This window comes from Triturus cristatus, chromosome 12 (genome assembly GCF_964204655.1).
Source record: "Triturus cristatus chromosome 12, aTriCri1.1, whole genome shotgun sequence".
Taxonomy (NCBI): Eukaryota; Metazoa; Chordata; class Amphibia; order Caudata; family Salamandridae; genus Triturus; species Triturus cristatus.
Window position 1 is genome coordinate 177,575,684 of NC_140595.1, and position 72,089 is coordinate 177,647,772.

The window sequence follows — 72,089 nt, forward strand, 5'->3', positions numbered from 1 at the left end:
ATTTTCCACGTACAAATGTGAATTGTAGTTCAAAGACGCAACATTTGAAAATGGACCATTTTTTTCGTTTCTGAAGCATGTCGTAAGTGGGGGTGGTTATCTCTTTCACCAAAAAACGGGCATTTTTGATTGAACAATAAAGGCCTCCAAATGTTATTTTATTCACTTCCCGTGGAGGAGAAACACTTTTTAAGGCCGCAGAGAGAGTAAATTGGCCAATTTCATTCACGTTTACCCATTTCTCAAATCTTGTGTTTAGGGCCCCTGGAAGCTTGAAAATCACTTTAAACATCTCAATTTATCTTTAAACATGATTTTCCATGTACAAATGTGAATTGTCGTTCAAAGACGCAACATTTGAAAATGGACTATTTTTTTCGTTTCTGAAGCATGTTGTAAGGGGGGGGGTGGTTATCTCTTTCACCAAAAAACAGGTGTTTTTGATTGAACAATAAAGACCTCCAAATGTTATTTAATTCACTTCCCGTGGAGGAGAAACACTTTTTAAGGCCTCAGAGTGAGTAAATTGGCCATTTTCATTCACTTTTACCCATTTTTCAAATCTTGTGTTTAGGGCCCCTGGAAGCTTGAAAATCACTTTAAACATCTAATTTTATCTCTAAAAGTGATTATCCACGTACAAATGTGAATTGTCGTTCAAAGATGCAACATTTGAAAATTGACCATTTTTTTCGTTTCTGAAGCATGTCGTAAGGGGGGGTGGTTATCTCTTTCACCAAAAAACAGGTGTTTTTGATTGAACAATAAAGGCCTCGAAATATTATTTTATTCACTTCCCGTGGAGGAGAAACACTTTTTAAGGCCTCAGAATGAGTAAATTGGCCATTTTCATTCACTTTTAGCCATTCCTCAAATCTCGTGTTTAAGGCCCCTGGAAGCATGAAAATCACTTTAAACATCTCAATTTATCTTTAAAAGTGATTTTCCACGTACAAATGTGAATTGTAGTTCAAAGAGGCGACATTTGAAAACGGATCATTTTTTTAGTTTCTGAAGCATGTCGTAAGGTGGGGTGGTTATCTCTTTCATCAAAAATCGGGCGTTTTTGATTGAACAATAAAGGCCTACAAATGTTATTTAATTCACTTTCTGGGGTGGAGAAAAACTTTTTAAGGCCTCAGAGTGAATAAATTGGCCATTTTCATTCACATTTACCCATTCCTCAAATCTTGAGTTTAGGGCCCCTGGAAGCTTGAAAATCACTTTAAACATCTAATTTCATCTCTAAAAGTGATTATCCACGTACAAATGTGAATTGTAGTTCAAAGACGCAACATTTGAAAATGGACCATTTTTTTCCGTTTCTGACGCATGTCGTAAGGGGGGTGGTTATCTCTTTTGTCAAAAATCGGGCGTTTTGCTTGAACAATAAAGGCCTACAAATGTTATTTTATTCACTTCCCGTGGAGGAGAAACACTTTTTAAGGCCGCAGAGAGAGTAAATTGGCCATTTTCATTCACGTTTACCCATTTCTCAAATCTTGTGTTTAGGGCCCCTGGAAGCTTGAAAATCACTTTAAACATCTCATTTTATCTCTAAAAGTGATTATCCACGTACAATGGTAATTGGAGTTCAAAGAGGCAAAATTTGAAAACGGACCATTTTTTTAGTTTCTGAAGCATGTCGTAAGGGGGGTGGTTATCTCTTTCACCAAAAACCAGGCGTTTTTGATTGAACAATAAAGGCCTCGAAATATTATTTTATTCACTTCCCGTGGAGGAGAAACACTTTTTAAGGCCGCAGAGTGAGTAAATTGGCCATTTTCATTCACTTTTACCCATTCCTCAAATCTCGTGTTTCAGGCCCCTGGAAGCATGAAAATCCCTTTAAACATCTCAATTTATCTTTAAACATGATTTTCCATGTACAAATGTGAATTGTAGTTCAAAGAGGCAACATTTGAAAACGGACCATTTTTTTAGTTTCTGAAGCATGTCGTAAGGGGGGGTGGTTATCTCTTTCGTCAAAAATCGGGCGTTTTCGCTTGAACAATAAAGGCCTACAAATGTTATTTAATTCACTTCCCGTGGAGGAGAAACACTTTTTAAGGCCTCAGAGTGCGTAAATTGGCCATTTTCATTCACTTTTACCCATTTCTCAAAACTTGTGTTTAGGGCCCCTGGAAGCTTGAAAATCACTTTAAACATCTAATTTTATCTCTAAAAGTGATTATCCACGTACAAATGTGAATTGTCGTTCAAAGACGCAACATTTGAAAATGGACCATTTTTTTCGTTTCTGAAGCATGTCGTAAGTGGGGGTGGTTATCTCTTTCACCAAAAAACAGGCGTTTTTGATTGAACAATAGAGGCCTCGAAATATTATTTTATTCACTTCCCGTGGAGGAGAAACACTTTTTAAGGCCTCAGAATGAGTAAATTGGCCATTTTCATTCACTTTTAGCCATTCCTCAAATCTCGTGTTTAAGGCCCCTGGAAGCATGAAAATCACTTTAAACATCTCAATTTATCTTTAAACATGATTTTCCATGTACAAATGTGAATTGTAGTTCAAAGAGGCAACATTTGAAAACGGACCATTTTTTTAGTTTCTGAAGCAAGTCGTAAGGGGGGGTGGTTATCTCTTTCGTCAAAAATCGGGCGTTTTCGTTTAAACAATAAAGGACTACAAATGTTATTTAATTCACTTCCCGTGGAGGAGAAACACTTTTTAAGGCCTCAGAGTGAGAAAATTGGCCATTTTCATTCACTTTTACCCATTTCTCAAATCTTGTGTTTAGGGCCCCTGGAAGCTTGAAAATCACTTTAAACATCTAATTTTATCTCTAAAAGTGATTATCCACGTACAAATGTGAATTGTCGTTCAAAGACGCAACATTTGAAAATGGACCATTTTTTTCGTTTCTGAAGCATGTCGTAAGGGGGGGGGTGGTTATCTCTTTCACCAAAAAACAGGTGTTTTTGATTGAACAATAAAGGCCTCGAAATATTATTTTATTCACTTCCCGTGGAGGAGACACACTTTTTAAGGCCTCAGAATGAGTAAATTGGCCATTTTCATTCACTTTTAGCCATTCCTCAAATCTCGTGTTTAAGGCCCCTGGAAGCATGAAAATCACTTTAAACATCTCAATTTATCTTTAAAAGTGATTTTCCACGTACAAATGTGAATTGTAGTTCAAAGAGGCGACATTTGAAAACGGATCATTTTTTTAGTTTCTGAAGCATGTCGTAAGGTGGGGTGGTTATCTCTTTCACCAAAAAACAGGTGTTTTTGATTGAACAATAAAGGCCTCGAAATATTATTTTATTCACTTCCCGTGGAGGAGACACACTTTTTAAGGCCTCAGAATGAGTAAATTGGCCATTTTCATTCACTTTTAGCCATTCCTCAAATCTCGTGTTTAAGGCCCCTGGAAGCATGAAAATCACTTTAAACATCTCAATTTATCTTTAAAAGTGATTTTCCACGTACAAATGTGAATTGTAGTTCAAAGAGGCGACATTTGAAAACGGACCATTTTTTTTAGTTTCTGAAGCATGTCGTAAGGGGGGGTGGTTATCTCTTTCGTCAAAAATCGGGCGTTTTCGCTTGAACAATAAAGGCCTACAAATGTTATTTAAGTCACTTCCCGTGGAGGAGAAACACTTTTTAAGGCCTCAGAGTGAGTAAATTGGCCATTTTCATTCACTTTTACCCATTTCTCAAATCTTGTGTTTAGGGCCCCTGGAAGCTTGAAAATCACTTTAAACATCTAATTTTATCTCTAAAAGTGATTATCCACGTACAAATGTGAATTGTCGTTCAAAGACGCAACATTTGAAAATGGACCATTTTTTTCGTTTCTGAAGCATGTCGTAAGGGGGGGTGGTTATCTCTTTCACCAAAAAACAGGTGTTTTTGATTGAACAATAAAGGCCTCGAAATATTATTTTATTCACTTCCCGTGGAGGAGAAACACTTTTTAAGGCCTCAGAATGAGTAAATTGGCCATTTTCATTCACTTTTAGCCATTCCTCAAATCTCGTGTTTAAGGCCCCTGGAAGCATGAAAATCACTTTAAACATCTCAATTTATCTTTAAAAGTGATTTTCCACGTACAAATGTGAATTGTAGTTCAAAGAGGCGACATTTGAAAACGGATCATTTTTTTAGTTTCTGAAGCATGTCGTAAGGTGGGGTGGTTATCTCTTTCGACAAAAATCGGGCGTTTTCGCTTGAACAATAAAGACCTCCAAATGTTATTTAATTCACTTCCCGTGGAGGAGAAACACTTTTTATGGCCTCAGAGTGAGTAAATTGGCCATTTTCATTCACTTTTATCCATTTCTCAAAACTTGTGTTTAGGGCCCCTGGAAGCTTGAAAATCACTTTAAACATCTCAATTTATCTTTAAACATGATTTTCCATGTTCAAATGTGAATTGTAGTTCAAAGAGGCAACATTTGAAAACGGACCATTTTTTTAGTTTCTGAAGCATGTCGTAAGGGGGGGTGGTTATCTCTTTCGTCAAAAATCGGGCGTTTTCGCTTGAACAATAAAGGCCTACAAATGTTATTTAATTCACTTCCCGTGGAGGAGAAACACTTTTTAAGGCCTCAGAGTGCGTAAATTGGCCATTTTCATTCACTTTTACCCATTTCTCAAAACTTGTGTTTAGGGCCCCTGGAAGCTTGAAAATCACTTTAAACATCTAATTTTATCTCTAAAAGTGATTATCCACGTACAAATGTGAATTGTCGTTCAAAGACGCAACATTTGAAAATGGACCATTTTTTTCGTTTCTGAAGCATGTCGTAAGTGGGGGTGGTTATCTCTTTCACCAAAAAACAGGCGTTTTTGATTGAACAATAAAGGCCTCGAAATATTATTTTATTCACTTCCCGTGGAGGAGAAACACTTTTTAAGGCCTCAGAATGAGTAAATTGGCCATTTTCATTCACTTTTAGCCATTCCTCAAATCTCGTGTTTAAGGCCCCTGGAAGCATGAAAATCACTTTAAACATCTCAATTTATCTTTAAAAGTGATTTTCCACGTACAAATGTGAATTGTAGTTCAAAGAGGCGACATTTGAAAACGGACCATTTTTTTAGTTTCTGAAGCATGTCGTAAGGGGGGGTGGTTATCTCTTTCGTCAAAAATCGGGCGTTTTCGCTTGAACAATAAAGGCCTACAAATGTTATTTAAGTCACTTCCCGTGGAGGAGAAACACTTTTTAAGGCCTCAGAGTGAGTAAATTGGCCATTTTCATTCACTTTTAGCCATTCCTCAAATCTCGTGTTTAAGGCCCCTGGAAGCATGAAAATCACTTTAAACATCTCAATTTATCTTTAAAAGTGATTTTCCACGTACAAATGTGAATTGTAGTTCAAAGAGGCGACATTTGAAAACAGACCATTTTTTTAGTTTCTGAAGCATGTCGTAAGGGGGGGTGGTTATCTCTTTCATCAAAAATCGGGCGTTTTTGATTGAACAATAAAGGCCTACAAATGTTATTTAATTCACTTTCTGGGGTGGAGAAAAACTTTTTAAGGCCTCAGAGTGAATAAATTGGCCATTTTCATTCACATTTACCCATTCCTCAAATCTTGTGTTTAGGGCCCCTGGAAGCTTGAAAATCACTTTAAACATCTAATTTCATCTCTAAAAGTGATTATCCACGTACAAATGTGAATTGTAGTTCAAAGACGCAACATTTGAAAATGGACCATTTTTTTCCGTTTCTGACGCATGTCGTAAGGGGGGGTGGTTATCTCTTTCACCAAAAAACGGGCATTTTTGATTGAACAATAAAGGCCTCCAAATGTTATTTTATTCACTTCCCGTGGAGGAGAAACACTTTTTAAGGCCGCAGAGAGAGTAAATTGGCCATTTTCATTCACGTTTACCCATTTCTCAAATCTTGTGTTTAGGGCCCCTGGAAGCTTGAAAATCACTTTAAACATCTCATTTTATCTCTAAAAGTGATTATCCACGTACAATGTTAATTGTAATTCAAAGAGGCAAAATTTGAAAACGGACCATTTTTTTAGTTTCTGAAGCATGTCGTAAGGGGGGTGGTTATCTCTTTCGTCACAAATCGGGCATTTTGCTTGAACAATAAAGGCCTACAAATGTTATTTTATTCACTTCCCGTGGAGGAGAAACACTTTTTATGGCCTCAGAGTGAGTAAATTGGCCATTTTCATTCACTTTTACTCATTCCTCAAATGTTGTGTTTAGGGCCCCTGGAAGCTTGAAAATCACTTTAAACATCTAATTTTATCTCTAAAAGTGATTATCCACGTACAAATGTGAATTGTAGTTCAAAGACGCAACATTTGAAAATGGACCATTTTTTTCGTTTCTGAAGCATGTCGTAAGGGGGGGTGGTTACCTCTTTCACCAAAAAACTGGTGTATTTGATTGAACAATAAAGGCCTCCAAATGTTATTTAATTCACTTCCCGTGGAGGAGAAACACTTTTTAAGGCTGCAGAGTGAGTAAATTGGCCGTTTTCATTCACGTTTACCCATTTCTCAAATCATGTGTTTAGGGCCCCTGGAAGCTTGAAAATCACTTTAAGCATCTCATTTTATCTCTAAAAGTGATTATCCACGTACAATGTTAATTGTAGTTCAAAGACGCAACATTTGAAAATGAACCATCTTTTTATGTTTCAGAAGCATGTCGTAAGGGGGGGTGGTTATCTCTTTCGTCAAAAATCGGGCGTTTTCGCTTGAATAATAAAGGCCTACAAATGTTATTTAATTCACTTCCCGTGGAGGAGAAAATCTTTTTAAGGCCTCAGAATGAGTAAATTGGCCATTTTCATTCACTTTTACCCATTCCTCAAATCTTGTGTTTAAGGCCCCTGGAACCATGAAAATCACTTTAAACATCTCATTTTGTCTTTAAAAGTGACTTTCCACGTACAAATGTGAATTGTCGTTCAAAGACGCAACATTTGAAAATGGACCATTTTTTTCGTTTCTGAAGCATGTCGTAAGGGGGGGTGGTTATCTCTTTCACCAAAAAACAGGTGTTTTTGATTGAACAATAAAGGCCTCGAAATATTATTTTATTCACTTCCCGTGGAGGAGAAACACTTTTTAAGGCCTCAGAATGAGTAAATTGGCCATTTTCATTCACTTTTAGCCATTCCTCAAATCTCGTGTTTAAGGCCCCTGGAAGCATGAAAATCACTTTAAACATCTCAATTTATCTTTAAAAGTGATTTTCCACGTACAAATGTGAATTGTAGTTCAAAGAGGCGACATTTGAAAACGGATCATTTTTTTAGTTTCTGAAGCATGTCGTAAGGTGGGGTGGTTATCTCTTTCGACAAAAATCGGGCGTTTTCGCTTGAACAATAAAGACCTCCAAATGTTATTTAATTCACTTCCCGTGGAGGAGAAACACTTTTTATGGCCTCAGAGTGAGTAAATTGGCCATTTTCATTCACTTTTATCCATTTCTCAAAACTTGTGTTTAGGGCCCCTGGAAGCTTGAAAATCACTTTAAACATCTCAATTTATCTTTAAACATGATTTTCCATGTTCAAATGTGAATTGTAGTTCAAAGAGGCAACATTTGAAAACGGACCATTTTTTTAGTTTCTGAAGCATGTCGTAAGGGGGGGTGGTTATCTCTTTCGTCAAAAATCGGGCGTTTTCGCTTGAACAATAAAGGCCTACAAATGTTATTTAATTCACTTCCCGTGGAGGAGAAACACTTTTTAAGGCCTCAGAGTGCGTAAATTGGCCATTTTCATTCACTTTTACCCATTTCTCAAAACTTGTGTTTAGGGCCCCTGGAAGCTTGAAAATCACTTTAAACATCTAATTTTATCTCTAAAAGTGATTATCCACGTACAAATGTGAATTGTCGTTCAAAGACGCAACATTTGAAAATGGACCATTTTTTTCGTTTCTGAAGCATGTCGTAAGTGGGGGTGGTTATCTCTTTCACCAAAAAACAGGCGTTTTTGATTGAACAATAAAGGCCTCGAAATATTATTTTATTCACTTCCCGTGGAGGAGAAACACTTTTTAAGGCCTCAGAATGAGTAAATTGGCCATTTTCATTCACTTTTAGCCATTCCTCAAATCTCGTGTTTAAGGCCCCTGGAAGCATGAAAATCACTTTAAACATCTCAATTTATCTTTAAAAGTGATTTTCCACGTACAAATGTGAATTGTAGTTCAAAGAGGCGACATTTGAAAACGGACCATTTTTTTAGTTTCTGAAGCATGTCGTAAGGGGGGGTGGTTATCTCTTTCGTCAAAAATCGGGCGTTTTCGCTTGAACAATAAAGGCCTACAAATGTTATTTAAGTCACTTCCCGTGGAGGAGAAACACTTTTTAAGGCCTCAGAGTGAGTAAATTGGCCATTTTCATTCACTTTTAGCCATTCCTCAAATCTCGTGTTTAAGGCCCCTGGAAGCATGAAAATCACTTTAACATCTCAATTTATCTTTAAAAGTGATTTTCCACGTACAAATGTGAATTGTAGTTCAAAGAGGCGACATTTGAAAACAGACCATTTTTTTAGTTTCTGAAGCATGTCGTAAGGGGGGGTGGTTATCTCTTTCATCAAAAATCGGGCGTTTTTGATTGAACAATAAAGGCCTACAAATGTTATTTAATTCACTTTCTGGGGTGGAGAAAAACTTTTTAAGGCCTCAGAGTGAATAAATTGGCCATTTTCATTCACATTTACCCATTCCTCAAATCTTGTGTTTAGGGCCCCTGGAAGCTTGAAAATCACTTTAAACATCTAATTTCATCTCTAAAAGTGATTATCCACGTACAAATGTGAATTGTAGTTCAAAGACGCAACATTTGAAAATGGACCATTTTTTTCCGTTTCTGACGCATGTCGTAAGGGGGGGTGGTTATCTCTTTCACCAAAAAACGGGCATTTTTGATTGAACAATAAAGGCCTCCAAATGTTATTTTATTCACTTCCCGTGGAGGAGAAACACTTTTTAAGGCCGCAGAGAGAGTAAATTGGCCATTTTCATTCACGTTTACCCATTTCTCAAATCTTGTGTTTAGGGCCCCTGGAAGCTTGAAAATCACTTTAAACATCTCATTTTATCTCTAAAAGTGATTATCCACGTACAATGTTAATTGTAATTCAAAGAGGCAAAATTTGAAAACGGACCATTTTTTTAGTTTCTGAAGCATGTCGTAAGGGGGGTGGTTATCTCTTTCGTCACAAATCGGGCATTTTGCTTGAACAATAAAGGCCTACAAATGTTATTTTATTCACTTCCCGTGGAGGAGAAACACTTTTTATGGCCTCAGAGTGAGTAAATTGGCCATTTTCATTCACTTTTACTCATTCCTCAAATGTTGTGTTTAGGGCCCCTGGAAGCTTGAAAATCACTTTAAACATCTAATTTTATCTCTAAAAGTGATTATCCACGTACAAATGTGAATTGTAGTTCAAAGACGCAACATTTGAAAATGGACCATTTTTTTCGTTTCTGAAGCATGTCGTAAGGGGGGGTGGTTACCTCTTTCACCAAAAAACTGGTGTATTTGATTGAACAATAAAGGCCTCCAAATGTTATTTAATTCACTTCCCGTGGAGGAGAAACACTTTTTAAGGCTGCAGAGTGAGTAAATTGGCCGTTTTCATTCACGTTTACCCATTTCTCAAATCATGTGTTTAGGGCCCCTGGAAGCTTGAAAATCACTTTAAGCATCTCATTTTATCTCTAGAAGTGATTATCCACGTACAATGTTAATTGTAGTTCAAAGACGCAACATTTGAAAATGAACCATCTTTTTATGTTTCAGAAGCATGTCGTAAGGGGTGGTGGTTATCTCTTTCTTCAAAAATCGGGCGTTTTCGCTTGAACAATAAAGGCCTTCAAATGTTATTTAATTCACTTCCCGTGGAGGAGAAACACTTTTTAAGGCCTCAGAGTGAGTAAATTGGCCATTTTCATTCACTTTTACCCATTTCTCAAATATTGTGTTTAGGGCCCCTGGAAGCTTGAAAATCACTTAAAACATCTCATTTTATCTCTAAAAGTGATTATCCACGTACAATGTTAATTGTAGTTCAAAGACGCAACATTTGAAAATGAACCATCTTTTTATGTTTCAGAAGCATGTCGTAAGGGGGGGTGGTTATCTCTTTCGTCAAAAATCGGGCGTTTTCGCTTGAATAATAAAGGCCTACAAATGTTATTTAATTCACTTCCCGTGGAGGAGAAAATCTTTTTAAGGCCTCAGAATGAGTAAATTGGCCATTTTCATTCACTTTTACCCATTCCTCAAATCTTGTGTTTAAGGCCCCTGGAACCATGAAAATCACTTTAAACATCTCATTTTGTCTTTAAAAGTGACTTTCCACGTACAAATGTGAATTGTCGTTCAAAGACGCAACATTTGAAAATGGACCATTTTTTTAGTTTCTGAAGCATGTCGTAAGGGGGGGTGGTTATCTCTTTCATCAAAAATCGGGCGTTTTTGATTGAACAATAAAGGCCTACAAATGTTATTTAATTCACTTTCTGGGGTGGAGAAAAACTTTTTAAGGCCTCAGTGTGAATAAATTGGCCATTTTCATTCACATTTACCCATTCCTCAAATTTTGTGTTTAGGGCCCCTGGAATCTTGAAAATCACTTTAAACATCTAATTTTCTCTCTAAAAGTGATTATCCACGTACAAATGTGAATTGTAGTTCAAAGAGGCAACATTTGAAAATGGACCATTTTTCTAGTTTCTGAAGCATGTCGTAAGGGGTGGTGGTTATCACTTTCATCAAAAATCGGGCGTTTTTGATTGAACAATAAAGGCCTACAAATGTTATTTAATTCACTTTCTGGGGTGGAGAAAAACTTTTTAAGGCCTCAGAGTGAATAAATTGGCCATTTTCATTCACATTTACCCATTCCTCAAATCTTGTGTTTAGGGGCCCTTTAAGCTTGAAAATCACTTTAAACATCTAATTTCATCTCTAAAAGTGATTATCCACGTACAAATGTGAATTGTAGTTCAAAGACGCAACATTTGAAAATGGACCATTTTTTTTTCGTTTCTGACGCATGTCGTAAGGGGGGGTGGTTATCTCTTTCACCAAAAAACGGGCATTTTTGATTGAACAATAAAGGCCTCCAAATGTTATTTTATTCACTTCCCGTGGAGGAGAAACACTTTTTAAGGCCGCAGAGAGAGTAAATTGGCCATTTTCATTCACGTTTACCCATTTCTCAAATCTTGTGTTTAGGGCCCCTGGAAGCTTGAAAATCACTTTAAACATCTCATTTTATCTCTAAAAGTGATTATCCACGTACAATGTTAATTGTAATTCAAAGAGGCAAAATTTGAAAACGGACCATTTTTTTAGTTTCTGAAGCATGTCGTAAGGGGGGTGGTTATCTCTTTCGTCAAAAATCGGGCATTTTGCTTGAACAATAAAGGCCTACAAATGTTATTTTATTCACTTCCCGTGGAGGAGAAACACTTTTTATGGCCTCAGAGTGAGTAAATTGGCCATTTTCATTCACTTTTACCCATTTCAAAAATCTTGTGTTTAGGGCCCCTGGAAGCTTGAAAATCACTTTAAAGATCTCATTTTATCTCTAAAAGTGATTATCCACGTACAATGTTAATTGGAGTTCAAAGAGGCAAAATTTGAAAACGGACCATTTTTTTAGTTTCTGAAGCATGTCGTAAGGTGGGGTGGTTATCTCTTTCGACAAAAATCGGGCGTTTTCGCTTGAACAATAAAGGCCTCGAAATATTATTTTATTCACTTCCCGTGGAGGAGAAACACTTTTTAAGGCCGCAGAGTGAGTAAATTGGCCATTTTCATTCACTTTTACCCATTCCTCAAATCTTGTGTTTCAGGCCCCTGGAAGCATGAAAATCCCTTTAAACATCTCAATTTATCTTTAAACATGATTTTCCATGTACAAATGTGAATTGTAGTTCAAAGAGGCAACATTTGAAAACGGACCATTTTTTTAGTTTCTGAAGCATGTCGTAAGGGGGGGTGGTTATCTCGTTCGTCAAAAATCGGGCGTTTTTGCTTGAACAATAAAGGCCTACAAATGTTATTTAATTCACTTCCCGTGGAGGAGAAACACTTTTTAAGGCCTCAGAGTGAGTAAATTGGCCATTTTCATTCACTTTTACCCTTTTCTCAAATCTTGTGTTTAGGGCCCCTGGAAGCTTGAAAATCACTTTAAACATCTAATTTTATCTCTAAAAGTGATTATCCACGTACAAATGTGAATTGTCGTTCAAAGACGCAACATTTGAAAATGGACTATTTTTTTCGTTTCTGAAGCATGTCGTAAGGGGGGGGTGGTTATCCCTTTCACCAAAAAACAGGTGTTTTTGATTGAACAATAAAGACCTCCAAATGTTATTTAATTCACTTCCCGTGGAGGAGAAACACTTTTTAAGGCCTCAGAGTGAGTAAATTGGCCATTTTCATTCACTTTTACCCATTTCTCAAATCTTGTGTTTAGGGCCCCTGGAAGCTTGAAAATCACTTTAAACATCTAATTTTATCTCTAAAAGTGATTATCCACGTACAAATGTGAATTGTCGTTCAAAGACGCAACATTTGAAAATTGACCCTTTTTTTCATTTCTGAAGCATGTCGTAAGGGGGGGGTGGTTATCCCTTTCACCAAAAAACAGGTGTTTTTGATTGAACAATAAAGACCTCCAAATGTTATTTAATTCACTTCCCGTGGAGGAGAAACACTTTTTAAGGCCTCAGAATGAGTAAATTGGCCATTTTCATTCACTTTTAGCCATTCCTCAAATCTCGTGTTTAAGGCCCCTGGAAGCATGAAAATCACTTTAAACATCTCAATTTATCTTTAAAAGTGATTTTCCACGTACAAATGTGAATTGTAGTTCAAAGAGGCGACATTTGAAAACGGATCATTTTTTTAGTTTCTGAAGCATGTCGTAAGGTGGGGTGGTTATCTCTTTCACCAAAAAACAGGTGTTTTTGATTGAACAATAAAGGCCTCGAAATATTATTTTATTCACTTCCCGTGGAGGAGACACACTTTTTAAGGCCTCAGAATGAGTAAATTGGCCATTTTCATTCACTTTTAGCCATTCCTCAAATCTCGTGTTTAAGGCCCCTGGAAGCATGAAAATCACTTTAAACATCTCAATTTATCTTTAAAAGTGATTTTCCACGTACAAATGTGAATTGTAGTTCAAAGAGGCGACATTTGAAAACGGACCATTTTTTTAGTTTCTGAAGCATGTCGTAAGGGGGGGTGGTTATCTCTTTCACCAAAAAACAGGTGTTTTTGATTGAACAATAAAGGCCTCGAAATATTATTTTATTCACTTCCCGTGGAGGAGAAACACTTTTTAAGGCCTCAGAATGAGTAAATTGGCCATTTTCATTCACTTTTAGCCATTCCTCAAATCTCGTGTTTAAGGCCCCTGGAAGCATGAAAATCACTTTAAACATCTCAATTTATCTTTAAAAGTGATTTTCCACGTACAAATGTGAATTGTAGTTCAAAGAGGCGACATTTGAAAACGGACCATTTTTTTAGTTTCTGAACCATGTCGTAAGGGGGGGTGGTTATCTCTTTCGTCAAAAATCGGGCGTTTTCGCTTGAACAATAAAGGCCTACAAATGTTATTTAATTCACTTCCCGTGGAGGAGAAACACTTTTTAAGGCCTCAGAGTGCGTAAATTGGCCATTTTCATTCACTTTTAGCCATTCCTCAAATCTCCTGTTTAAGGCCCCTGGAAGCATGAAAATCACTTTAAACATCTCAATTTATCTTTAAAAGTGATTTTCCACGTACAAATGTGAATTGTAGTTCAAAGACGCAACATTTGAAAATGGACCATTTTTTTCGTTTCTGAAGCATGTCGTAAGTGGGGGTGGTTATCTCTTTCACCAAAAAACGGGCATTTTTGATTGAACAATAAAGGCCTCCAAATGTTATTTTATTCACTTCCCGTGGAGGAGAAACACTTTTTAAGGCCGCAGAGAGAGTAAATTGGCCAATTTCATTCACGTTTACCCATTTCTCAAATCTTGTGTTTAGGGCCCCTGGAAGCTTGAAAATCACTTTAAACATCTCAATTTATCTTTAAACATGATTTTCCATGTACAAATGTGAATTGTCGTTGAAAGACGCAACATTTGAAAATGGACTATTTTTTTCGTTTCTTAAGCATGTTGTAAGGGGGGGGGGTGGTTATCTCTTTCATCAAAAATCGGGCGTTTTTGATTGAACAATAAAGGCCTACAAATGTTATTTAATTCACTTTCTGGGGTGGAGAAAAACTTTTTAAGGCCTCAGTGTGAATAAATTGGCCATTTTCATTCACATTTACCCATTCCTCAAATTTTGTGTTTAGGGCCCCTGGAATCTTGAAAATCACTTTAAACATCTAATTTTCTCTCTAAAAGTGATTATCCACGTACAAATGTGAATTGTAGTTCAAAGAGGCAACATTTGAAAATGGACCATTTTTCTAGTTTCTGAAGCATTTCGTAAGGGGTGGTGGTTATCACTTTCATCAAAAATCGGGCGTTTTTGATTGAACAATAAAGGCCTACAAATGTTATTTAATTCACTTTCTGGGGTGGAGAAAAACTTTTTAAGGCCTCAGAGTGAATAAATTGGCCATTTTCATTCACATTTACCCATTCCTCAAATCTTGTGTTTAGGGCCCCTTTAAGCTTGAAAATCACTTTAAACATCTAATTTCATCTCTAAAAGTGATTATCCACGTACAAATGTGAATTGTAGTTCAAAGACGCAACATTTGAAAATGGACCATTTTTTTTCGTTTCTGACGCATGTCGTAAGGGGGGGTGGTTATCTCTTTCACCAAAAAACGGGCATTTTTGATTGAACAATAAAGGCCTCCAAATGTTATTTTATTCACTTCCCGTGGAGGAGAAACACTTTTTAAGGCCGCAGAGAGTGTAAATTGGCCATTTTCATTCACGTTTACCCATTTCTCAAATCTTGTGTTTAGGGCCCCTGGAAGCTTGAAAATCACTTTAAACATCTCATTTTATCTCTAAAAGTGATTATCCACGTACAATGTTAATTGTAATTCAAAGAGGCAAAATTTGAAAACGGACCATTTTTTTAGTTTTTGAAGCATGTCGTAAGGGGGGGTGGTTATCTCTTTCGTGAAAAATCGGGCGTTTTCGCTTGAACAATAAAGGCCTACAAATGTTATTTAATTCACTTCCCGTGGAGGAGAAACACTTTTTAAGGCCTCAGAGTGAGTAAATTGGCCATTTTCATTCACTTTTACCCTTTTCTCAAATCTTGTGTTTAGGGCCCCTGGAAGCTTGAAAATCACTTTAAACATCTAATTTTATCTCTAAAAGTGATTATCCACGTACAAATGTGAATTGTCGTTCAAAGACGCAACATTTGAAAATGGACTATTTTTTTCGTTTCTGAAGCATGTCGTAAGGGGGTGGTGGTTATCCCTTTCACCAAAAAACAGGTGTTTTTGATTGAACAATAAAGACCTCCAAATGTTATTTAATTCACTTCCCGTGGAGGAGAAACACTTTTTAAGGCCTCAGAGTGAGTAAATTGGCCATTTTCATTCACTTTTACCCATTTCTCAAATCTTGTGTTTAGGGCCCCTGGAAGCTTGAAAATCACTTTAAACATCTAATTTTATCTCTAAAAGTGATTATTCACGTACAAATGTGAATTGTCGTTCAAAGACGCAACATTTGAAAATTGACCCTTTTTTTCATTTCTGAAGCATGTCGTAAGGGGGGGTGGTTATCTCTTTCACCAAAAAACAAGTGTTTTTGATTGAACAATAAAGGCCTCGAAATATTATTTTATTCACTTCCCGTGGAGGAGAAACACTTTTTAAGGCCTCAGAATGAGTAAATTGGCCATTTTCATTCACTTTTAGCCATTCCTCAAATCTCGTGTTTAAGGCCCCTGGAAGCATGAAAATCACTTTAAACATCTCAATTTATCTTTAAAAGTGATTTTCCACGTACAAATGTGAATTGTAGTTCAAAGAGGCGACATTTGAAAACGGACCATTTTTTTAGTTTCTGAACCATGTCGTAAGGGGGGGTGGTTATCTCTTTCGTCAAAAATCGGGCGTTTTCGCTTGAACAATAAAGGCCTACAAATGTTATTTAATTCACTTCCCGTGGAGGAGAAACACTTTTTAAGGCCTCAGAGTGCGTAAATTGGCCATTTTCATTCACTTTTACCCATTTCTCAAATCTTGTGTTTAGGGCCCCTGGAAGCTTGAAAATCACTTTAAACATCTAATTTTATCTCTAAAAGTGATTATCCACGTACAAATGTGAATTGTCGTTCAAAGACGCAACATTTGAAAATGGACCATTTTTTTCGTTTCTGAAGCATGTCGTAAGGGGGGGTGGTTATCTCTTTCACCAAAAAACAGGCGTTTTTGATTGAACAATAAAGGCCTCGAAATATTATTTTATTCACTTCCCGTGGAGGAGAAACACTTTTTAAGGCCTCAGAATGAGTAAATTGGCCATTTTCATTCACTTTTAGCCATTCCTCAAATCTGTTTAAGGCCCCTGGAAGCATGAAAATCACTTTAAACATCTCAATTTATCTTTAAACATGATTTTCCATGTACAAATGTGAATTGTCGTTCAAAGACGCAACATTTGAAAATGGACTATTTTTTTCGTTTCTGAAGCATGTTGTAAGGGGGGGGGTGGTTATCTCTTTCACCAAAAAACAGGTGTTTTTGATTGAACAATAAAGACCTCCAAATGTTATTTAATTCACTTCCCGTGGAGGAGAAACACTTTTTAAGGCCTCAGAGTGAGTAAATTGGCCATTTTCATTCACTTTTACCCATTTTTCAAATCTTGTGTTTAGGGCCCCTGGAAGCTTGAAAATCACTTTAAACATCTAATTTTATCTCTAAAAGTGATTATCCACGTACAAATGTGAATTGTCGTTCAAAGATGCAACATTTGAAAATTGACCATTTTTTTCGTTTCTGAAGCATGTCGTAAGGGGGGGTGGTTATCTCTTTCACCAAAAAACAGGTGTTTTTGATTGAACAATAAAGGCCTCGAAATATTATTTTATTCACTTCCCGTGGAGGAGAAACACTTTTTAAGGCCTCAGAATGAGTAAATTGGCCATTTTCATTCACTTTTAGCCATTCCTCAAATCTCGTGTTTAAGGCCCCTGGAAGCATGAAAATCACTTTAAACATCTCAATTTATCTTTAAAAGTGATTTTCCACGTACAAATGTGAATTGTAGTTCAAAGAGGCGACATTTGAAAACGGATCATTTTTTTAGTTTCTGAAGCATGTCGTAAGGTGGGGTGGTTATCTCTTTCATCAAAAATCGGGCGTTTTTGATTGAACAATAAAGGCCTACAAATGTTATTTAATTCACTTTCTGGGGTGGAGAAAAACTTTTTAAGGCCTCAGAGTGAATAAATTGGCCATTTTCTTTCACATTTACCCATTCCTCAAATCTTGAGTTTAGGGCCCCTGGAAGCTTGAAAATCACTTTAAACATCTAATTTCATCTCTAAAAGTGATTATCCACGTACAAATGTGAATTGTAGTTCAAAGACGCAACATTTGAAAATGGACCATTTTTTTCCGTTTCTGACGCATGTCGTAAGGGGGGTGGTTATCTCTTTCGTCAAAAATCGGGCGTTTTGCTTGAACAATAAAGGCCTACAAATGTTATTTTATTCACTTCCCGTGGAGGAGAAACACTTTTTAAGGCCGCAGAGAGAGTAAATTGGCCATTTTCATTCACGTTTACCCATTTCTCAAATCTTGTGTTTAGGGCCCCTGGAAGCTTGAAAATCACTTTAAACATCTCATTTTATCTCTAAAAGTGATTATCCACGTACAATGGTAATTGGAGTTCAAAGAGGCAAAATTTGAAAACGGACCATTTTTTTAGTTTCTGAAGCATGTCGTAAGGGGGGTGGTTATCTCTTTCACCAAAAACCAGGCGTTTTTGATTGAACAATAAAGGCCTCGAAATATTATTTTATTCACTTCCCGTGGAGGAGAAACACTTTTTAAGGCCGCAGAGTGAGTAAATTGGCCATTTTCATTCACTTTTACCCATTCCTCAAATCTCGTGTTTCAGGCCCCTGGAAGCATGAAAATCCCTTTAAACATCTCAATTTATCTTTAAACATGATTTTCCATGTACAAATGTGAATTGTAGTTCAAAGAGGCAACATTTGAAAACGGACCATTTTTTTAGTTTCTGAAGCATGTCGTAAGGGGGGGTGGTTATCTCTTTCGTCAAAAATCGGGCGTTTTCGCTTGAACAATAAAGGCCTACAAATGTTATTTAATTCACTTCCCGTGGAGGAGAAACACTTTTTAAGGCCTCAGAGTGCGTAAATTGGCGATTTTCATTCACTTTTACCCATTTCTCAAAACTTGTGTTTAGGGCCCCTGGAAGCTTGAAAATCACTTTAAACATCTAATTTTATCTCTAAAAGTGATTATCCACGTACAAATGTGAATTGTCGTTCAAAGACGCAACATTTGAAAATGGACCATTTTTTTCGTTTCTGAAGCATGTCGTAAGTGGGGGTGGTTATCTCTTTCACCAAAAAACAGGCGTTTTTGATTGAACAATAGAGGCCTCGAAATATTATTTTATTCACTTCCCGTGGAGGAGAAACACTTTTTAAGGCCTCAGAATGAGTAAATTGGCCATTTTCATTCACTTTTAGCCATTCCTCAAATCTCGTGTTTAAGGCCCCTGGAAGCATGAAAATCACTTTAAACATCTCAATTTATCTTTAAACATGATTTTCCATGTACAAATGTGAATTGTAGTTCAAAGAGGCAACATTTGAAAACGGACCATTTTTTTAGTTTCTGAAGCAAGTCGTAAGGGGGGGTGGTTATCTCTTTCGTCAAAAATCGGGCGTTTTCGTTTAAACAATAAAGGACTACAAATGTTATTTAATTCACTTCCCGTGGAGGAGACACACTTTTTAAGGCCTCAGAATGAGTAAATTGGCCATTTTCATTCACTTTTAGCCATTCCTCAAATCTCGTGTTTAAGGCCCCTGGAAGCATGAAAATCACTTTAAACATCTCAATTTATCTTTAAAAGTGATTTTCCACGTACAAATGTGAATTGTAGTTCAAAGAGGCGACATTTGAAAACGGATCATTTTTTTAGTTTCTGAAGCATGTCGTAAGGTGGGGTGGTTATCTCTTTCACCAAAAAACAGGTGTTTTTGATTGAACAATAAAGGCCTCGAAATATTATTTTATTCACTTCCCGTGGAGGAGACACACTTTTTAAGGCCTCAGAATGAGTAAATTGGCCATTTTCATTCACTTTTAGCCATTCCTCAAATCTCGTGTTTAAGGCCCCTGGAAGCATGAAAATCACTTTAAACATCTCAATTTATCTTTAAAAGTGATTTTCCACGTACAAATGTGAATTGTAGTTCAAAGAGGCGACATTTGAAAACGGACCATTTTTTTAGTTTCTGAAGCATGTCGTAAGGGGGGGTGGTTATCTCTTTCGTCAAAAATCGGGCGTTTTCGCTTGAACAATAAAGGCCTACAAATGTTATTTAAGTCACTTCCCGTGGAGGAGAAACACTTTTTAAGGCCTCAGAGTGAGTAAATTGGCCATTTTCATTCACTTTTACCCATTTCTCAAATCTTGTGTTTAGGGCCCCTGGAAGCTTGAAAATCACTTTAAACATCTAATTTTATCTCTAAAAGTGATTATCCACGTACAAATGTGAATTGTCGTTCAAAGACGCAACATTTGAAAATGGACCATTTTTTTCGTTTCTGAAGCATGTCGTAAGGGGGGGTGGTTATCTCTTTCACCAAAAAACAGGTGTTTTTGATTGAACAATAAAGGCCTCGAAATATTATTTTATTCACTTCCCGTGGAGGAGAAACACTTTTTAAGGCCTCAGAATGAGTAAATTGGCCATTTTCATTCACTTTTAGCCATTCCTCAAATCTCGTGTTTAAGGCCCCTGGAAGCATGAAAATCACTTTAAACATCTCAATTTATCTTTAAAAGTGATTTTCCACGTACAAATGTGAATTGTAGTTCAAAGAGGCGACATTTGAAAACGGATCATTTTTTTAGTTTCTGAAGCATGTCGTAAGGTGGGGTGGTTATCTCTTTCGACAAAAATCGGGCGTTTTCGCTTGAACAATAAAGACCTCCAAATGTTATTTAATTCACTTCCCGTGGAGGAGAAACACTTTTTATGGCCTCAGAGTGAGTAAATTGGCCATTTTCATTCACTTTTATCCATTTCTCAAAACTTGTGTTTTGGGCCCCTGGAAGCTTGAAAATCACTTTAAACATCTCAATTTATCTTTAAACATGATTTTCCATGTTCAAATGTGAATTGTAGTTCAAAGAGGCAACATTTGAAAACGGACCATTTTTTTAGTTTCTGAAGCATGTCGTAAGGGGGGGTGGTTATCTCTTTCGTCAAAAATCGGGCGTTTTCGCTTGAACAATAAAGGCCTACAAATGTTATTTAATTCACTTCCGGTGGAGGAGAAACACTTTTTATGGCCTCAGAGTGAGTAAATTGGCCATTTTCATTCACTTTTATCCATTTCTCAAAACTTGTGTTTAGGGCCCCTGGAAGCTTGAAAATCACTTTAAACATCTCAATTTATCTTTAAACATGATTTTCCATGTTCAAATGTGAATTGTAGTTCAAAGAGGCAACATTTGAAAACGGACCATTTTTTTAGTTTCTGAAGCATGTCGTAAGGGGGGGTGGTTATTTCTTTCGTCAAAAATCGGGCGTTTTCGCTTGAACAATAAAGGCCTACAAATGTTATTTAATTCACTTCCGGTGGAGGAGAAACACTTTTTAAGGCCTCAGAGTGAGTAAATTGGCCATTTTCATTCACTTTTACCCATTTCTCAAATCTTGTGTTTAGGGCCCCTGGAAGCTTGAAAATCACTTTAAACATCTAATTTTATCTCTAAAAGTGATTATCCACATACAAATGTGAATTGTCGTTCAAAGACGCAACATTTGAAAATGGACCATTTTTATCGTTTCTGAAGCATGTCGTAAGGGGGGGTGGTTATCTCTTTCACCAAAAAACAGGCGTTTTTGATTGAACAATAAAGGCCTTGAAATATTATTTTATTCACTTCCCGTGGAGGAGACACACTTTTTAAGGCCTCAGAATGAGTAAATTGGCCATTTTCATTCACTTTTAGCCATTCCTCAAATCTCGTGTTTAAGGCCCCTGGAAGCATGAAAATCACTTTAAACATCTCAATTTATCTTTAAAAGTGATTTTCCACGTACAAATGTGAATTGTAGTTCAAAGAGGCGACATTTGAAAACGGACCATTTTTTTAGTTTCTGAAGCATGTCGTAAGGGGGGGTGGTTATCTCTTTCGTCAAAAATCGGGCGTTTTCGCTTGAACAAGAAAGGCCTACAAATGTTATTTAAGTCACTTCCTGTGGAGGAGAAACACTTTTTAAGGCCTCAGAGTGAGTAAACTGGCCATTTTCATTCACTTTTACCCATTTCTCAAATCTTGTGTTTAGGGCCCCTGGAAGCTTGAAAATCACTTTAAACATCTAATTTTATCTCTAAAAGTGATTATCCACGTACAAATGTGAATTGTCGTTCAAAGACGCAACATTTGAAAATGGACCATTTTTTTCGTTTCTGAAGCATGTCGTAAGGGGGGGTGGTTATCTCTTTCACCAAAAAACAGGCGTTTTTGATTGAACAATAAAGGCCTCGAAATATTATTTTATTCACTTCCCGTGGAGGAGAAACACTTTTTAAGGCCTCAGAATGAGTAAATTGGCAATTTTCATTCACTTTTAGCCATTCCTCAAATCTCGTGTTTAAGGCCCCTGGAAGCATGAAAATCACTTTAAACATCTCAATTTATCTTTAAAAGTGATTTTCCACGTACAAATGTGAATTGTAGTTCAAAGAGGCGACATTTGAAAACGGACCATTTTTTTAGTTTCTGAAGCATGTCGTAAGGGGGGGTGGTTATCTCTTTCGTCAAAAATCGGGCGTTTTCGCTTAAACAATAAAGGCCTACAAATGTTATTTAAGTCACTTCCCGTGGAGGAGAAACACTTTTTAAGGCCTCAGAGTGAGTAAATTGGCCATTTTCATTCACTTTTACCCATTTCTCAAATCTTGTGTTTAGGGCCCCTGGAAGCTTGAAAATCACTTTAAACATCTAATTTTATCTCTAAAAGTGATTATCCACGTACAAATGTGAATTGTCGTTCAAAGACGCAACATTTGAAAATGGACCATTTTTTTCGTTTCTGAAGCATGTCGTAAGGGGGGGTGGTTATCTCTTTCACCAAAAAACAGGCGTTTTTGATTGAACAATAAAGGCCTCGAAATATTATTTTATTCACTTCCCGTGGAGGAGAAACACTTTTTAAGGCCTCAGAATGAGTAAATTGGCCATTTTCATTCACTTTTAGCCATTCCTCAAATCTCGTGTTTAAGGCCCCTGGAAGCATGAAAATCACTTTAAACATCTCAATTTATCTTTAAAAGTGATTTTCCACGTACAAATGTGAATTGTAGTTCAAAGAGGCGACATTTGAAAACAGACCATTTTTTTAGTTTCTGAAGCATGTCGTAAGGGGGGGTGGTTATCTCTTTCATCAAAAATCGGGCGTTTTTGATTGAACAATAAAGGCCTACAAATGTTATTTAATTCACTTTCTGGGGTGGAGAAAAACTTTTTAAGGCCTCAGAGTGAATAAATTGGCCATTTTCATTCACATTTACCCATTCCTCAAATCTTGTGTTTAGGGCCCCTGGAAGCTTGAAAATCACTTTAAACATCTCATTTTATCTCTAAAAGTGATTATCCACGTACAATGTTAATTGTAATTCAAAGAGGCAAAATTTGAAAACGGACCATTTTTTTAGTTTCTGAAGCATGTCGTAAGGGGGGTGGTTATCTCTTTCGTCAAAAATCGGGCATTTTGCTTGAACAATAAAGGCCTACAAATGTTATTTTATTCACTTCCCGTGGAGGAGAAACACTTTTTATGGCCTCAGAGTGAGTAAATTGGCCATTTTCATTCACTTTTACTCATTCCTCAAATGTTGTGTTTAGGGCCCTTGGAAGCTTGAAAATCACTTTAAACATCTAATTTTATCTCTAAAAGTGATTATCCACGTACAAATGTGAATTGTAGTTCAAAGACGCAACATTTGAAAATGGACCATTTTTTTCGTTTCTGAAGCATGCCGTAAGGGGGGGTGGTTACCTCTTTCACCAAAAAACTGGTGTATTTGATTGAACAATAAAGGCCTCCAAATGTTATTTAATTCACTTCCCGTGGAGGAGAAACACTTTTTAAGGCTGCAGAGTGAGTAAATTGGCCGTTTTCATTCACGTTTACCCATTTCTCAAATCATGTGTTTAGGGCCCCTGGAAGCTTGAAAATCACTTTAAGCATCTCATTTTATCTCTAGAAGTGATTATCCACGTACAATGTTAATTGTAGTTCAAAGACGCAACATTTGAAAATGAACCATCTTTTTATGTTTCAGAAGCATGTCGTAAGGGGTGGTGGTTATCTCTTTCTTCAAAAATCGGGCGTTTTCGCTTGAACAATAAAGGCCTTCAAATGTTATTTAATTCACTTCCCGTGGAGGAGAAACACTTTTTAAGGCCTCAGAGTGAGTAAATTGGCCATTTTCATTCACTTTTACCCATTTCTCAAATATTGTGTTTAGGGCCCCTGGAAGCTTGAAAATCACTTAAAACATCTCATTTTATCTCTAAAAGTGATTATCCACGTACAATGTTAATTGTAGTTCAAAGACGCAACATTTGAAAATGAACCAACTTTTTATGTTTCAAAAGCATGTCGTAAGGGGGGGTGGTTATCTCTTTCGTCAAAAATCGGGCGTTTTCGCTTGAATAATAAAGGCCTACAAATGTTATTTAATTCACTTCCCGTGGAGGAGAAAATCTTTTTAAGGCCTCAGAATGAGTAAATTGGCCATTTTCATTCACTTTTACCCATTCCTCAAATCTTGTGTTTAAGGCCCCTGGAACCATGAAAATCACTTTAAACATCGCATTTTGTCTTTAAAAGTGACTTTCCACGTACAAATGTGAATTGTCGTTCAAAGACGCAACATTTGAAAATGGACCATTTTTTTAGTTTCTGAAGCATGTCGTAAGGGGGGGTGGTTATCTTTTTCATCAAAAATCGGGCGTTTTTGATTGAACAATAAAGGCCTACAAATGTTATTTAATTCACTTTCTGGGGTGGAGAAAAACTTTTTAAGGCCTCAGTGTGAATAAATTGGCCATTTTCATTCACATTTACCCATTCCTCAAATTTTGTGTTTAGGGCCCCTGGAATCTTGAAAATCACTTTAAACATCTAATTTTCTCTCTAAAAGTGATTATCCACGTACAAATGTGAATTGTAGTTCAAAGAGGCAACATTTGAAAATGGACCATTTTTCTAGTTTCTGAAGCATGTCGTAAGGGGTGGTGGTTATCACTTTCATCAAAAATCGGGCGTTTTTGATTGAACAATAAAGGCCTACAAATGTTATTTAATTCACTTTCTGGGGTGGAGAAAAACTTTTTAAGGCCTCAGAGTGAATAAATTGGCCATTTTCATTCACATTTACCCATTCCTCAAATCTTGTGTTTAGGGCCCCTTTAAGCTTGAAAATCACTTTAAACATCTAATTTCATCTCTAAAAGTGATTATCCACGTACAAATGTGAATTGTAGTTCAAAGACGCAACATTTGAAAATGAACCATTTTTTTCGTTTCTGACGCATGTTGTAAGGGGGGGTGGTTATCTCTTTCACCAAAAAACGGGCATTTTTGATTGAACAATAAAGGCCTCCAAATGTTATTTTATTCACTTCCCGTGGAGGAGAAACACTTTTTACGGCCGCAGAGAGAGTAAATTGGCCATTTTCATTCACGTTTACCCATTTCTCAAATCTTGTGTTTAGGGCCCCTGGAAGCTTGAAAATCACTTTAAACATCTCATTTTATCTCTAAAAGTGATTATCCACGTACAATGTTAATTGTAATTCAAAGAGGCAAAATTTGAAAACGGACCATTTTTTTAGTTTCTGAAGCATGTCGTAAGGGGGGTGGTTATCTCTTTCGTCAAAAATCGGGCATTTTGCTTGAACAATAAAGGCCTACAAATGTTATTTTATTCACTTCCCGTGGAGGAGAAACACTTTTTATGGCCTCAGAGTGAGTAAATTGGCCATTTTCATTCACTTTTACCCATTTCAAAAATCTTGTGTTTAGGGCCCCTGGAAGCATGAAAATCCCTTTAAAATCTCAATTTATCTTTAAACATGATTTTCCATGTACAAATGTGAATTGTAGTTCAAAGAGGCAACATTTGAAAACGGACCATTTTTTTAGTTTCTGAAGCATGTCGTAAGGGGGGGTGGTTATCTCTTTCGTGAAAAATCGGGCGTTTTCGCTTGAACAATAAAGGCCTACAAATGTTATTTAATTCACTTCCCGTGGAGGAGAAACACTTTTTAAGGCCTCAGAGTGAGTAAATTGGCCATTTTCATTCACTTTTACCCTTTTCTCAAATCTTGTGTTTAGGGCCCCTGGAAGCTTGAAAATCACTTTAAACATCTAATTTTATCTCTAAAAGTGATTATCCACGTACAAATGTGAATTGTCGTTCAAAGACGCAACATTTGAAAATGGACTATTTTTTTTGTTTCTGAAGCATGTCGTAAGGGGGGGTGGTTATCCCTTTCACCAAAAAACAGGTGTTTTTGATTGAACAATAAAGACCTCCAAATGTTATTTAATTCACTTCCCGTGGAGGAGAAACACTTTTTAAGGCCTCAGAGTGAGTAAATTGGCCATTTTCATTCACTTTTACCCATTTCTCAAATCTTGTGTTTAGGGCCCCTGGAAGCTTGAAAATCACTTTAAACATCTAATTTTATCTCTAAAAGTGATTATCCACGTACAAATGTGAATTGTCGTTCAAAGACGCAACATTTGAAAATTGACCCTTTTTTTCATTTCTGAAGCATGTCGTAAGGGGGGGTGGTTATCTCTTTCACCAAAAAACAGGTGTTTTTGATTGAACAATAAAGGACTCGAAATATTATTTTATTCACTTCCCGTGGAGGAGAAACACTTTTTAAGGCCTCAGAATGAGTAAATTGGCCATTTTCATTCACTTTTAGCCATTCCTCAAATCTCGTGTTTAAGGCCCCTGGAAGCATGAAAATCACTTTAAACATCTCAATTTATCTTTAAAAGTGATTTTCCACGTACAAATGTGAATTGTAGTTCAAAGAGGCGACATTTGAAAACGGACCATTTTTTTAGTTTCTGAACCATGTCGTAAGGGGGGGTGGTTATCTCTTTCGTCAAAAATCGGGCGTTTTCGCTTGAACAATAAAGGCCTACAAATGTTATTTAATTCACTTCCCGTGGAGGAGAAACACTTTTTAAGGCCTCAGAGTGCGTAAATTGGCCATTTTCATTCACTTTTACCCATTTCTCAAATCTTGTGTTTAGGGCCCCTGGAAGCTTGAAAATCACTTTAAACATCTAATTTTATCTCTAAAAGTGATTATCCACGTACAAATGTGAATTGTCGTTCAAAAACGCAACATTTGAAAATGGACCATTTTTTTCGTTTCTGAAGCATGTCGTAAGTGGGGGTGGTTATCTCTTTCACCAAAAAACAGGCAATTTTGATTGAACAATAAAGGCCTCGAAATAATATTTTATTCACTTCCCGTGGAGGAGAAACACTTTTTAAGGCCTCAGAATGAGTAAATTGGCCATTTTCATTCACTTTTAGCCATTCCTCAAATCTCCTGTTTAAGGCCCCTGGAAGCATGAAAATCACTTTAAACATCTCAATTTATCTTTAAAAGTGATTTTCCACGTACAAATGTGAATTGTAGTTCAAGGACGCAACATTTGAAAATGGACCATTTTTTTCGTTTCTGAAGCATGTCGTAAGTGGGGGTGGTTATCTCTTTCACCAAAAAACGGGCATTTTTGATTGAACAATAAAGGCCTCCAAATGTTATTTTATTCACTTCCCGTGGAGGAGAAACACTTTTTAAGGCCGCAGAGAGAGTAAATTGGCCATTTTCATTCACTTTTACCCATTTTTCAAATCTTGTGTTTAGGGCCCCTGGAAGCTTGAAAATCACTTTAAACATCTAATTTTATCTCTAAAAGTGATTATCCACGTACAAATGTGAATTGTCGTTCAAAGATGCAACATTTGAAAATTGACCATTTTTTTCGTTTCTGAAGCATGTCGTAAGGGGGGGTGGTTATCTCTTTCACCAAAAAACAGGTGTTTTTGATTGAACAATAAAGGCCTCGAAATATTATTTTATTCACTTCCCGTGGAGGAGATACACTTTTTAAGGCCTCAGAATGAGTAAATTGGCCATTTTCATTCACTTTTAGCCATTCCTCAAATCTCGTGTTTAAGGCCCCTGGAAGCATGAAAATCACTTTAAACATCTCAATGTATCTTTAAAAGTGATTTTCCACGTACAAATGTGAATTGTAGTTCAAAGAGGCGACATTTGAAAACGGATCATTTTTTTAGTTTCTGAAGCATGTCGTAAGGTGGGGTGGTTATCTCTTTCATCAAAAATCGGGCGTTTTTGATTGAACAATAAAGGCCTACAAATGTTATTTAATTCACTTTCTGGGGTGGAGAAAAACTTTTTAAGGCCTCAGAGTGAATAAATTGGCCATTTTCATTCACATTTACCCATTCCTCAAATCTTGAGTTTAGGGCCCCTGGAAGCTTGAAAATCACTTTAAACATCTAATTTCATCTCTAAAAGTGATTATCCACGTACAAATGTGAATTGTAGTTCAAAGACGCAACATTTGAAAATGGACCTTTTTTTCCGTTTCTGACGCATGTCGTAAGGGGGGTGGTTATCTCTTTCGTCAAAAATCGGGCGTTTTGCTTGAACAATAAAGGCCTACAAATGTTATTTTATTCACTTCCCGTGGAGGAGAAACACTTTTTAAGGCCGCAGAGAGAATAAATTGGCCATTTTCATTCACGTTTACCCATTTCTCAAATCTTGTGTTTAGGGCCCCTGGAAGCTTGAAAATCACTTTAAACATCTCATTTTATCTCTAAAAGTGATTATCCACGTACAATGGTAATTGGAGTTCAAAGAGGCAAAATTTGAAAACGGACCATTTTTTTAGTTTCTGAAGCATGTCGTAAGGGGGGTGGTTATCTCTTTCACCAAAAACCAGGCGTTTTTGATTGAACAATAAAGGCCTCGAAATATTATTTTATTCACTTCCCGTGGAGGAGAAACACTTTTTAAGGCCGCAGAGTTAGTAAATTGGCCATTTTCATTCACTTTTACCCATTCCTCAAATCTCGTGTTTCAGGCCCCTGGAAGCATGAAAATCCCTTTAAACATCTCAATTTATCTTTAAACATGATTTTCCATGTACAAATGTGAATTGTAGTTCAAAGAGGCAACATTTGAAAACGGACCATTTTTTTAGTTTCTGAAGCATGTCGTAAGGGGGGGTGGTTATCTCTTTCGACAAAAATCGGGCGTTTTCGCTTGAACAATAAAGACCTCCAAATGTTATTTAATTCACTTCCCGTGGAGGAGAAACACTTTTTATGGCCTCAGAGTGAGTAAATTGGCCATTTTCATTCACTTTTATCCATTTCTCAAAACTTGTGTTTAGGGCCCCTGGAAGCTTGAAAATCACTTTAAACATCTCAATTTATCTTTAAACATGATTTTCCATGTTCAAATGTGAATTGTAGTTCAAAGAGGCAACATTTGAAAACGGACCATTTTTTTAGTTTCTGAAGCATGTCGTAAGGGGGGGTGGTTATCTCTTTCGTCAAAAATCGGGCGTTTTCGCTTGAACAATAAAGGCCTACAAATGTTATTTAATTCACTTCCGGTGGAGGAGAAACACTTTTTAAGGCCTCAGAGTGAGTAAATTGGCCATTTTCATTCACTTTTACCCATTTCTCAAATCTTGTGTTTAGGGCCCCTGGAAGCTTGAAAATCACTTTAAACATCTAATTTTATCTCTAAAAGTGATTATCCACATACAAATGTGAATTGTCGTTCAAAGACGCAACATTTGAAAATGGACCATTTTTATCGTTTCTGAAGCATGTCGTAAGGGGGGGTGGTTATCTCTTTCACCAAAAAACAGGCGTTTTTGATTGAACAATAAAGGCCTCGAAATATTATTTTATTCACTTCCCGTGGAGGAGACACACTTTTTAAGGCCTCAGAATGAGTAAATTGGCCATTTTCATTCACTTTTAGCCATTCCTCAAATCTCGTGTTTAAGGCCCCTGGAAGCATGAAAATCACTTTAAACATCTCAATTTATCTTTAAAAGTGATTTTCCACGTACAAATGTGAATTGTAGTTCAAAGAGGCGACATTTGAAAATGGACCATTTTTTTAGTTTCTGAAGCATGTCGTAAGGGGGGGTGGTTATCTCTTTCGTCAAAAATCGGGCGTTTTCGCTTGAACAATAAAGGCCTACAAATGTTATTTAAGTCACTTCCCGTGGAGGAGAAACACTTTTTAAGGCCTCAGAGTGAGTAAATTGGCCATTTTCATTCACTTTTACCCATTTCTCAAATCTTGTGTTTAGGGCCCCTGGAAGCTTGAAAATCACTTTAAACATCTAATTTTATCTCTAAAAGTGATTATCCACGTACAAATGTGAATTGTCGTTCAAAGACGCAACATTTGAAAATGGACCATTTTTTTCGTTTCTGAAGCATGTCGTAAGGGGGGGTGGTTATCTCTTTCACCAAAAAACAGGCGTTTTTGATTGAACAATAAAGGCCTCGAAATATTATTTTATTCACTTCCCGTGGAGGAGAAACACTTTTTAAGGCCTCAGAGTGAGTAAATTGGCCATTTTCATTCACTTTTAGCCATTCCTCAAATCTCGTGTTTAAGGCCCCTGGAAGCATGAAAATCACTTTAAACATCTCAATTTATCTTTAAAAGTGATTTTCCACGTACAAATGTGAATTGTAGTTCAAAGAGGCGACATTTGAAAACGGACCATTTTTTTAGTTTCTGAAGCATGTCGTAAGGGGGGGTGGTTATCTCTTTCACCAAAAAACAGGCGTTTTTGATTGAACAATAAAGGCCTCGAAATATTATTTTATTCACTTCCCGTGGAGGAGAAACACTTTTTAAGGCCGCAGAGTGAGTAAATTGGCCACTTTCATTCACGCTTACCCATTTCTCAAATCTTGTGTTTAGGGCCCCTGGAAGCTTGAAAATCACTTTAAACATCCCATTTTATCTCTAAAAGTGATTATCCACGTACAATGTTAATTGGAGTTCAAAGATGCAACATTTGAAAATGAACCATTTTTTTAGCTTCAGAAGCATGTCGTAAGGGGGGGTGGTTATCTCTTTCATCAAAAATCGGGCGTTTTTGATTGGACAATAAAGGCCTACAAATGTTATTTTATTCACTTTCTGGGGTGGAGAAAAACTTTTTAAGGCCACAGAGTGAATAAATTGGCCATTTTCATTCACATTTACCCATTTCACAAATCTTGTGTTTAGGGCCCCTGGAAGCTTGAAACTCACTTTAAACATCTAATTTTATCTCTAAAAGTGATTATCCACGTACAAATGTGAATTGTAGTTCAAAGACGCAACATTTGAAAATGGACCATTTTTTTTCGTTTCTGACGCATATCGTAAGGAGGGGTGGTTATCTCTTTCACCAAAAAACGGGCATTTTTGATTGAACAATAAAGGCCTCCAAATGTTATTTTATTAACTTCCCGTGGAGGAGAAACACTTTTTAAGGCCGCAGAGTGAATAAATTGGCCATTTTCATTCACATTTACCCATTCCTCAAATCTTGTGTTTAGGGCCCCTGGAAGCTTGAAAATCACTTTAAACATCTAATTTCATCTCTAAAAGTGATTATCCACGTACAAATGTGAATTGTAGTTCAAAGACGCAACATTTGAAAATGGACCATTTTTTTCGTTTCTGAAGCATGTCGTAAGGGGGGGTGGTTATCTCTTTCACCAAAAAACTGGTGTATTTGATTGAACAATAAAGGCCTCCAAATGTTATTTAATTCACTTCCCGTGGAGGAGAAACACTTTTTAAGGCCGCAGAGTGAGTAAATTGGCCATTTTCATTCACTTTTACCCATTCCTCAAATCTCGTATTTAAGGCCCCTGGAAGCTTGAAAATCACTTTAAACATCTCATTTTATCTCTAAGAGTAATTTTCCACGTACGAATGTGAATTGTAGTTCAAAGAGGCAACATTTGAAAACGGACCATTTTTTTAGTTTCTGAAGCATGTCGTAAGGGGGGGGTGGTTATCTCTTTCCTCAAAAATCGGGCGTTTTTGATTGAACAATAAAGGCCTCCAAATGTTATTTCATTCACTTCCCGTGGAGGAGAAACACTTTTTACGGCCTCAGAGTGAGTAAATTGGCCATTTTCATTCACTTTTACCCATTTCTCAAATATTGTGTTTAAGGCCCCTGGAAGCATGAAAATCACTTTAAACATCTCATTTTATCTTTAAAAGTGATTTTCCACGTACAAATGTGAATTGTAGTTCAAAGAGGCAACATTTGAAAACGGACCATTTTTTTAGTTTCTGAAGCATGTCGTAAGGGGGGGTGGTTATCTCTTTCGTCAAAAATCGGGCGTTTTCGCTTGAACAATAAAGGCTTACAAATGTTATTTAATTCACTTCCCGTGGAGGAGAAAAACTTTTTAAGGCCTCAGAATGAGTAAATTGGCCATTTTCATTCACTTTTACCCATTCCTCAAATCTTGTGTTTAAGGCCTCTGGAAGCATGAAAAACACTTTAAACATCTCATTTTATCTCTAAAAGTGATTTTCCACGTACAAATTGAATTGTAGTTCAAAGAGGCAACATTTGAAAACTGACAATTTTTTTCGTTTCTGAAGCATGTCGTAAAGGGGGATGGTTATCTCTTTCATCAAAAACCGGGCGTTTTTGATTGAACAATAAAGGCCTACAAATGTTATTTAATTCACTTTCTGGGGTGGAGAAAAACTTTTTAAGGCCTCAGAGTGAATAAATTGGCCATTTTCATTCACATTTACTCATTCCTCAAATGTTGTGTTTAGGGCCCCTGGAAGCTTGAAAATCACTTTAAACATCTCATTTTATCTCTAAAAGTGATTATCCATGTACAATGTTGATTGTAGTTCAAAGACGCAACATTTGAAAATGGACCATTTTTTTCGTTTCTGAAGCATGTCGTAAGGGGGGGTGGTTACCTCTTTCACCAAAAAACTGGTGTATTTGATTGAACAATAAAGGCCTCCAAATGTTATTTAATTCACTTCCCGTGGAGGAGAAACACTTTTTAAGGCTGCAGAGTGAGTAAATTGGCCGTTTTCATTCACGTTTACCCATTTCTCAAATCATGTGTTTAGGGCCCCTGGAAGCTTGAAAATCACTTTAAGCATCTCATTTTATCTCGAGAAGTGATTATCCACGTACAATGTTAATTGTAGTTCAAAGACGCAACATTTGAAAATGAACCATCTTTTTATGTTTCAGAAGCATGTCGTAAGGGGTGGTGGTTATCTCTTTCTTCAAAAATCGGGCGTTTTCGCTTGAACAATAATGGCCTTCAAATGTTATTTAATTCACTTCCCGTGGAGGAGAAACACTTTTTAAGGCCTCAGAGTGAGTAAATTGGCCATTTTCATTCACTTTTACCCATTTCTCAAATATTGTGTTTAGGGCCCCTGGAAGCTTGAAAATCACTTTAAACATCTCATTTTATCTCTAAAAGTGATTATCCACGTACAATGTTAATTGTAGTTCAAAGACGCAACATTTGAAAATGAACCATCTTTTTATGTTTCAGAAGCATGTCGTAAGGGGGGGTGGTTATCTCTTTCGTCAAAAATCGGGCGTTTTCGCTTGAATAATAAAGGCCTACAAATGTTATTTAATTCACTTCCCGTGGAGGAGAAAATCTTTTTAAGGCCTCAGAATGAGTAAATTGGCCATTTTCATTCACTTTTACCCATTCCTCAAATCTTGTGTTTAAGGCCCCTGGAACCATGAAAATCACTTTAAACATCTCATTTTGTCTTTAAAAGTGACTTTCCACGTACAAATGTGAATTGTAGTTCAAAGAGGCAACATTTGAAAATAGACCATTTTTCTAGTTTCTGAAGCATGTCGTAAGGGGGGGTGGTTATCACTTTCATCAAAAATCGGGCGTTTTTGATTGAACAATAAAGGCCTACAAATGTTATTTAATTCACTTTCTGGGGTGGAGAAAAACTTTTTAAGGCCTCATAGTGAATAAATTGGCCATTTTCATTCACATTTACTCATTCCTTAAATTTTGTGTTTAGGGCCCCTGGAAGCTTGAAAATCACTTTAAACATCTAATTTTATCTCTAAAAGTGATTATCCACGTACAAATGTGAATTGTCGTTCAAAGACGCAACATTTGAAAATGGACCATTTTTTTAGTTTCTGAAGCATGTCGTAAGGGGGGGTGGTTATCTCTTTCATCAAAAATCGGGCGTTTTTGATTGAACAATAAAGGCCTACAAATGTTATTTAATTCACTTTCTGGGGTGGAGAAAAACTTTTTAAGGCCTCAGTGTGAATAAATTGGCCATTTTCATTCACATTTACCCATTCCTCAAATTTTGTGTTTAGGGCCCCTGGAATCTTGAAAATCATTTTAAACATCTAATTTTCTCTCTAAAAGTGATTATCCACGTACAAATGTGAATTGTAGTTCAAAGAGGCAACATTTGAAAATGGACCATTTTTCTAGTTTCTGAAGCATGTCGTAAGGGGTGGTGGTTATCACTTTCATCAAAAATCGGGCGTTTTTGATTGAACAATAAAGGCCTACAAATGTTATTTAATTCACTTTCTGGGGTGGAGAAAAACTTTTTAAGGCCTCAGAGTGAATAAATTGGCCATTTTCATTCACATTTACCCATTCCTCAAATCTTGTGTTTAGGGCCCCTTTAAGCTTGAAAATCACTTTAAACATCTAATTTCATCTCTAAAAGTGATTATCCACGTACAAATGTGAATTGTAGTTCAAAGACGCAACATTTGAAAATGGACCATTTTTTTTCGTTTCTGACGCATGTCGTAAGGGGGGGTGGTTATCTCTTTCACCAAAAAACGGGCATTTTTGATTGAACAATAAAGGCCTCCAAATGTTATTTTATTCACTTCCCGTGGAGGAGAAACACTTTTTAAGGCCGCAGAGAGAGTAAATTGGCCATTTTCATTCATGTTTACCCATTTCTCAAATCTTGTGTTTAGGGCCCCTGGAACCTTGAAAATCACTTTAAACATCTCATTTTATCTCTAAAAGTGATTATCCACGTACAATGTTAATTGTAATTCAAAGAGGCAAAATTTGAAAACGGACCATTTTTTTAGTTTCTGAAGCATGTCGTAAGGGGGGTGGTTATCTCTTTCGTCAAAAATCGGGCATTTTGCTTGAACAATAAAGGCCTACAAATGTTATTTTATTCACTTCCCGTGGAGGAGAAACACTTTTTATGGCCTCAGAGTGAGTAAATTGGCCATTTTCATTCACTTTTACCCATTTCTCAAATATTGTGTTTAAGGCCCCTGGAAGCATGAAAATCACTTTAAACATCTCATTTTATCTCTAAAAGTGATTATCCATGTACAATGTTGATTGTAGTTCAAAGACGCAACATTTGAAAATGGACCATTTTTTTCGTTTCTGACGCATGTCGTAAGGGGGGGTGGTTATCTCTTTCACCAAAAAACGGGCATTTTTGATTGAACAATAAAGGCCTCCAAATGTTATTTTATTCACTTCCCGTGGAGGAGAAACACTTTTTAAGGCCGCAGAGAGAGTAAATTGGCCATTTTCATTCACGTTTACCCATTTCTCAAATCTTGTGTTTAGGGCCCCTGGAACCTTGAAAATCACTTTAAACATCTCATTTTATCTCTAAAAGTGATTATCCACGTACAATGTTAATTGTAATTCAAAGAGGCAAAATTTGAAAACGGACCATTTTTTTAGTTTCTGAAGCATGTCGTAAGGGGGGTGGTTATCTCTTTCGTCAAAAATCGGGCATTTTGCTTGAACAATAAAGGCCTACAAATGTTATTTTATTCACTTCCCGTGGAGGAGAAACACTTTTTATGGCCTCAGATTGAGTAAATTGGCCATTTTCATTCCCTTTTACCCATTTCAAAAATCTTGTGTTTAGGGCCCCTGGAAGCTTGAAAATCACTTTAAAGATCTCATTTTATCTCTAAAAGTGATTATCCACATACAAATGTGAATTGTCGTTCAAAGACGCAACATTTGAAAATGGACCATTTTTTTCGTTTCTGAAGCATGTCGTAAGGGGGGGTGGTTATCTCTTTCACCAAAAAACAGGCATTTTTGATTGAACAATAAAGGCCTCGAAATATTATTTTATTCACTTCCCGTGGAGGAGAAACACTTTTTAAGGCCGCAGAGTGAGTAAATTGGCCATTTTCATTCACTTTTACCCATTCCTCAAATCTCGTGTTTCAGGCCCCTGGAAGCATGAAAATCACTTTAAACATCTCAATGTATCTTTAAACATGATTTTCCATGTACAAATGTGAATTGTAGTTCAAAGAGGCAACATTTGAAAACGGACCATTTTTTTAGTTTCTGAAGCATGTCGTAAGGGGGGGTGGTTATCTCTTTCGTCAAAAATCGGGCGTTTTCGCTTGAACAATAATGGCCTACAAATGTTATTTATTTCACTTCCCGTGGAGGAGAAACACTTTTTAAGGCCTCAGATTGAGTAAATTGGCCATTTTCATTCACTTTTACCCATTTCTCAAATCTTGTGTTTAGGGCCCCTGGAAGCTTGAAAATCACTTTAAACATCTAATTTTATCTCTAAAAGTGATTATCCACGTACAAATGTGAATTGTCGTTCAAAGACGCAACATTTGAAAATGGACCATTTTTTTCGTTTCTGAAGCATGTCGTAAGGGGGGGTGGTTATCTCTTTCACCAAAAAACAGGCATTTTTGATTGAACAATAAAGGCCTCGAAATATTATTTTATTCACTTCCCGTGGAGGAGAAACACTTTTTAAGGCCGCAGAGTGAGTAAATTGGCCACTTTCATTCACGCTTACCCATTTCTCAAATCTTGTGTTTAGGGCCCCTGGAAGCTTGAAAATCACTTTAAACATCCCATTTTATCTCTAAAAGTGATTATCCACGTACAATGTTAATTGGAGTTCAAAGATGCAACATTTGAAAATGAACCATTTTTTTAGTTTCAGAAGCATGTCGTAAGGGGGGGTGGTTATCTCTTTCATCAAAAATCGGGCGTTTTTGATTGGACAATAAAGGCCTACAAATGTTATTTTATTCACTTTCTGGGGTGGAGAAAAACTTTTTAAGGCCACAGAGTGAATAAATTGGCCATTTTCATTCACATTTACCCATTTCACAAATCTTGTGTTTAGGGCCCCTGGAAGCTTGAAACTCACTTTAAACATCTAATTTTATCTCTAAAAGTGATTATCCATGTACAAATGTAAATTGTAGTTCAAAGACGCAACATTTGAAAACTGACCATTTTTTTCGTTTCTGAAGCATGTCGTAAGGTGGGGTGGTTATCTCTTTCGTCAAAAATCGTGCGTTTTCGCTTGAACAATAAAGGCCTCCAAATGTTATTTAATTCACTTCCCGTGGAGGAGAAACACTTTTTAAGGCCTCAGAGTGAATAAATTGGCCATTTTCATTCACATTTACCCATTCCTCAAATCATGTGTTTAGGGCCCCTGGAAGCTTGAAAATCACTTTAAACATCTAATTTCATCTCTAAAAGTGATTATCCACGTACAAATGTGAATTGTAGTTCAAAGACGCAACATTTGAAAATGGACCATTTTTTTTCGTTTCTGACGCATATCGTAAGGAGGGGTGGTTATCTCTTTCACCAAAAAACGGGCATTTTTGATTGAACAATAAAGGCCTCCAAATGTTATTTAATTCACTTCCCGTGGAGGAGAAACACTTTTTAAGGCCGCAGAGTGAGTAAATTGGCCATTTTCATTCACTTTTACCCATTCCTCAAATCTCGTATTTAAGGCCCCTGGAAGCTTGAAAATCACTTTAAACATCTCATTTTATCTCTAAGAGTAATTTTCCACGTACGAATGTGAATTGTAGTTCAAAGAGGCAACATTTGAAAACGGACCATTTTTTTAGTTTCTGAAGCATGTCGTAAGGGGGGGGTGGTTATCTCTTTCCTCAAAAATCGGGCGTTTTTGATTGAACAATAAAGGCCTCCAAATGTTATTTCATTCACTTCCCGTGGAGGAGAAACACTTTTTACGGCCTCAGAGTGAGTAAATTGGCCATTTTCATTCACTTTTACCCATTTCTCAAATATTGTGTTTAAGGCCCCTGGAAGCATGAAAATCACTTTAAACATCTCATTTTATCTTTAAAAGTGATTTTCCACGTACAAATGTGAATTGTAGTTCAAAGACGCAACATTTGAAAATGAACCATCTTTTTATGTTTCAGAAGCATGTCGTAAGGGGGGGTGGTTATCTCTTTCGTCAAAAATCGGGCGTTTTTGCTTGAATAATAAAGGCCTACAAATGTTATTTAATTCACTTCCCGTGGAGGAGAAAATCTTTTTAAGGCCTCAGAATGAGTAAATTGGCCATTTTCATTCACTTTTACCCATTCCTCAAATCTTGTGTTTAAGGCCCCTGGAACCATGAAAATCACTTTAAACATCTCATTTTGTCTTTAAAAGTGACTTTCCACGTACAAATGTGAATTGTAGTTCAAAGAGGCAACATTTGAAAATAGACCATTTTTCTAGTTTCTGAAGCATGTCGTAAGGGGGGGTGGTTATCACTTTCATCAAAAATCGGGCGTTTTTGATTGAACAATAAAGGCCTACAAATGTTATTTAATTCACTTTCTGGGGTGGAGAAAAACTTTTTAAGGCCTCATAGTGAATAAATTGGCCATTTTCATTCACATTTACTCATTCCTTAAATTTTGTGTTTAGGGCCCCTGGAAGCTTGAAAATCACTTTAAACATCTAATTTTATCTCTAAAAGTGATTATCCACGTACAAATGTGAATTGTCGTTCAAAGACGCAACATTTGAAAATGGACCATTTTTTTAGTTTCTGAAGCATGTCGTAAGGGGGGGTGGTTATCTCTTTCATCAAAAATCGGGCGTTTTTGATTGAACAATAAAGGCCTACAAATGTTATTTAATTCACTTTCTGGGGTGGAGAAAAACTTTTTAAGGCCTCAGTGCGAATAAATTGGCCATTTTCATTCACATTTACCCATTCCTCAAATTTTGTGTTTAGGGCCCCTGGAATCTTGAAAATCATTTTAAACATCTAATTTTCTCTCTAAAAGTGATTATCCACGTACAAATGTGAATTGTAGTTCAAAGAGGCAACATTTGAAAATGGACCATTTTTCTAGTTTCTGAAGCATGTCGTAAGGGGTGGTGGTTATCACTTTCATCAAAAATCGGGCGTTTTTGATTGAACAATAAAGGCCTACAAATGTTATTTAATTCACTTTCTGGGGTGGAGAAAAACTTTTTAAGGCCTCAGAGTGAATAAATTGGCCATTTTCATTCACATTTACCCATTCCTCAAATCTTGTGTTTAGGGCCCCTTTAAGCTTGAAAATCACTTTAAACATCTAATTTCATCTCTAAAAGTGATTATCCACGTACAAATGTGAATTGTAGTTCAAAGACGCAACATTTGAAAATGGACCATTTTTTTTCGTTTCTGACGCATGTCGTAAGGGGGGGTGGTTATCTCTTTCACCAAAAAACGGGCATTTTTGATTGAACAATAAAGGCCTCCAAATGTTATTTTATTCACTTCCCGTGGAGGAGAAACACTTTTTAAGGCCGCAGAGAGAGTAAATTGGCCATTTTCATTCACGTTTACCCATTTCTCAAATCTTGTGTTTAGGGCCCCTGGAACCTTGAAAATCACTTTAAACATCTCATTTTATCTCTAAAAGTGATTATCCACGTACAATGTTAATTGTAATTCAAAGAGGCAAAATTTGAAAACGGACCATTTTTTTAGTTTCTGAAGCATGTCGTAAGGGGGGTGGTTATCTCTTTCGTCAAAAATCGGGCATTTTGCTTGAACAATAAAGGCCTACAAATGTTATTTTATTCACTTCCCGTGGAGGAGAAACACTTTTTATGGCCTCAGAGTGAGTAAATTGGCCATTTTCATTCACTTTTACCCATTTCTCAAATATTGTGTTTAAGGCCCCTGGAAGCATGAAAATCACTTTAAACATCTCATTTTATCTCTAAAAGTGATTATCCATGTACAATGTTGATTGTAGTTCAAAGACGCAACATTTGAAAATGGACCATTTTTTTCGTTTCTGACGCATGTCGTAAGGGGGGGTGGTTATCTCTTTCACCAAAAAACGGGCATTTTTGATTGAACAATAAAGGCCTCCAAATGTTATTTTATTCACTTCCCGTGGAGGAGAAACACTTTTTAAGGCCGCAGAGAGAGTAAATTGGCCATTTTCATTCACGTTTACCCATTTCTCAAATCTTGTGTTTAGGGCCCCTGGAACCTTGAAAATCACTTTAAACATCTCATTTTATCTCTAAAAGTGATTATCCACGTACAATGTTAATTGTAATTCAAAGAGGCAAAATTTGAAAACGGACCATTTTTTTAGTTTCTGAAGCATGTCGTAAGGGGGGTGGTTATCTCTTTCGTCAAAAATCGGGCATTTTGCTTGAACAATAAAGGCCTACAAATGTTATTTTATTCACTTCCCGTGGAGGAGAAACACTTTTTATGGCCTCAGAGTGAGTAAATTGGCCATTTTCATTCCCTTTTACCCATTTCAAAAATCTTGTGTTTAGGGCCCCTGGAAGCTTGAAAATCACTTTAAAGATCTCATTTTATCTCTAAAAGTGATTATCCACGTACAATGTCAATTGTAGTTCAAAGACGCAACATTTGAAAATGAACCATTTTTTTAGTTCAGAAGCATTTCGTAAGGGGGGGGTGGTTATCTCTTTCATCAAAAATCAGGCATTTTTGCTTGAAAAATAAAGGCCTCCGAATGTTATTTAATTCACTTCCCGTGGAGGAGAAACACTTTTTAAGGCCTCAGAGTGAGTAAATTGGCCATTTTCATTCACTTTTACCCATTTCTCAAATCTTGTGTTTAGGGCCCCTGGAAGCTTGAAAATCACTTTAAACATCTCATTTTATCTCTAAACATGATTTTCCATGTACAAATGTGAATTGTAGTTCAAAGAGGCAACATTTGAAAATAGACCATTTTTCTAGTTTCTGAAGCATGTCGTAAGGGGGGGTGGTTATCACTTTCATCAAAAATCGGGCGTTTTTGATTGAACAATAAAGGCCTACAAATGTTATTTAATTCACTTTCTGGGGTGGAGAAAAACTTTTTAAGGCCTCATAGTGAATAAATTGGCCATTTTCATTCACATTTACTCATTCCTTAAATTTTGTGTTTAGGGCCCCTGGAAGCTTGAAAATCACTTTAAACATCTAATTTTATCTCTAAAAGTGATTATCCACGTACAAATGTGAATTGTCGTTCAAAGACGCAACATTTGAAAATGGACCATTTTTTTAGTTTCTGAAGCATGTCGTAAGGGGGGGTGGTTATCTCTTTCATCAAAAATCGGGCGTTTTTGATTGAACAATAAAGGCCTACAAATGTTATTTAATTCACTTTCTGGGGTGGAGAAAAACTTTTTAAGGCCTCAGTGTGAATAAATTGGCCATTTTCATTCACATTTACCCATTCCTCAAATTTTGTGTTTAGGGCCCCTGGAATCTTGAAAATCACTTTAAACATCTAATTTTCTCTCTAAAAGTGATTATCCACGTACAAATGTGAATTGTAGTTCAAAGAGGCAACATTTGAAAATGGACCATTTTTCTAGTTTCTGAAGCATGTCGTAAGGGGTGGTGGTTATCACTTTCATCAAAAATCGGGCGTTTTTGATTGAACAATAAAGGCCTACAAATGTTATTTAATTCACTTTCTGGGGTGGAGAAAAACTTTTTAAGGCCTCAGAGTGAATAAATTGGCCATTTTCATTCACATTTACCCATTCCTCAAATCTTGTGTTTAGGGCCCCTTTAAGCTTGAAAATCACTTTAAACATCTAATTTCATCTCTAAAAGTGATTATCCACGTACAAATGTGAATTGTAGTTCAAAGACGCAACATTTGAAAATGGACCATTTTTTTTCGTTTCTGACGCATGTCGTAAGGGGGGGTGGTTATCTCTTTCACCAAAAAACGGGCATTTTTGATTGAACAATAAAGGCCTCCAAATGTTATTTTATTCACTTCCCGTGGAGGAGAAACACTTTTTAAGGCCGCAGAGAGAGTAAATTGGCCATTTTCATTCACGTTTACCCATTTCTCAAATCTTGTGTTTAGGGCCCCTGGAACCTTGAAAATCACTTTAAACATCTCATTTTATCTCTAAAAGTGATTATCCACGTACAATGTTAATTGTAATTCAAAGAGGCAAAATTTGAAAACGGACCATTTTTTTAGTTTCTGAAGCATGTCGTAAGGGGGGTGGTTATCTCTTTCGTCAAAAATCGGGCATTTTGCTTGAACAATAAAGGCCTACAAATGTTATTTTATTCACTTCCCGTGGAGGAGAAACACTTTTTATGGCCTCAGAGTGAGTAAATTGGCCATTTTCATTCACTTTTACCCATTTCTCAAATATTGTGTTTAAGGCCCCTGGAAGCATGAAAATCACTTTAAACATCTCATTTTATCTCTAAAAGTGATTATCCATGTACAATGTTGATTGTAGTTCAAAGACGCAACATTTGAAAATGGACCATTTTTTTCGTTTCTGACGCATGTCGTAAGGGGGGGTGGTTATCTCTTTCACCAAAAAACGGGCATTTTTGATTGAACAATAAAGGCCTCCAAATGTTATTTTATTCACTTCCCGTGGAGGAGAAACACTTTTTAAGGCCGCAGAGAGAGTAAATTGGCCATTTTCATTCACGTTTACCCATTTCTCAAATCTTGTGTTTAGGGCCCCTGGAACCTTGAAAATCACTTTAAACATCTCATTTTATCTCTAAAAGTGATTATCCACGTACAATGTTAATTGTAATTCAAAGAGGCAAAATTTGAAAACGGACCATTTTTTTAGTTTCTGAAGCATGTCGTAAGGGGGGTGGTTATATCTTTCGTCAAAAATCGGGCATTTTGCTTGAACAATAAAGGCCTACAAATGTTATTTTATTCACTTCCCGTGGAGGAGAAACACTTTTTATGGCCTCAGAGTGAGTAAATTGGCCATTTTCATTCCCTTTTACCCATTTCAAAAATCTTGTGTTTAGGGCCCCTGGAAGCTTGAAAATCACTTTAAAGATCTCATTTTATCTCTAAAAGTGATTATCCACGTACAATGTCAATTGTAGTTCAAAGACGCAACATTTGAAAATGAACCATTTTTTTAGTTCAGAAGCATTTCGTAAGGGGGGGTGGTTATCTCTTTCATCAAAAATCAGGCATTTTTGCTTGAAAAATAAAGGCCTCCGAATGTTATTTAATTCACTTCCCGTGGAGGAGAAACACTTTTTAAGGCCTCAGAGTGAGTAAATTGGCCATTTTCATTCACTTTTACCCATTTCTCAAATCTTGTGTTTAGGGCCCCTGGAAGCTTGAAAATCACTTTAAACATCTCATTTTATCTCTAAAAGTGATTATCCATGTACAATGTTGATTGTAGTTCAAAGACGCAACATTTGAAAATGGACCATTTTTTTCGTTTCTGAAGCATGTCGTAAGGGGGGGGTGGTTATCTCTTTCCTCAAAAATCGGGCGTTTTTGATTGAACAATAAAGGCCTACAAATGTTATTTAATTCACTTTCTGGGGTGGAGAAAAACTTTTTAAGGCCTCAGAGTGAATAAATTGGCCATTTTCATTCACATTTACCCATTCCTCAAATGTTGTGTTTAGGGCCCCTGGAAGCTTGAAAATCACTTTAAACATCTAATTTCATCTCTAAAAGTGATTATCCACGTACAAATGTGAATTGTAGTTCAAAGACGCAACATTTGAAAATGGACCATTTTTTTCGTTTCTGAAGCATGTCGTAAGGGGGGGTGGTTATCTCTTTCACCAAAAAACTGGTGTATTTGATTGAACAATAAAGGCCTCCAAATGTTATTTAATTCACTTCCCGTGGAGGAGAAACACTTTTTAAGGCCTCAGAGTGAATAAATTGGCCATTTTCATTCACATTTACCCATTCCTCAAATGTTGTGTTTAGGGCCCCTGGAAGCTTGAAAATCACTTTAAACATCTCATTTTATCTCTAAGAGTAATTTTCCACGTACGAATGTGAATTGTAGTTCAAAGAGGCAACATTTGAAAACGGACCATTTTTTTAGTTTCTGAAGCATGTCGTAAGGGGGGGTGGTTATCTCTTTCCTCAAAAATCGGGCGTTTTTGATTGAACAATAAAGGCCTCCAAATGTTATTTCATTCACTTCCCGTGGAGGAGAAACACTTTTTAGGGCCTCAGAGTGAGTAAATTGGCCATTTTCATTCACTTTTACCCATTTCTCAAATATTGTGTTTAAGGCCCCTGGAAGCATGAAAATCACTTTAAACATCTCATTTTATCTCTAAAAGTGATTATCCATGTACAATGTTGATTGTAGTTCAAAGACGCAACATTTGAAAATGGACCATTTTTTTCGTTTCTGACGCATGTCGTAAGGGGGGGTGGTTATCTCTTTCACCAAAAAACGGGCATTTTTGATTGAACAATAAAGGCCTCCAAATGTTATTTTATTCACTTCCCGTGGAGGAGAAACACTTTTTAAGGCCGCAGAGAGAGTAAATTGGCCATTTTCATTCACGTTTACCCATTTCTCAAATCTTGTGTTTAGGGCCCCTGGAACCTTGAAAATCACTTTAAACATCTCATTTTATCTCTAAAAGTGATTATCCACGTACAATGTTAATTGTAATTCAAAGAGGCAAAATTTGAAAACGGACCATTTTTTTAGTTTCTGAAGCATGTCGTAAGGGGGGTGGTTATCTCTTTCGTCAAAAATCGGGCATTTTGCTTGAACAATAAAGGCCTACAAATGTTATTTTATTCACTTCCCGTGGAGGAGAAACACTTTTTATGGCCTCAGAGTGAGTAAATTGGCCATTTTCATTCCCTTTTACCCATTTCAAAAATCTTGTGTTTAGGGCCCCTGGAAGCTTGAAAATCACTTTAAAGATCTCATTTTATCTCTAAAAGTGATTATCCACGTACAATGTCAATTGTAGTTCAAAGACGCAACATTTGAAAATGAACCATTTTTTTAGTTCAGAAGCATTTCGTAAGGGGGGGTGGTTATCTCTTTCATCAAAAATCAGGCATTTTTGCTTGAAAAATAAAGGCCTCCGAATGTTATTTAATTCACTTCCCGTGGAGGAGAAACACTTTTTAAGGCCTCAGAGTGATTAAATTGGCCATTTTCATTCACTTTTACCCATTTCTCAAATCTTGTGTTTAGGGCCCCTGGAAGCTTGAAAATCACTTTAAACATCTCATTTTATCTCTAAAAGTGATTATCCATGTACAATGTTGATTGTAGTTCAAAGACGCAACATTTGAAAATGGACCATTTTTTTCGTTTCTGAAGCATGTCGTAAGGGGGGGGTGGTTATCTCTTTCCTCAAAAATCGGGCGTTTTTGATTGAACAATAAAGGCCTACAAATGTTATTTAATTCACTTTCTGGGGTGGAGAAAAACTTTTTAAGGCCTCAGAGTGAATAAATTGGCCATTTTCATTCACATTTACCCATTCCTCAAATGTTGTGTTTAGGGCCCCTGGAAGCTTGAAAATCACTTTAAACATCTAATTTCATCTCTAAAAGTGATTATCCACGTACAAATGTGAATTGTAGTTCAAAGACGCAACATTTGAAAATGGACCATTTTTTTCGTTTCTGAAGCATGTCGTAAGGGGGGGTGGTTATCTCTTTCACCAAAAAACTGGTGTATTTGATTGAACAATAAAGGCCTCCAAATGTTATTTAATTCACTTCCCGTGGAGGAGAAACACTTTTTAAGGCCTCAGAGTGAATAAATTGGCCATTTTCATTCACATTTACCCATTCCTCAAATGTTGTGTTTAGGGCCCCTGGAAGCTTGAAAATCACTTTAAACATCTCATTTTATCTCTAAGAGTAATTTTCCACGTACGAATGTGAATTGTAGTTCAAAGAGGCAACATTTGAAAACGGACCATTTTTTTAGTTTCTGAAGCATGTCGTAAGGGGGGGTGGTTATCTCTTTCCTCAAAAATCGGGCGTTTTTGATTGAACAATAAAGGCCTCCAAATGTTATTTCATTCACTTCCCGTGGAGGAGAAACACTTTTTAGGGCCTCAGAGTGAGTAAATTGGCCATTTTCATTCACTTTTACCCATTTCTCAAATATTGTGTTTAAGGCCCCTGGAAGCATGAAAATCACTTTAAACATCTCATTTTATCTCTAAAAGTGATTATCCATGTACAATGTTGATTGTAGTTCAAAGACGCAACATTTGAAAATGGACCATTTTTTTCGTTTCTGACGCATGTCGTAAGGGGGGGTGGTTATCTCTTTCACCAAAAAACGGGCATTTTTGATTGAACAATAAAGGCCTCCAAATGTTATTTTATTCACTTCCCGTGGAGGAGAAACACTTTTTTAGGCCGCAGAGAGAGTAAATTGGCCATTTTCATTCACGTTTACCCATTTCTCAAATCTTGTGTTTAGGGCCCCTGGAACCTTGAAAATCACTTTAAACATCTCATTTTATCTCTAAAAGTGATTATCCACGTACAATGTTAATTGTAATTCAAAGAGGCAAAATTTGAAAACGGACCATTTTTTTAGTTTCTGAAGCATGTCGTAAGGGGGGTGGTTATCTCTTTCGTCAAAAATCGGGCATTTTGCTTGAACAATAAAGGCCTACAAATGTTATTTTATTCACTTCCCGTGGAGGAGAAACACTTTTTATGGCCTCAGAGTGAGTAAATTGGCCATTTTCATTCCCTTTTACCCATTTCAAAAATCTTGTGTTTAGGGCCCCTGGAAGCTTGAAAATCACTTTAAAGATCTCATTTTATCTCTAAAAGTGATTATCCACGTACAATGTCAATTGTAGTTCAAAGACGCAACATTTGAAAATGAACCATTTTTTTTAGTTCAGAAGCATTTCGTAAGGGGGGGTGGTTATCTCTTTCATCAAAAATCAGGCATTTTTGCTTGAAAAATAAAGGCCTCCGAATGTTATTTAATTCACTTCCCGTGGAGGAGAAACACTTTTTAAGGCCTCAGAGTGAGTAAATTGGCCATTTTCATTCACTTTTACCCATTTCTCAAATCTTGTGTTTAGGGCCCCTGGAAGCTTGAAAATCACTTTAAACATCTCATTTTATCTCTAAAAGTGATTATCCATGTACAATGTTGATTGTAGTTCAAAGACGCAACATTTGAAAATGGACCATTTTTTTCGTTTCTGAAGCATGTCGTAAGGGGGGGGTGGTTATCTCTTTCCTCAAAAATCGGGCGTTTTTGATTGAACAATAAAGGCCTACAAATGTTATTTAATTCACTTTCTGGGGTGGAGAAAAACTTTTTAAGGCCTCAGAGTGAATAAATTGGCCATTTTCATTCACATTTACCCATTCCTCAAATGTTGTGTTTAGGGCCCCTGGAAGCTTGAAAATCACTTTAAACATCTCATTTTATCTCTAAAAGTGATTATCCACGTACAATGTTAATTGTAGTTCAAAGACGCAACATTTGAAAATGAACCATCTTTTTATGTTTCAGAAGCATGTCGTAAGGGGGGGTGGTTATCTCTTTCGTCAAAAATCGGGCGTTTTCGCTTGAATAATAAAGGCCTACAAATGTTATTTAATTCACTTCCCGTGGAGGAGAAAATCTTTTTAAGGCCTCAGAATGAGTAAATTGGCCATTTTCATTCACTTTTACCCATTCCTCAAATCTTGTGTTTAAGGCCCCTGGAACCATGAAAATCACTTTAAACATCTCATTTTGTCTTTAAAAGTGACTTTCCACGTACAAATGTGAATTGTAGTTCAAAGAGGCAACATTTGAAAATAGACCATTTTTCTAGTTTCTGAAGCATGTCGTAAGGGGGGGTGGTTATCACTTTCATCAAAAATCGGGCGTTTTTGATTGAACAATAAAGGCCTACAAATGTTATTTAATTCACTTTCTGGGGTGGAGAAAAACTTTTTTAGGCCTCATAGTGAATAAATTGGCCATTTTCATTCACATTTACTCATTCCTTAAATTTTGTGTTTAGGGCCCCTGGAAGCTTGAAAATCACTTTAAACATCTAATTTTATCTCTAAAAGTGATTATCCACGTACAAATGTGAATTGTCGTTCAAAGACGCAACATTTGAAAATGGACCATTTTTTTAGCTTCTGAAGCATGTCGTAAGGGGGGGTGGTTATCTCTTTCACCAAAAAACGGGCATTTTTGATTGAACAATAAAGGCCTACAAATGTTATTTAATTCACTTTCTGGGGTGGAGAAAAACTTTTTAAGGCCTCAGTGTGAATAAATTGGCCATTTTCATTCACATTTACCCATTCCTCAAATTTTGTGTTTAGGGCCCCTGGAATCTTGAAAATCACTTTAAACATCTAATTTTCTCTCTAAAAGTGATTATCCACGTACAAATGTGAATTGTAGTTCAAAGAGGCAACATTTGAAAATGGACCATTTTTCTAGTTTCTGAAGCATGTCGTAAGGGGTGGTGGTTATCACTTTCATCAAAAATCGGGCGTTTTTGATTGAACAATAAAGGCCTACAAATGTTATTTAATTCACTTTCTGGGGTGGAGAAAAACTTTTTAAGGCCTCAGAGTGAATAAATTGGCCATTTTCATTCACATTTACCCATTCCTCAAATCTTGTGTTTAGGGCCCCTTTCAGCTTGAAAATCACTTTAAACATCTAATTTCATCTCTAAAAGTGATTATCCACGTACAAATGTGAATTGTAGTTCAAAGACGCAACATTTGAAAATGGACCATTTTTTTTCGTTTCTGACGCATGTCGTAAGGGGGGGTGGTTATCTCTTTCACCAAAAAACGGGCATTTTTGATTGAACAATAAAGGCCTCCAAATGTTATTTTATTCACTTCCCGTGGAGGAGAAACACTTTTTAAGGCCGCAGAGAGAGTAAATTGGCCATTTTCATTCACGTTTACCCATTTCTCAAATCTTGTGTTTAGGGCCCCTGGAAGCTTGAAAATCACTTTAAACATCTCATTTTATGTCTAAAAGTGATTATCCACGTACAATGTTAATTGTAATTCAAAGAGGCAAAATTTGAAAACGGACCATTTTTTTAGTTTCTGAAGCATGTCGTAAGGGGGGTGGTTATCTCTTTCGTCAAAAATCGGGCATTTTGCTTGAACAATAAAGGCCTACAAATGTTATTTTATTCACTTCCCGTGGAGGAGAAACACTTTTTATGGCCTCAGAGTGAGTAAATTGGCCATTTTCATTCACTTTTACCCATTTCTCAAATATTGTGTTTAAGGCCCCTGGAAGCATGAAAATCACTTTAAACATCTCATTTTATCTCTAAAAGTGATTATCCATGTACAATGTTGATTGTAGTTCAAAGACGCAACATTTGAAAATGGACCATTTTTTTCGTTTCTGACGCATGTCGTAAGGGGGGGTGGTTATCTCTTTCACCAAAAAACGGGCATTTTTGATTGAACAATAAAGGCCTCCAAATGTTATTTTATTCACTTCCCGTGGAGGAGAAACACTTTTTAAGGCCGCAGAGAGAGTAAATTGGCCATTTTCATTCACGTTTACCCATTTCTCAAATCTTGTGTTTAGGGCCCCTGGAACCTTGAAAATCACTTTAAACATCTCATTTTATCTCTAAAAGTGATTATCCACGTACAATGTTAATTGTAATTCAAAGAGGCAAAATTTGAAAACGGACCATTTTTTTAGTTTCTGAAGCATGTCGTAAGGGGGGTGGTTATCTCTTTCGTCAAAAATCGGGCATTTTGCTTGAACAATAAAGGCCTACAAATGTTATTTTATTCACTTCCCGTGGAGGAGAAACACTTTTTATGGCCTCAGAGTGAGTAAATTGGCCATTTTCATTCCCTTTTACCCATTTCAAAAATCTTGTGTTTAGGGCCCCTGGAAGCTTGAAAATCACTTTAAAGATCTCATTTTATCTCTAAAAGTGATTATCCACGTACAATGTCAATTGTAGTTCAAAGACGCAACATTTGAAAATGAACCATTTTTTTAGTTCAGAAGCATTTCGTAAGGGGGGGGTGGTTATCTCTTTCATCAAAAATCAGGCATTTTTGCTTGAAAAATAAAGGCCTCCGAATGTTATTTAATTCACTTCCCGTGGAGGAGAAACACTTTTTAAGGCCTCAGAGTGAGTAAATTGGCCATTTTCATTCACTTTTACCCATTTCTCAAATCTTGTGTTTAGGGCCCCTGGAAGCTTGAAAATCACTTTAAACATCTCATTTTATCTCTAAACATGATTTTCCATGTACAAATGTGAATTGTAGTTCAAAGAGGCAACATTTGAAAATAGACCATTTTTCTAGTTTCTGAAGCATGTCGTAAGGGGGGGTGGTTATCACTTTCATCAAAAATCGGGCGTTTTTGATTGAACAATAAAGGCCTACAAATGTTATTTAATTCACTTTCTGGGGTGGAGAAAAACTTTTTAAGGCCTCATAGTGAATAAATTGGCCATTTTCATTCACATTTACTCATTCCTTAAATTTTGTGTTTAGGGCCCCTGGAAGCTTGAAAATCACTTTAAACATCTAATTTTATCTCTAAAAGTGATTATCCACGTACAAATGTGAATTGTCGTTCAAAGACGCAACATTTGAAAATGGACCATTTTTTTAGTTTCTGAAGCATGTCGTAAGGGGGGGTGGTTATCTCTTTCATCAAAAATCGGGCGTTTTTGATTGAACAATAAAGGCCTACAAATGTTATTTAATTCACTTTCTGGGGTGGAGAAAAACTTTTTAAGGCCTCAGTGTGAATAAATTGGCCATTTTCATTCACATTTACCCATTCCTCAAATTTTGTGTTTAGGGCCCCTGGAATCTTGAAAATCACTTTAAACATCTAATTTTCTCTCTAAAAGTGATTATCCACGTACAAATGTGAATTGTAGTTCAAAGAGGCAACATTTGAAAATGGACCATTTTTCTAGTTTCTGAAGCATGTCGTAAGGGGTGGTGGTTATCACTTTCATCAAAAATCGGGCGTTTTTGATTGAACAATAAAGGCCTACAAATGTTATTTAATTCACTTTCTGGGGTGGAGAAAAACTTTTTAAGGCCTCAGAGTGAATAAATTGGCCATTTTCATTCACATTTACCCATTCCTCAAATCTTGTGTTTAGGGCCCCTTTAAGCTTGAAAATCACTTTAAACATCTAATTTCATCTCTAAAAGTGATTATCCACGTACAAATGTGAATTGTAGTTCAAAGACGCAACATTTGAAAATGGACCATTTTTTTTCGTTTCTGACGCATGTCGTAAGGGGGGTGGTTATATCTTTCACCAAAAAACGGGCATTTTTGATTGAACAATAAAGGCCTCCAAATGTTATTTTATTCACTTCCCGTGGAGGAGAAACACTTTTTAAGGCCGCAGAGAGAGTAAATTGGCCATTTTCATTCACGTTTACCCATTTCTCAAATCTTGTGTTTAGGGCCCCTGGAACCTTGAAAATCACTTTAAACATCTCATTTTATCTCTAAAAGTGATTATCCACGTACAATGTTAATTGTAATTCAAAGAGGCAAAATTTGAAAACGGACCATTTTTTTAGTTTCTGAAGCATGTCGTAAGGGGGGTGGTTATCTCTTTCGTCAAAAATCGGGCGTTTTTGATTGAACAATAAAGGCCTCCAAATGTTATTTCATTCACTTCCCGTGGAGGAGAAACACTTTTTATGGCCTCAGAGTGAGTAAATTGGCCATTTTCATTCACTTTTACCCATTTCTCAAATATTGTGTTTAAGGCCCCTGGAAGCATGAAAATCACTTTAAACATCTCATTTTATCTCTAAAAGTGATTATCCATGTACAATGTTGATTGTAGTTCAAAGACGCAACATTTGAAAATGGACCATTTTTTTCGTTTCTGACGCATGTCGTAAGGGGGGGTGGTTATCTCTTTCACCAAAAAACGGGCATTTTTGATTGAACAATAAAGGCCTCCAAATGTTATTTTATTCACTTCCCGTGGAGGAGAAACACTTTTTAAGGCCGCAGAGAGAGTAAATTGGCCATTTTCATTCACGTTTACCCATTTCTCAAATCTTGTGTTTAGGGCCCCTGGAACCTTGAAAATCACTTTAAACATCTCATTTTATCTCTAAAAGTGATTATCCACGTACAATGTTAATTGTAATTCAAAGAGGCAAAATTTGAAAACGGACCATTTTTTTAGTTTCTGAAGCATGTCGTAAGGGGGGTGGTTATCTCTTTCGTCAAAAATCGGGCATTTTGCTTGAACAATAAAGGCCTACAAATGTTATTTTATTCACTTCCCGTGGAGGAGAAACACTTTTTATGGCCTCAGAGTGAGTAAATTGGCCATTTTCATTCCCTTTTACCCATTTCAAAAATCTTGTGTTTAGGGCCCCTGGAAGCTTGAAAATCACTTTAAAGATCTCATTTTATCTCTAAAAGTGATTATCCACGTACAATGTCAATTGTAGTTCAAAGACGCAACATTTGAAAATGAACCATTTTTTTAGTTCAGAAGCATTTCGTAAGGGGGGGTGGTTATCTCTTTCATCAAAAATCAGGCATTTTTGCTTGAAAAATAAAGGCCTCCGAATGTTATTTAATTCACTTCCCGTGGAGGAGAAACACTTTTTAAGGCCTCAGAGTGATTAAATTGGCCATTTTCATTCACTTTTACCCATTTCTCAAATCTTGTGTTTAGGGCCCCTGGAAGCTTGAAAATCACTTTAAACATCTCATTTTATCTCTAAAAGTGATTATCCATGTACAATGTTGATTGTAGTTCAAAGACGCAACATTTGAAAATGGACCATTTTTTTCGTTTCTGAAGCATGTCGTAAGGGGGGGGTGGTTATCTCTTTCCTCAAAAATCGGGCGTTTTTGATTGAACAATAAAGGCCTACAAATGTTATTTAATTCACTTTCTGGGGTGGAGAAAAACTTTTTAAGGCCTCAGAGTGAATAAATTGGCCATTTTCATTCACATTTACCCATTCCTCAAATGTTGTGTTTAGGGCCCCTGGAAGCTTGAAAATCACTTTAAACATCTAATTTCATCTCTAAAAGTGATTATCCACGTACAAATGTGAATTGTAGTTCAAAGACGCAACATTTGAAAATGGACCATTTTTTTCGTTTCTGAAGCATGTCGTAAGGGGGGGTGGTTATCTCTTTCACCAAAAAACTGGTGTATTTGATTGAACAATAAAGGCCTCCAAATGTTATTTAATTCACTTCCCGTGGAGGAGAAACACTTTTTAAGGCCTCAGAGTGAATAAATTGGCCATTTTCATTCACATTTACCCATTCCTCAAATGTTGTGTTTAGGGCCCCTGGAAGCTTGAAAATCACTTTAAACATCTCATTTTATCTCTAAGAGTAATTTTCCACGTACGAATGTGAATTGTAGTTCAAAGAGGCAACATTTGAAAACGGACCATTTTTTTAGTTTCTGAAGCATGTCGTAAGGGGGGGTGGTTATCTCTTTCCTCAAAAATCGGGCGTTTTTGATTGAACAATAAAGGCCTCCAAATGTTATTTCATTCACTTCCCGTGGAGGAGAAACACTTTTTAGGGCCTCAGAGTGAGTAAATTGGCCATTTTCATTCACTTTTACCCATTTCTCAAATATTGTGTTTAAGGCCCCTGGAAGCATGAAAATCACTTTAAACATCTCATTTTATCTCTAAAAGTGATTATCCATGTACAATGTTGATTGTAGTTCAAAGACGCAACATTTGAAAATGTACCATTTTTTTCGTTTCTGACGCATGTCGTAAGGGGGGGTGGTTATCTCTTTCACCAAAAAACGGGCATTTTTGATTGAACAATAAAGGCCTCCAAATGTTATTTTATTCACTTCCCGTGGAGGAGAAACACTTTTTTAGGCCGCAGAGAGAGTAAATTGGCCATTTTCATTCACGTTTACCCATTTCTCAAATCTTGTGTTTAGGGCCCCTGGAACCTTGAAAATCACTTTAAACATCTCATTTTATCTCTAAAAGTGATTATCCACGTACAATGTTAATTGTAATTCAAAGAGGCAAAATTTGAAAACGGACCATTTTTTTAGTTTCTGAAGCATGTCGTAAGGGGGGTGGTTATCTCTTTCGTCAAAAATCGGGCATTTTGCTTGAACAATAAAGGCCTACAAATGTTATTTTATTCACTTCCCGTGGAGGAGAAACACTTTTTATGGCCTCAGAGTGAGTAAATTGGCCATTTTCATTCCCTTTTACCCATTTCAAAAATCTTGTGTTTAGGGCCCCTGGAAGCTTGAAAATCACTTTAAAGATCTCATTTTATCTCTAAAAGTGATTATCCACGTACAATGTCAATTGTAGTTCAAAGACGCAACATTTGAAAATGAACCATTTTTTTTAGTTCAGAAGCATTTCGTAAGGGGGGGTGGTTATCTCTTTCATCAAAAATCAGGCATTTTTGCTTGAAAAATAAAGGCCTCCGAATGTTATTTAATTCACTTCCCGTGGAGGAGAAACACTTTTTAAGGCCTCAGAGTGAGTAAATTGGCCATTTTCATTCACTTTTACCCATTTCTCAAATCTTGTGTTTAGGGCCCCTGGAAGCTTGAAAATCACTTTAAACATCTCATTTTATCTCTAAAAGTGATTATCCATGTACAATGTTGATTGTAGTTCAAAGACGCAACATTTGAAAATGGACCATTTTTTTCGTTTCTGAAGCATGTCGTAAGGGGGGGGTGGTTATCTCTTTCCTCAAAAATCGGGCGTTTTTGATTGAACAATAAAGGCCTACAAATGTTATTTAATTCACTTTCTGGGGTGGAGAAAAACTTTTTAAGGCCTCAGAGTGAATAAATTGGCCATTTTCATTCACATTTACCCATTCCTCAAATGTTGTGTTTAGGGCCCCTGGAAGCTTGAAAATCACTTTAAACATCTCATTTTATCTCTAAAAGTGATTATCCACGTACAATGTTAATTGTAGTTCAAAGACGCAACATTTGAAAATGAACCATCTTTTTATGTTTCAGAAGCATGTCGTAAGGGGGGGTGGTTATCTCTTTCGTCAAAAATCGGGCGTTTTCGCTTGAATAATAAAGGCCTACAAATGTTATTTAATTCACTTCCCGTGGAGGAGAAAATCTTTTTAAGGCCTCAGAATGAGTAAATTGGCCATTTTCATTCACTTTTACCCATTCCTCAAATCTTGTGTTTAAGGCCCCTGGAACCATGAAAATCACTTTAAACATCTCATTTTGTCTTTAAAAGTGACTTTCCACGTACAAATGTGAATTGTAGTTCAAAGAGGCAACATTTGAAAATAGACCATTTTTCTAGTTTCTGAAGCATGTCGTAAGGGGGGGTGGTTATCACTTTCATCAAAAATCGGGCGTTTTTGATTGAACAATAAAGGCCTACAAATGTTATTTAATTCACTTTCTGGGGTGGAGAAAAACTTTTTTAGGCCTCATAGTGAATAAATTGGCCATTTTCATTCACATTTACTCATTCCTTAAATTTTGTGTTTAGGGCCCCTGGAAGCTTGAAAATCACTTTAAACATCTAATTTTATCTCTAAAAGTGATTATCCACGTACAAATGTGAATTGTCGTTCAAAGACGCAACATTTGAAAATGGACCATTTTTTTAGCTTCTGAAGCATGTCGTAAGGGGGGGTGGTTATCTCTTTCACCAAAAAACGGGCATTTTTGATTGAACAATAAAGGCCTACAAATGTTATTTAATTCACTTTCTGGGGTGGAGAAAAACTTTTTAAGGCCTCAGTGTGAATAAATTGGCCATTTTCATTCACATTTACCCATTCCTCAAATTTTGTGTTTAGGGCCCCTGGAATCTTGAAAATCACTTTAAACATCTAATTTTCTCTCTAAAAGTGATTATCCACGTACAAATGTGAATTGTAGTTCAAAGAGGCAACATTTGAAAATGGACCATTTTTCTAGTTTCTGAAGCATGTCGTAAGGGGTGGTGGTTATCACTTTCATCAAAAATCGGGCGTTTTTGATTGAACAATAAAGGCCTACAAATGTTATTTAATTCACTTTCTGGGGTGGAGAAAAACTTTTTAAGGCCTCAGAGTGAATAAATTGGCCATTTTCATTCACATTTACCCATTCCTCAAATCTTGTGTTTAGGGCCCCTTTCAGCTTGAAAATCACTTTAAACATCTAATTTCATCTCTAAAAGTGATTATCCACGTACAAATGTGAATTGTAGTTCAAAGACGCAACATTTGAAAATGGACCATTTTTTTTCGTTTCTGACGCATGTCGTAAGGGGGGGTGGTTATCTCTTTCACCAAAAAACGGGCATTTTTGATTGAACAATAAAGGCCTCCAAATGTTATTTTATTCACTTCCCGTGGAGGAGAAACACTTTTTAAGGCCGCAGAGAGAGTAAATTGGCCATTTTCATTCACGTTTACCCATTTCTCAAATCTTGTGTTTAGGGCCCCTGGAAGCTTGAAAATCACTTTAAACATCTCATTTTATCTCTAAAAGTGATTATCCACGTACAATGTTAATTGGCCAGTTTCATTCACTTTTACCCATTTCAAAAATCTTGTGTTTAGGGCCCCTGGAAGCTTGAAAATCACTTTAAAGATCTCATTTTATCTCTAAAAGTGATTATCCACGTACAATGTTAATTGGAGTTCAAAGAGGCAAAATTTGAAAACGGACCATTTTTTTAGTTTCTGAGGCATGTCGTAAGGGGGGTGGTTATCTCTTTCACCAAAAACCAGGCGTTTTTGATTGAACAATAAAGGCCTCGAAATATTATTTTATTCACTTCCCATGGAGGAGAAACACTTTTTAAGGCCGCAGAGTGAGTAAATTGGCCATTTTCATTCACTTTTACCCATTCCTCAAATCTCGTGTTTCAGGCCCCTGGAAGCATGAAAATCCCTTTAAACATCTCAATTTATCTTTAAACATGATTTTCCATGTACAAATGTGAATTGTAGTTCAAAGAGGCAACATTTGAAAACGGACCATTTTTTTAGTTTCTGAAGCATGTCGTAAGGGGGGGTGGTTATCTCTTTCGTCAAAAATCGGGCGTTTTCGCTTGAACAATAAAGGCCTACAAATGTTATTTAATTCACTTCCCGTGGAGGAGAAACACTTTTTAAGGCCTCAGAGTGAGTAAATTGGCCATTTTCATTCACTTTTACCCTTTTCTCAAATCTTGTGTTTAGGGCCCCTGGAAGCTTGAAAATCACTTTAAACATCTAATTTTATCTCTAAAAGTGATTATCCACGTACAAATGTGAATTGTCGTTCAAAGACGCAACATTTGAAAATGGACTATTTTTTTCGTTTCTGAAGCATGTCGTAAGGGGGGGGTGGTTATCCCTTTCACCAAAAAACAGGTGTTTTTGATTGAACAATAAAGACCTCCAAATGTTATTTAATTCACTTCCCGTGGAGGAGAAACACTTTTTAAGGCCTCAGAGTGAGTAAATTGGCCATTTTCATTCACTTTTACCCATTTCTCAAATCTTGTGTTTAGGGCCCCTGGAAGCTTGAAAATCACTTTAAACATCTAATTTTATCTCTAAAAGTGATTATCCACGTACAAATGTGAATTGTCGTTCAAAGACGCAACATTTGAAAATTGACCCTTTTTTTCATTTCTGAAGCATGTCGTAAGGGGGGGTGGTTATCTCTTTCACCAAAAAACAGGTGTTTTTGATTGAACAATAAAGGCCTCGAAATATTATTTTATTCACTTCCCGTGGAGGAGAAACACTTTTTAAGGCCTCAGAATGAGTAAATTGGCCATTTTCATTCACTTTTAGCCATTCCTCAAATCTCGTGTTTAAGGCCCCTGGAAGCATGAAAATCACTTTAAACATCTCAATTTATCTTTAAAAGTGATTTTCCACGTACAAATGTGAATTGTAGTTCAAAGTGGCGACATTTGAAAACGGACCATTTTTTTAGTTTCTGAACCATGTCGTAAGGGGGGGTGGTTATCTCTTTCTTCAAAAATCGGGCGTTTTCGCTTGAACAATAAAGGCCTACAAATGTTATTTAATTCACTTCCCGTGGAGGAGAAACACTTTTTAAGGCCTCAGAGTGCGTAAATTGGCCATTTTCATTCACTTTTACCCATTTCTCAAATCTTGTGTTTAGGGCCCCTGGAAGCTTGAAAATCACTTTAAACATCTAATTTTATCTCTAAAAGTGATTATCCACGTACAAATGTGAATTGTCGTTCAAAGACGCAACATTTGAAAATGGACCATTTTTTTCGTTTCTGAAGCATGTCGTAAGTGGGGGTGGTTATCTCTTTCACCAAAAAACAGGCAATTTTGATTGAACAATAAAGGCCTCGAAATAATATTTTATTCACTTCCCGTGGAGGAGAAACACTTTTTAAGGCCTCAGAGTGAGTAAATTGGCCATTTTCATTCACTTTTACCCATTTCTCAAATCTTGTGTTTAGGGCCCCTGGAAGCTTGAAAATCACTTTAAACATCTAATTTTATCTCTAAAAGTGATTATCCACGTACAAATGTGAATTGTCGTTCAAAGACGCAACATTTGAAAATTGACCCTTTTTTTCATTTCTGAAGCATGTCGTAAGGGGGGGTGGTTATCTCTTTCACCAAAAAACAGGTGTTTTTGATTGAACAATAAAGGCCTCGAAATATTATTTTATTCACTTCCCGTGGAGGAGAAACACTTTTTAAGGCCTCAGAATGAGTAAATTGGCCATTTTCATTCACTTTTAGCCATTCCTCAAATCTCGTGTTTAAGGCCCCTGGAAGCATGAAAATCACTTTAAACATCTCAATTTATCTTTAAAAGTGATTTTCCACGTACAAATGTGAATTGTAGTTCAAAGTGGCGACATTTGAAAACGGACCATTTTTTTAGTTTCTGAACCATGTCGTAAGGGGGGGTGGTTATCTCTTTCGTCAAAAATCGGGCGTTTTCGCTTGAACAATAAAGGCCTACAAATGTTATTTAATTCACTTCCCGTGGAGGAGAAACACTTTTTAAGGCCTCAGAGTGCGTAAATTGGCCATTTTCATTCACTTTTACCCATTTCTCAAATCTTGTGTTTAGGGCCCCTGGAAGCTTGAAAATCACTTTAAACATCTAATTTTATCTCTAAAAGTGATTATCCACGTACAAATGTGAATTGTCGTTCAAAGACGCAACATTTGAAAATGGACCATTTTTTTCGTTTCTGAAGCATGTCGTAAGTGGGGGTGGTTATCTCTTTCACCAAAAAACAGGCAATTTTGATTGAACAATAAAGGCCTCGAAATAATATTTTATTCACTTCCCGTGGAGGAGAAACACTTTTTAAGGCCTCAGAATGAGTAAATTGGCCATTTTCATTCACTTTTAGCCATTCCTCAAATCTCCTGTTTAAGGCCCCTGGAAGCATGAAAATCACTTTAAACATCTCAATTTATCTTTAAAAGTGATTTTCCACGTACAAATGTGAATTGTAGTTCAAAGACGCAACATTTGAAAATGGACCATTTTTTTCGTTTCTGAAGCATGTCGTAAGTGGGGGTGGTTATCTCTTTCACCAAAAAACGGGCATTTTTGATTGAACAATAAAGGCCTCCAAATGTTATTTTATTCACTTCCCGTGGAGGAGAAACACTTTTTAAGGCCGCAGAGAGAGTAAATTGGCCAATTTCATTCACGTTTACCCATTTCTCAAATCTTGTGTTTAGGGCCCCTGGAAGCTTGAAAATCACTTTAAACATCTCAATTTATCTTTAAACATGATTTTCCATGTACAAATGTGAATTGTCGTTCAAAGACGCAACATTTGAAAATGGACTATTTTTTTCGTTTCTGAAGCATGTTGTAAGGGGGGGGGTGGTTATCTCTTTCACCAAAAAACAGGTGTTTTTGATTGAACAATAAAGACCTCCAAATGTTATTTAATTCACTTCCCGTGGAGGAGAAACACTTTTTAAGGCCTCAGAATGAGTAAATTGGCCATTTTCATTCACTTTTAGCCATTCCTCAAATCTCGTGTTTAAGGCCCCTGGAAGCATGAAAATCACTTTAAACATCTCAATTTATCTTTAAAAGTGATTTTCCACGTACAAATGTGAATTGTAGTTCAAAGAGGCGACATTTGAAAACGGATCATTTTTTTAGTTTCTGAAGCATGTCGTAAGGTGGGGTGGTTATCTCTTTCATCAAAAATCGGGCGTTTTTGATTGAACAATAAAGGCCTAGAAATGTTATTTAATTCACTTTCTGGGGTGGAGAAAAACTTTTTAAGGCCTCAGAGTGAATAAGTTGGCCATTTTCATTCACATTTACCCATTCCTCAAATCTTGAGTTTAGGGCCCCTGGAAGCTTGAAAATCACTTTAAACATCTAATTTCATCTCTAAAAGTGATTATCCACGTACAAATGTGAATTGTAGTTCAAAGACGCAACATTTGAAAATGGACCATTTATTTCCGTTTCTGACGCATGTCGTAAGGGGGGTGGTTATCTCTTTCGTCAAAAATCGGGCGTTTTGCTTGAACAATAAAGGCCTACAAATGTTATTTTATTCACTTCCCGTGGAGGAGAAACACTTTTTAAGGCCGCAGAGAGAGTAAATTGGCCATTTTCATTCACGTTTACCCATTTCTCAAATCTTGTGTTTAGGGCCCCTGGAAGCTTGAAAATCACTTTAAACATCTCATTTTATCTCTAAAAGTGATTATCCACGTACAATGGTAATTGGAGTTCAAAGAGGCAAAATTTGAAAACGGACCATTTTTTTAGTTTCTGAAGCATGTCGTAAGGGGGGTGGTTATCTCTTTCACCAAAAACCAGGCGTTTTTGATTGAACAATAAAGGCCTCGAAATATTATTTTATTCACTTCCCGTGGAGGAGAAACACTTTTTAAGGCCGCAGAGTGAGTAAATTGGCCATTTTCATTCACTTTTACCCATTCCTCAAATCTCGTGTTTCAGGCCCCTGGAAGCATGAAAATCCCTTTAAACATCTCAATTTATCTTTAAACATGATTTTCCATGTACAAATGTGAATTGTAGTTCAAAGAGGCAACATTTGAAAACGGACCATTTTTTTAGTTTCTGAAGCATGTCGTAAGGGGGGGTGGTTATCTCTTTCGTCAAAAATCGGGCGTTTTTGCTTGAACAATAAAGGCCTACAAATGTTATTTAATTCACTTCCCGTGGAGGAGAAACACTTTTTAAGGCCTCAGAATGAGTAAATTGGCCATTTTCATTCACTTTTACCCATTTCTCAAATCTTGTGTTTAGGGCCCCTGGAAGCTTGAAAATCACTTTAAACATCTAATTTTATCTCTAAAAGTGATTATCCACGTACAAATGTGAATTGTCGTTCAAAGACGCAACATTTGAAAATGGACCATTTTTTTCGTTTCTGAAGAATGTCGTAAGGGGGGTGGTTATCTCTTTCACCAAAAAACAGGCGTTTTTGATTGAACAATAAAGGCCTCGAAATATTATTTTATTCACTTCCCGTGGAGGAGAAACACTTTTTAAGGCCTCAGAATGAGTAAATTGGCCATTTTCATTCACTTTTAGCCATTCCTCAAATCTCGTGTTTAAGGCCCCTGGAAGCATGAAAATCACTTTAAACATCTCAATTTATCTTTAAACATGATTTTCCATGTACAAATGTGAATTGTAGTTCAAAGAGGCAACATTTGAAAACGGACCATTTTTTTAGTTTCTGAAGCATGTCGTAAGGGGGGGTGGTTATCTCTTTCGTCAAAAATCGGGCGTTTTCGCTTAAACAATAAAGGACTACAAATGTTATTTAATTCACTTCCCGTGGAGGAGAAACACTTTTTAAGGCCTCAGAGTGAGAAAATTGGCCATTTTCATTCACTTTTACCCATTTCTGAAATCTTGTGTTTAGGGCCCCTGGAAGCTTGAAAATCACTTTTAACATCTCAATTTATCTTTAAACATGATTTTCCATGTACAAATGTGAATTGTAGTTCAGAGAGGCAACATTTGAAAACGGATCATTTTTTTAGTTTCTGAAGCATGTCGTAAGGGGGGGTGGTTATCTCTTTCGACAAAAATCGGGCGTTTTCGCTTGAACAATAAAGACCTCCAAATGTTATTTAATTCACTTCCCGTGGAGGAGAAACACTTTTTATGGCCTCAGAGTGAGTAAATTGGCCATTTTCATTCACTTTTATCCATTTCTCAAAACTTGTGTTTAGGGCCCCTGGAAGCTTGAAAATCACTTTAAACATCTCAATTTATCTTTAAACATGATTTTCCATGTTCAAATGTGAATTGTAGTTCAAAGAGGCAACATTTGAAAACGGACCTGTTTTTTAGTTTCTGAAGCATGTCGTAAGGGGGGGTGGTTATCTCTTTCGTCAAAAATCGGGCGTTTTCGCTTGAACAATAAAGGCCTACAAATGTTATTTAATTCACTTCCGGTGGAGGAGAAACACTTTTTAAGGCCTCAGAGTGAGTAAATTGGCCATTTTCATTCACTTTTACCCATTTCTCAAATCTTGTGTTTAGGGCCCCTGGAAGCTTGAAAATCACTTTAAACATCTAATTTTATCTCTAAAAGTGATTATCCACATACAAATGTGAATTGTCGTTCAAAGACGCAACATTTGAAAATGGACCATTTTTATCGTTTCTGAAGCATGTCGTAAGGGGGGGTGGTTATCTCTTTCACCAAAAAACAGGCGTTTTTGATTGAATAATAAAGGCCTCGAAATATTATTTTATTCACTTCCCGTGGAGGAGACACACTTTTTAAGGCCTCAGAATGAGTAAATTGGCCATTTTCATTCACTTTTAGCCATTCCTCAAATCTCGTGTTTAAGGCCCCTGGAAGCATGAAAATCACTTTAAACATCTCAATTTATCTTTAAAAGTGATTTTCCACGTACAAATGTGAATTGTAGTTCAAAGAGGCGACATTTGAAAACGGACCATTTTTTTAGTTTCTGAAGCATGTCGTAAGGGGGGGTGGTTATCTCTTTCGTCAAAAATCGGGCGTTTTCGCTTGAACAATAAAGGCCTACAAATTTTATTTAAGTCACTTCCCGTGGAGGAGAAACACTTTTTAAGGCCTCAGAGTGAGTAAATTGGCCATTTTCATTCACTTTTACCCATTTCTCAAATCTTGTGTTTAGGGCCCCTGGAAGCTTGAAAATCACTTTAAACATCTAATTTTATCTCTAAAAGTGATTATCCACGTACAAATGTGAATTGTCGTTCAAAGACGCAACATTTGAAAATGGACCATTTTTTTCGTTTCTGAAGCATGTCGTAAGGGGGGGTGGTTATCTCTTTCACCAAAAAACAGGCGTTTTTGATTGAACAATAAAGGCCTCGAAATATTATTTTATTCACTTCCCGTGGAGGAGAAACACTTTTTAAGGCCTCAGAATGAGTAAATTGGCCATTTTCATTCACTTTTAGCCATTCCTCAAATCTCGTGTTTAAGGCCCCTGGAAGCATGAAAATCACTTTAAACATCTCAATTTATCTTTAAAAGTGATTTTCCACGTACAAATGTGAATTGTAGTTCAAAGAGGCGACATTTGAAAACAGACCATTTTTTTAGTTTCTGAAGCATGTCGTAAGGGGGGGTGGTTATCTCTTTCATCAAAAATCGGGCGTTTTTGATTGAACAATAAAGGCCTACAAATGTTATTTAATTCACTTTCTGGGGTGGAGAAAAACTTTTTAAGGCCTCAGAGTGAATAAATTGGCCATTTTCATTCACATTTACCCATTCCTCAAATCTTGTGTTTAGGGCCCCTGGAAGCTTGAAAATCACTTTAAACATCTAATTTCATCTCTAAAAGTGATTATCCACGTACAAATGTGAATTGTAGTTCAAAGACGCAACATTTGAAAATGGACCATTTTTTTCCGTTTCTGACGCATGTCGTAAGGGGGGGTGGTTATCTCTTTCACCAAAAAACGGGCATTTTTGATTGAACAATAAAGGCCTCCAAATGTTATTTTATTCACTTCCCGTGGAGGAGAAACACTTTTTAAGGCCGCAGAGAGAGTAAATTGGCCATTTTCATTCACGTTTACCCATTTCTCAAATCTTGTGTTTAGGGCCCCTGGAAGCTTGAAAATCACTTTAAACATCTCATTTTATCTCTAAAAGTGATTATCCACGTACAATGTTAATTGTAATTCAAAGAGGCAAAATTTGAAAACGGACCATTTTTTTAGTTTCTGAAGCATGTCGTAAGGGGGGTGGTTATCTCTTTCACAAAAAAACAGGCGTTTTTGATTGAACAATAAAGGCCTCGAAATATTATTTTATTCACTTCCCGTGGAGGAGAAACACTTTTTAAGGCCGCAGAGTGAGTAAATTGGCCATTTTCATTCACTTTTACCCATTCCTCAAATCTCGTGTTTCAGGCCCCTGGAAGCATGAAAATCACTTTAAACATCTCAATGTATCTTTAAACATGATTTTCCATGTACAAATGTGAATTGTAGTTCAAAGAGGCAACATTTGAAAACGGACCATTTTTTTAGTTTCTGAAGCATGTCGTAAGGGGGGGTGGTTATCTCTTTCGTCAAAAATCGGGCGTTTTCGCTTGAACAATAATGGCCTACAAATGTTATTTATTTCACTTCCCGTGGAGGAGAAACACTTTTTAAGGCCTCAGAGTGAGTAAATTGGCCATTTTCATTCACTTTTACCCATTTCTCAAATCTTGTGTTTAGGGCCCCTGGAAGCTTGAAAATCACTTTAAACATCTAATTTTATCTCTAAAAGTGATTATCCACGTACAAATGTGAATTGTCGTTCAAAGACGCAACATTTGAAAATGGACCATTTTTTTCGTTTCTGAAGCATGTCGTAAGGGGGGGTGGTTATCTCTTTCACCAAAAAACAGGCATTTTTGATTGAACAATAAAGGCCTCGAAATATTATTTTATTCACTTCCCGTGGAGGAGAAACACTTTTTAAGGCCGCAGAGTGAGTAAATTGGCCACTTTCATTCACGCTTACCCATTTCTCAAATCTTGTGTTTAGGGCCCCTGGAAGCTTGAAAATCACTTTAAACATCTCATTTTATCTCTAAAAGTGATTATCCACGTACAATGTTAATTGGAGTTCAAAGATGCAACATTTGAAAATGAACCATTTTTTTAGTTTCAGAAGCATGTCGTAAGGGGGGGTGGTTATCTCTTTCATCAAAAATCGGGCGTTTTTGATTGGACAATAAAGGCCTACAAATGTTATTTTATTCACTTTCTGGGGTGGAGAAAAACTTTTTAAGGCCACAGAGTGAATAAATTGGCCATTTTCATTCACATTTACCCATTTCACAAATCTTGTGTTTAGGGCCCCTGGAAGCTTGAAAATCACTTTAAACATCTAATTGTATCTCTAAAAGTGATTATCCATGTACAAATGTAAATTGTAGTTCAAAGACGCAACATTTGAAAACTGACCATTTTTTTCGTTTCTGAAGCATGTCGTAAGGGGGGGTGGTTATCTCTTTCGTCAAAAATCGTGCGTTTTCGCTTGAACAATAAAGGCCTCCAAATGTTATTTAATTCACTTCCCGTGGAGGAGAAACACTTTTTAAGGCCTCAGAGTGAATAAATTGGCCATTTTCATTCACATTTACCCATTCCTCAAATCTTGTGTTTAGGGCCCCTGGAAGCTTGAAAATCACTTTAAACATCTAATTTCATCTCTAAAAGTGATTATCCACGTACAAATGTGAATTGTAGTTCAAAGACGCAACATTTGAAAATGGACCATTTTTTTTCGTTTCTGACGCATGTCGTAAGGAGGGGTGGTTATCTCTTTCACCAAAAAACGGGCATTTTTGATTGAACAATAAAGGCCTCCAAATGTTATTTTATTAACTTCCCGTGGAGGAGAAACACTTTTTAAGGCCGCAGAGGGAGTAAATTGGCCATTTTCATTCACGTTTACCCATTTCTCAAATCTTGTGTTTAGGGCCCCTGGAAGCTCGAAAATCACTTTAAACATCTCATTTTATCTCTAAAAGTGATTATCCACGTACAATGTTAATTGTAGTTCAAAGAGGCAAAATTTGAAAACGGACCATTTTTTTAGTTTCTGAAGCATGTCGTAAGGGGGGTGGTTATCTCTTTCGTCAAAAATCGGGCGTTTCGCTTGAACAATAAAGGCCTACAAATGTTATTTTATTCACTTCCCGTGGAGGAGAAACACTTTTTATGACCTCATAGTGAGTAAATTGGCCATTTTCATTCACTTTTACCCATTTCTCAAATCTTGTGTTTAGGGCCCCTGGAAGCTTGAAAATCACTTTAAACATCTAATTTTATCTCTAAAAGTGATTATCCACGTACAAATGTGAATTGTCGTTCAAAGACACAACATTTGAAAATGGACCATTTTTTTCGTTTCTGAAGCATGTCGTAAGGGGGGGTGGTTATCTCTTTCACCAAAAAACAGGCGTTTTTGATTGAACAATAAAGGCCTCGAAATAATATTTTATTCACTTCCCGTGGAGGAGAAACACTTTTTAAGGCCGCAGAGTGAGTAAATTGGCCATTTTCATTCACTTTTACCCATTCCTCAAATCTCGTGTTTCAGGCCCCTGGAAGCAGGAAAATCCCTTTAAACATCTCAATTTATCTTTAAACATGATTTTCCATGTACAAATGTGAATTGTAGTTCAAAGACGCAACATTTGAAAATGGACTATTTTTTTCGTTTCTGAAGCATGTCGTAAGGGGGGGTGGTTATCTCTTTCACCAAAAAACAGGCGTTTTTGATTGAACAATAAAGGCCTCCAAATGTTATTTAATTCACTTCCCGTGGAGGAGAAACACTTTTTAAGGCCTCAGAGTGAGTAAATTGGCCATTTTCATTCACTTTTACCCATTTCTCAAATCTTGTGTTTAGGGCCCCTGGAAGCTTGAAAATCACTTTAAACATCTAATTTTATCTCTAAAAGTGATTATCCACGTACAAATGTGAATTGTCGTTCAAAGACGCAACATTTGAAAATGGACCATTTTTTTAGTTTCTGAAGCATGTCGTAAGGGGGGGTGGTTATCTCTTTCACCAAAAAACAGGCGTTTTTGATTGAACAATAAAGGCCTCGAAATATTATTTTATTCACTTCCCGTGGAGGAGAAACACTTTTTAAGGCCGCAGAGTGAGTAAATTGGCCATTTTCATTCACTTTTAGCCATTCCTCAAATCTCGTGTTTAAGGCCCCTGGAAGCATGAAAATCACTTTAAACATCTCAATTTATCTTTAAAAGTGATTTTCCACATACAAATGTGAATTGTAGTTCAAAGAGGCGACATTTGAAAACGGACCATTTTTTTAGTTTCTGAAGCATGTCGTAAGGGGGGGTGGTTATCTCTTTCATCAAAAATCGGGCGTTTTTGATTGAACAATAAAGGCCTACAAATGTTATTTAATTCACTTTCTGGGGTGGAGAAAAACTTTTTAAGGCCTCAGAGTGAATAAATTGGCCATTTTCATTCACATTTACCCATTCCTCAAATCTTGTGTTTAGGGCCCCTTTAAGCTTGAAAATCACTTTAAACATCTAATTTCATCTCTAAAAGTGATTATCCACGTACAAATGTGAATTGTAGTTCAAAGACGCAACATTTGAAAATGGACCATTTTTTTCCGTTTCTGACGCATGTCGTAAGGGGGGGTGGTTATCTCTTGCACCAAAAAACGGGCATTTTTGATTGAACAATAAAGGCCTCCAAATGTTATTTTATTCACTTCCCGTGGAGGAGAAACACTTTTTAAGGCCGCAGAGAGAGTAAATTGGCCAATTTCATTCACGTTTACCCATTTCTCAAATCTTGTGTTTAGGGCCCCTGGAAGCTTGAAAATCACTTTAAACATCTCAATTTATCTTTAAACATGATTTTCCATGTACAAATGTGAATTGTAGTTCAAAGAGGCAACATTTGAAAACGGACCATTTTTTTAGTTTCTGAAGCATGTCGTAAGGGGGGGGTGGTTATCTCTTTCGTCAAAAATCGGGCGTTTTCGCTTGATCAATAAAGACCTCCAAACACTTTTTAAGGCCGCAGAGAGAGTAAATTGGCCATTTTCATTCACGTTTACCCATTTCTCAAATCTTGTGTTTAGGGCCCCTGGAAGCTTGAAAATCACTTTAAACATCTCATTTTATCTCTAAAAGTGATTATCCACGTACAATGTTAATTGTAATTCAAAGAGGCAAAATTTGAAAACGGACCATTTTTTTAGTTTCTGAAGCATGTCGTAAGGGGGGTGGTTATCTCTTTCGTCAAAAATCGGGCGTTTTGCTTGAACAATAAAGGCCTACAAATGTTATTTTATTCACTTCCCGTGGAGGAGAAACACTTTTTATGGCCTCAGAGTGAGTAAATTGGCCATTTTCATTCACTTTTACCCATTTCAAAAATCTTGTGTTTAGGGCCCCTGGAAGCTTGAAAATCACTTTAAAGATCTCATTTTATCTCTAAAAGTGATTATCCACGTACAATGTTAATTGGAGTTCAAAGAGGCAAAATTTGAAAACGGACCATTTTTTTTAGTTTCTGAAGCATGTCGTAAGGGCGGTGGTTATCTCTTTCACCAAAAACCAGGCGTTTTTGATTGAACAATAAAGGCCTCAAAATATTATTTTATTCACTTCCCGTGGAGGAGAAACACTTTTTAAGCCGCAGAGTGAGTAAATTGGCCATTTTCATTCACTTTTACCCATTCCTCAAATCTCGTGTTTCAGGCCCCTGGAAGCATGAAAATCCCTTTAAACATCTCAATTTATCTTTAAACATGATTTTCCATGTACAAATGTGAATTGTAGTTCAAAGAGGCAACATTTGAAAACGGACCATTTTTTTAGTTTCTGAAGCATGTCGTAAGGGGGGGTGGTTATCTCTTTCGTCAAAAATCGGGCGTTTTCGCTTGAACAATAAAGGCCTACAAATGTTATTTAATTCACTTCCCGTGGAGAAGAACCACTTTTTAAGGCCTCAGAGTGAGTAAATTGGCCATTTTCATTCACTTTTACCCATTTCTCAAATCTTGTGTTTAGGGCCCCTGGAAGCTTGAAAATCACTTTAAACATCTAATTTTATCTCTAAAAGTGATTATCCACGTACAAATGTGAATTGTCGTTCAAAGACGCAACATTTGAAAATGGACTATTTTTTTCGTTTCTGAAGCATGTCGTAAGGGGGGGTGGTTATCTCTTTCACCAAAAAACAGGTGTTTTTGATTGAACAATAAAGGCCTCGAAATATTATTTTATTCACTTCCCGTGGAGGAGAAACACTTTTTAAGGCCTCAGAATGAGTAAATTGGCCATTTTCATTCACTTTTAGCCATTCCTCAAATCTCGTGTTTATGGCCCCTGGAAGCATGAAAATCACTTTAAACATCTCAATTTATCTTTAAAAGTGATTTTCCACGTACAAATGTGAATTGTAGTTCAAAGAGGCGACATTTGAAAACGGACCATTTTTTTAGTTTCTGAAGCATGTCATAAGGGGGGTGGTTATCTCTTTCATCAAAAATCGGGCATTTTTGATTGAACAATAAAGGCCTACAAATGTTATTTAATTCACTTTCTGGGGTGGAGAAAAACTTTTTAAGTCCTCAGAGTGAATAAATTGGCCATTTTCATTCACATTGACCCATTCCTCAAATCTTGTGTTTAGGGCCCCTGGAAGCTTGAAAATCACTTTAAACATCTAATTTCATCTCTAAAAGTGATTATCCACGTACAAATGTGAATTGTAGTTCAAAGACGCAACATTTGAAAATGGACCATTTTTTTCCGTTTCTGACGCATGTCGTAAGGGGGGTGGTTATCTCTTTCGTCAAAAATCGGGCGTTTTGCTTGAACAATAAAGGCCTACAAATGTTATTTTATTCACTTCCCGTGGAGGAGAAACACTTTTTAAGGCCGCAGAGAAAGTAAATTGGCCATTTTCATTCACGTTTACCCATTTCTCAAATCTTGTGTTTAGGGCCCCTGGAAGCTTGAAAATCACTTTAAACATCTCATTTTATCTCTAAAAGTGATTATCCACGTACAATGTTAATTGTAATTCAAAGAGGCAAAATTTGAAAACGGACCATTTTTTTAGTTTCTGAAGCATGTCGTAAGGGGGGTGGTTATCTCTTCCGTCAAAAATCGGGCGTTTTGCTTGAACAATAAAGGCCTACAAATGTTATTTTATTCACTTCCCGTGGAGGAGAAACACTTTTTATGGCCTCAGAGTGAGTAAATTGGCCATTTTCATTCACTTTTACCCATTTCAAAAATCTTGTGTTTAGGGCCCCTGGAAGCTTGAAAATCACTTTAAAGATCTCATTTTATCTCTAAAAGTGATTATCCACGTACAATGTTAATTGGAGTTCAAAGAGGCAAAATTTGAAAACGGACCATTTTTTTAGTTTCTGAAGCATGTCGTAAGGGGGGTGGTTATCTCTTTCACCAAAAACCAGGCGTTTTTGATTGAACAATAAAGGCCTCGAAATATTATTTTATTCACTTCCCGTGGAGGAGAAACACTTTTTAAGGCCGCAGAGTGAGTAAATTGGCCATTTTCATTCACTTTTACCCATTCCTCAAATCTCGTGTTTCAGGCCCCTGGAAGCATGAAAATCCCTTTAAACATCTCAATTTATCTTTAAACATGATTTTCCATGTACAAATGTGAATTGTAGTTCAAAGAGGCAACATTTGAAAACGGACCATTTTTTTAGTTTCTGAAGCATGTCGTAAGGGGGGGTGGTTATCTCTTTCGTCAAAAATCGGGCGTTTTCGCTTGAACAATAAAGGCCTACAAATGTTATTTAATTCACTTCCCGTGGAGGAGAAACACTTTTTAAGGCCTCAGAGTGAGTAAATTGGCCATTTTCATTCACTTTTACCCATTTCTCAAATCTTGTGTTTAGGGCCCCTGGAAGCTTGAAAATCACTTTAAACATCTAATTTTATCTCTAAAAGTGATTATCCACGTACAAATGTGAATTGTCGTTCAAAGACGCAACATTTGAAAATGGACTATTTTTTTCGTTTCTGAAGCATGTCGTAAGGGGGGGTGGTTATCTCTTTCACCAAAAAACAGGTGTTTTTGCTTGAACAATAAAGGCCTACAAATGTTATTTTATTCACTTCCCGTGGAGGAGAAACACTTTTTAAGGCCGCAGAGAGAGTAAATTGGCCATTTTCATTCACGTTTACCCATTTCTCAAATCTTGTGTTTAGGGCCCCTGGAAGCTCGAAAATCACTTTAAACATCTCATTTTATCTCTAAAAGTGATTATCCACGTACAATGGTAATTGGAGTTCAAAGAGGCAAAATTTGAAAACGGACCATTTTTTTAGTTTCTGAAGCATGTCGTAAGGGGGGTGGTTATCTCTTTCACCAAAAACCAGGCGTTTTTGATTGAACAATAAAGGCCTCGAAATATTATTTTATTCACTTCCCGTGGAGGAGAAACACTTTTTAGGGCTGCAGAGTGAGTAAATTGGCCATTTTCATTCACTTTTACCCATTCCTCAAATCTCGTGTTTCAGGCCCCTGGAAGCATGAAAATCCCTTTAAACATCTCAATTTATCTTTAAACATGATTTTCCATGTACAAATGTGAATTGTAGTTCAAAGAGGCAACATTTGAAAACGGACCATTTTTTTAGTTTCTGAAGCATGTCGTAAGGGGGGGTGGTTATCTCTTTCGTCAAAAATCGGGCGTTTTCGCTTGAACAATAAAGGCCTACAAATGTTATTTAATTCACTTCCCGTGGAGGAGAAACACTTTTTAAGGCCTCAGAGTGAGTAAATTGGCCATTTTCATTCACTTTTACCCATTTCTCAAATCTTGTGTTTAGGGCCCCTGGAAGCTTGAAAATCACTTTAAACATCTAATTTTATCTCTAAAAGTGATTATCCACGTACAAATGTGAATTGTCGTTCAAAGACGCAACATTTGAAAATGGACCATTTTTTTCGTTTCTGAAGCATGTCGTAAGGGGGGGTGGTTATCTCTTTCACCAAAAAACAGGCGTTTTTGATTGAACAATAAAGGCCTCGAAATATTATTTTATTCACTTCCCGTGGAGGAGAAACACTTTTTAAGGCCTCAGAATGAGTAAATTGGCCATTTTCATTCACTTTTAGCCATTCCTCAAATCTCGTGTTTAAGGCCCCTGGAAGCATGAAAATCACTTTAAACATCTCAATTTATCTTTAAAAGTGATTTTCCACGTACAAATGTGAATTGTCGTTCAAAGACGCAACATTTGAAAATGGACCATTTTTTTCGTTTCTGACGCATGTCGTAAGGGGGGGTGGTTATCTCTTTCACCAAAAAACTGGCATTTTTGATTGAACAATAAAGGCCTCCAAATGTTATTTTATTCACTTCCCGTGGAGGAGAAACACTTTTTAAGGCCGCAGAGTGAGTAAATTGGCCAATTTCATTCACGTTTACCCATTTCTCAAATCTTGTGTTTAGGGCCCCTGGAAGCTTGAAAATCACTTTAAACATCTCAATTTATCTTTAAACATGATTTTCCATGTACAAATGTGAATTGTAGTTCAAAGAGGCAACATTTGAAAACGGACCATTTTTTTAGTTTCTGAAGCATGTCGTAAGGGGG